This window comes from Chenopodium album, chromosome 7 (assembly GCF_948465745.1).
Source record: "Chenopodium album chromosome 7, dcCheAlbu1.1, whole genome shotgun sequence".
Classification (NCBI taxonomy): Eukaryota; Viridiplantae; Streptophyta; class Magnoliopsida; order Caryophyllales; family Amaranthaceae; genus Chenopodium; species Chenopodium album.
In genome coordinates this window covers 2126069-2198157 of record NC_137840.1, presented here as the reverse complement: position 1 = coordinate 2198157, position 72089 = coordinate 2126069, and the positions used below count along the sequence as shown (strand labels likewise).

The window sequence follows — 72089 nt, the reverse complement described above, 5'->3', positions numbered from 1 at the left end:
ATTGATGATCTCACCATAGGCTAACCACTTGGGCTCGATGAAGCCACCGGTTCCTTCTGGGTCTGAGAGACCTAGTGGGTCGAACCCGTAGTCTCCTGGAAGACTGCATGTTTTGAAAGCAATACCATGTTAAGATAGATATATATTACGTGAACAATAAAAATTATTAGGAGACTAAATAATCATGCAAAGCATCATTCATTATAAATAAAACATAATTTACCTGCCATCCAAGTAAGCAAGGCTCTGCTTGGATGCAAACCAAAGGGGTCTGTTTGCATTTTGCTGTCAACAAATTCCAAAGTGGAAAAGATCAGATCAAAATGGTCAGCTACCCATCATAATATTATTATCAATTCTTTTTTTTTTTTTAGGAAAAAAAGGGAAATATTATGAAGATAATTTGATGATTTGACTTTTCATTTTATGGTGTTAAAATTATTCCTACATAATTTGAAGTTTGGATGTGTTTTCCAAGATGAACATGTTTCCAAGTAGTATGTGCTGCCTGAGAGTATTTTGTTTAATCATAATTTAATCTAGTGTGTGTGTGTCTTTTTTTTTTTTCTTTTTTTTTTTAAAAAAAAAATTAAGAAAAATACTCATAAATCATTTACTCTTAAAATAAATTATTAGCTTCGATTTTTATTAGTTGCACCTTTGGAATTTTTTATATATCTCACCAATAATACCCCAAAGTTGCAACTAATAAAAATCGGAGGTAGTATAAAGTTACCATATGGGACAAACTCTTAGCATGTCCATTGTAAGTTAAATAGTATAATAAGTCCATTAAGATGATGAAATTATAACTTCCTATAAAGTTCTATCAAGAACAACCCTAGTTAAGCAAGTATAAGAATGATCAAATCATCATACACCAATTGCCCAAAAAGCTTTATACTTAAATTCTACTAGAAGATGGCAAAATTGATCAATGCTATATCTGATATAAGCTAAATTCAAATTCTACCAATCGTTTATCATTCAACATACTTCTACGTAGTACATCATGTACGTTTAAAATTTGAAACCGACAGTAATACCAAACAAGCCCTAATTTCTAAAGTAGTGTAACACACCTTAACGGGTGGAGTAGAGGCTGCTCTGACAACGAAAGAAGCCCTCCTTGAAGAAGAAGGAGCAACACCAGACCTAGCACCTAGAATCTGTCTTGCAGTTTCCACTGATGAAGTCAAGGAAGATGACACCAAAGCTTGTGTTGCCATATTTTAACCTCAAATATGATCAAACTATTGTTCTAGTGATAATATTATTAGATAAGTTTGTACTGAATAGAGTAAAACTCACTCTATTCAGTTTGAGATTATAGAGATGTGGTTCAAAATCAAGTCACAAAAGAGTGGAAAATAAGAGTGGCAAACAAATAATAAGTGGTGGAGATAGAAAGACAAGTAAAATTGGGTGAGATTTTATGAAATTTTCAGGTGGATATTGCTTCTGAGGTGGCTTTCATTTTTGCTTGTCTCAATATCTCATTATCCAACTAGGATTCAACATGTGGCATCTAACATCTTGTGTTGGATAATAGACGATATTGCCATTGTTTTGCTCTTGATTTCCTTCATGGCCCCCCATTGCCACGTAAGTTATTATAGGCCGAGGAAATTGGATTTTTTTTTTTTTTTTTTTTTTTTTTTTTTTTTTTTTTTTTTTTTTGAAACATAGTTATGAAGTTTTTTAAAGGAATGGATACCTTGCTTCCTTTGAATTTACTTGATTAATAGTCGTATTGGTTCAATTTGTATGATTAATCTTGCACCATGATTTACTAAGCGTCCTTAAAATATAATAAATTTAGATAAATAGGGACAATTATTTTACATATAATTCTACTGACAACTAATATCACAACATTTTAAGATAATATACATGACTATTACTCTCTTCGTTTTTAAATACTTGCTTCATTTTTCCATGCGCGGAGTTTTAGGAGAAATTGAAGAAAGTAATAAAATATGGAGGTAGTGGGGTTGGTGGAAGAATAAAAAATTGTAAAAAACAAAAGTAGTGGAGAAAATTGAAAGAGAGAGAATATGTAATTAATATTGTTGGTCCACTTGTTGGGAGAAATTAATTAAATATTGTAAAAGCTTTTCAAATAAGAAAATGGAGCAAGTATTTAAAAACGACCGGAAAAGGAAAGTGGAGCAAGTATTTAAAAACGGAGGAAGTAATTCTATTTGTGAAGAAGAAAAATAAAACAAATGGTGTGATTAGGGATGGCAACGGGTCGGACTCGGAGCGGATTATGCTAAATCCGACTCCGACCCGACAGGAAGTCGGAGGTTAAATCCGACATCCGACTCCGACATCCGACTCCGACTCCGACTCCGATCCGACTCGACTTCGAGTTTTTTTTTTCATTATTCAATATACTTTGAGATGTTGGGCTATTTGGGCCTTTACAACCCATACCCAATGCCACCATGACCCACACATAAATCTACTATCTATTGGAGTCGGAGTCGGATAATCCGTTAAATTCGGACATTTGTCGGAGTCGGATTTTTTTCTCGGATTTTTTGTAGGATCTGACTCCGACCCTCCTCCGACTCGGAGTCGGATTATTTTAACGGAGTCGAACTCAGATTACTTTTTTCTCGGATTCGGAGCGGATATTTTACCTCGTATCGGGGCGGAGTAGGGTCGGATCCGGACTAGATTGCCATCCCTAGGTGTGATAAGAAAATCCAAAAGGGTAGTGCATTGCATATTTGCAACCGCAGAAGCTGTGGTAGGTTGGGGAACTAGATCCCCCACCTAAACCGTAGTCTTACTCTTAGTCTTGTTGGGCTGATCCATTATGATGGGCTGATAAAGATCCTTAATCCTCCTCCAATAGGAAGTTGGTCTAGGATCTCATTTTAATTTGTGCCATCAACATGTTATGCATTAAGATAACTTTTTTGTGCATCATTGTTGATTTTAAATTTTTAATTATCAATTTTGTCCTTGCTATAGCAAAGACATTAGTCTGTTATATGGGACCTTTTCATTTAATAGACTAGTTATACAAAATCACGCTTTTTAGTGAAAATACACAAATAAAAATAAAATTATGAAGTTTTACTATAGTAGGAAGCTAAGGTCATGTTCTTTTGAGCTATATTAGACTAAAATGAAACAAAAAACTAACTTGAACTGAACTAAACTCATCTGAACTACAATCATGATCATGTAATACTACAGCAATAAAATGTGTTTTAAGTTTGATTTTAGTATCATCAATAATTATATAAGAATTCTAACCATTTAAGCAACCTTATTAATTGTGATTTCATGACTACTAATATATTTATGTTGGCGGGTGAGTGTTTATCTTTATTAATTTGAATTCTTTATTAAATGATAAGTTCCACACTATAGGTAATTAATGACTTCACTACATTGCTAAATTTTGATGAATTTACTTATACAAATGTCAACTTATTGATAGAAACAAATTTGTGGTTTCACAAAATAATGTTATCTTTGTTTTGATTATGTCATAAACTACCGTATACTCCGTATTATGTAGAATTTGTTATATACACCCGGGTGTACAGTACAGGCAACTAATCTAAGGTTAATTTTTGCTCTTCATTTGTTGAAAAAATGAAAAATAATTATCAAAATGAGAACAAATATACATGGGTGTACGGTACACTCGGGTTTATATAATAACCTCTCGTATTATGTTTATGGACAACAATTATTAACTTTTTTTTTAATACATATATAGATGATAAAGCTACAAAACATGGATATTGTTCTCCAAATATAAACTACTTAAAAGGTTAATTTTAAACACAAATCAAAATGGAATGAATTATGCAAGTTAAAACCTTTTGAATTACTCATTGACTAAAAAAAAGGGTCGAATTTTCCAATTTACTTTTATTGTGATTTTAAATTAGCAATTCGGGGCATTACTAAGATCACACACTAGTTAATTTATAACTTAACTACCAAATTTCTCAGTCATAAGATTTACTAGGTATCATTGAATCTATGCTAGGGCACATTGAATCTATTTTAAACTCAGTTACACCAATCAACCTCATTAGAGTCCTGAGTTAACCAATTATACTCGAACAACCTTTAGGATCTGCAGGCAAGAGCTCCTTCTGTAACCATCTTCAGCTTATCCTTTACCCACCAAATTTGCTTCCAATTCTAGCTGCAATTTGAAGGATACTTTAAGCCATCTTGCTTCTTGCTTTTGCAAACAAATTCCCAGGCTATAGGAGGGGGTCTAGAGTAGACAGTTTTGTCATCCCAAAGATAGTTTATACACGCTGCAACCACCACGACCATCCTAAACATATTTGATTACGGCCTTTATTAAGGCAAAAAAGTATATCATAATAAATTATTGTGAGACATTTAAAGTTATGCCTTAGCTTCAAATGTAAGGGGTCACTTGGAAAAAGTAACCTTAGCTTAGTCTTGTGATATAAATTCTACATATTACCATATATTGGTATAGTGTCCCTACTAATTAAGGTCTATTGGGTTCAACTTATTTGATTGATTGCCTGAAAGGCTGAAGCTATATTTACTTGAACCATAAAGAACTTATTTGTCATAAAAAATGATTATTTCGCATGATATTGTCATAATTTTGTTCCTTATAGAACACTCATTTTTTCATGAACTTGTTTAATTTAAAGTTTATGGAACCAATTTGCTTGAAAATAAATCAAAATAAGTTAGATTAAGATGAAACATATAAATTATCCAAATTGGAAGAACAATACAGAGATTAGACTTTGTAATGTCTTGTTAGCCATACTTTAGGTGCATAATTATCCTAATTAAAGTATTATATCTTGACAGTTCATGTCCCAACTCCCAACTTAATTGGCTACCTTAAATGTGATCTACATTGGAAAGATTTGTTATAATTCATGATAAATGTAAGGTGTCATTAGTTGGAGATATATTAAAAGTGTTACACTTGTTGAGGTGTAGAGCGAAGGCAATGAAAAAAAAGAAATTTATAAAATTGTTGGTCTTCTCAAAATACTGATGAGATAAAATAATCAAATCAGAATCTCATGAATTTTATTTTTTGGTGGCCTGAAGATTCCAAAATATCTTGATTCACAAGGTTCAAGGAATCATGATTATGCCTAATTAACACCAACAATTTTGAGTTAGTTACTTAGTCAATAGACAGTTGTACAAATTTTTTCTTGATTATAATTGGTAGATGAATTAATTATTACTAATGGATTCACATGTCTATAGAATCTTTATTGATTTTGCACGACATATCCCATACTTTTGGTACGATTTTGGAGATGCAACTTTTTTATAGAGATAAACAATTGTATTAAAATTAGGATTTTTTTTGTAAATTACCACTCAAAAATTTAACATGTGTTGAAATAACCACCCATTTTTGTTGAAATTAAAAATAACCACCCTTATTTTACAAAATTGTAGGTTTTACCACCCCTACCTATACTCCGGCCAGTTTTTCGATCATGTGCCCCACAGTTTCATTATGAAGAACCCTAATTTTCAATTCAAGTTAAATTGAATGAATCAAACCACGATTACATCATTAAATTCCTAATAAAATACATTCCAAACAAAAAATATCGTATAACTTGAATTCTAATTCATTAAACATTGCAAAATAACTAAAAAAAATAAAAATTAAGTGCGATCTTCAATTACCTTGCTGTACAAATTGGTGTAAAAAAATTTAAGTGCGTTCTTCAAAGGATTCACTTGTCAATTTGCAAAACTTGGAGTAAAAATTGGTAGAATTTGTGGAAAAAATGAAGAATTTTAAGTTTGGGACTAGTTTGTGAAACAAGGGAGGAAATAATCGAGAAACAACTTTTATAAAAATAAAAAACAGCTGTTATGTGGGGCCCATGCTCGAAAAACTGGTCGAAGTATAGGTCAGGTGGTAAAACCTATATTTTTTGTAAAATATGGGTGGTTATTTTTAATTTCAAAAAAAATGGGGGGTTATTTCAATACATGGTACATTTTGGGGTGGTAATTTACAAAAAATCCTTAAAATTAAGGAAAATTCGACATTCGCTACAAACGAAAGCACCTTGTGTCATATTTGCTACCCGTTTAATTTTTTATTTTACTTTATTACCACCCAAATTCCCTAACTATATATTTTACTACCAGATAACGGTTTCTATCAATTTTGATGTTAACTGGGGCCCACTTTATCCATCACCACACCAATTTATTAACCTACACCACACTAACCACTCACCAATACTCCCCTGCTCCCAACTCCTCACGCAAACACCTTACTAACCTCTGGCCAGCCGCACCTCTAGCATCACCACCATTCACACTAGACCTGGCAATCCTGATCCAAACTCGTTGACCCGACCCGAATGACCCGACCCATGACCCGAAATTGACCCAATAACATTGACTCGAAAATAACTCGAAACTCGAAATTGACCCGACCCGACCCATATCCGACCCGAAAATGAAGTTGACCCGATCTTGACCCAACACCCGAACTGACTCGACCCGAAGTTGACACTACTCGAAATTGACCCAAAGTGTTTAACCTGAATAGACCCGATACCCAAAATTGACCCGAACAGACCTGATATTGAGCCAAACAGACCCAAAACCAGAAATGCCCCAAACTAAAATTATCTTATAATTGAACAAAAAATGTCTTGTGCCAAAAATAACTCAAATTGTTCATTTTCAACCGTAGCTAAGCTCATAAACTGAAATATACTCTCTAAAAAATTGTTGATTTGAGCTTGATCCACAAATGAAACAACCCGAACATATTTGACTTGACCCGAATATACTTGACCCAAAATTGACCCGACCCGAAAGTTGACCCGACCCATACTCGACCCGATACCTGACCCGAAGTTGACCCGAAACTCGAATCGACCCGATCCGACCCATACCTGACCCGAATGTTAGCTGACCCGACCCAGACCCGACCCGGCCCGAATGCCCCATTTGCTAGGTCTAATTCACACCATCATCGACATCACATCAAACTGCTGCAATTGCCACCATCGCACCCACAACAATGAACCACCGCTACTCCCTTGCTCTCTCCAACATCACCAAGCTCATCCCTCACTTCAACCCCAACCGCAACACTATAGCGAACACCACTTGTTGTCGCCTGCAACACCACCGTAAGAAGCGCTGCAACACCCCAATAATTCTCTCTTAAAACCTGTAAATACCCTGAACAAAATCCAAGAGTATTACTGGCGTGCTACCGCCACGCGTTCAAATGTTAAGGCTATATTAGAAATTAGCAGCGGAAAAACTAACTCAGTTATAAATAAGTTTCAAAACCAATAACCAAAACCAAACTAAATTAAATATTACAAGTTGGAACCATTAAGGCCCTTATTCAAAACCCAAATTAGTTAAAATAGTATAAAATGAAATTGGTTTTAATGAATTCAAAAGTAAGTAGCAAAATAAGTAGTGAAAAGTAACCAACACTCCACTCAAAATCCCACAACCCTGATGCGAATGCTGCGTATGTAAGAACCTGTGGTTAATCTGCTCCCCAATATTACAAGTGTAAAAATTGGATCGTCACAGGGTCATTGAAAGGCGAAGGCCATGACCAAAGAAAGACACACACAAAAGCACGCAGTCAGCAAATCTGAGTACATACAAGCTGCGAAATAAATTAAGAAAATACCTAACATGCTACTAATAAATAAGCACAAGCATCATTAAATATAGACTCAATTCATGACTCGATTATCAAATTTATTAAGACCTCACTAATTGATATTGACTGACTCATTTATTTAATTCATTGGATTTAGCAATAGACAAGGTTGTCCAACCCATGTCCCATTTGGAACATCAATAAAGAAAAACCCCATGCCTCCTTTCGGAAACATCAATAAACACCAACGACCACGGGCGCGACTCCGTGACCATAGTTAGTATGAGATCTCACCTAACTCCTAGTTTTAAAAATATATTTGAAATAGGAGACTCGTAGAACAGACGGCCTCGATAAAAGTACACGGCTAATACCCCATGTACCCCAACCCCTGATTGTCATTACTCCAGATGTGCACCAATCCAGAGTTTTATTGCTCATCCATCTTGCACTTTACGTGATTTACAGGTTTAGATTTGGTGATGACTCATATACATTATAATACAAACATTCCAAACACAATTCAACAAAACATGGCAAATTCCCAATTTAAATTCTTGATTTATTAGTGACAAACAACATTTATTAATTATTCCTTTACTACCTCGGTGTATAAACACCTTGAGTGCATAAGGCACCCCAAAACCTTAACCTCGTCTTATAAGACTTGAATTCCTCCTTTACTCATCCTGTTTGCATAATCATGAATGAGTAATAATTTAATCTTTACACTAATCACATACCTTTGCCTTTAAGCGCACCTTGCATAATTAGAGCACAAATAATACTTGCATTATAAGCTAGTGCACATCATTTGAAATTCACAATGTATAACCAAACAATTTAACCCAGTCAATCCTATACATGATACTAAGTTCTCGATCCGTCCTTAAACATGCACCTACAAGCAAGGTTTCGTAACTTGTACGTACCTTGAGCAAACGAATTGGTATGCCACTTTACTAACTAGAAATCACATTCAATAAACTCCTCTCCTAAGCCAAATAATAACATCTCAATCAATACCCAATCAATTAAATTTACAGCAATACTAACTTACTTTAAAACCTTCAAAATTCAAATCAAACAACACTTTAAAACCTTCCTTTTAGTTAAAATTAAAGGCTTATATATAGTTCTTTAAATTTTCTTCATAAAAACCTTAAAATACACTCTTATACATGAAATTACAGCAAGTTCAAAGTCTAATAAAAATCTGAAAATTGTATAAAAACCCCTAATAATCTCCCTTTTTAATGGGTGATTAAACCCTCTTTATAAAACATCAAAAGTAGTACTTAGAAACTATTTCCAACACTTAAAACTTCAATAAAAACATATATTTATGCTTAATTAACTTTAAACATAATTAATCTTATTAATCAAACTCAAGAATAATATTTTAAGTATAAAAAAACTTCGTTAAAATAAAAAACTGCCCGAAAATCATATTTAGAGGCTGAATTTGGCCACGAGAGGGTGGTGCCCATTACCAAAGGTAGTGATTCTTTCTTAAAACGTTGTTTCCACATGGAAAACGCTACTTTTTTTTATCAAAATCGGATGAGTTCAGAATCTGATCGGGATTAATATTAACGAACGAAAATCTAAAAATTAAAACACGAATCTACGTGTTCAAAATAATCTGGAATTAAGTTAAAATAATTAGTAGTTATAATCACCAAAATTTCAAAACATCATTACTATAAAAGCCCTAAATCAATTGTTCATAAAAACCCTAAAATCATGATTTTCAATAAATTGAAACCCTAGGTTTATAATTCATAAAATATGAAAATTTATAACATAAATATAATCTGAAATTTATAATCTTTATACCATTAAAATATAATTTGATACTAAAAATATAGTCTTTACACTAAAATCAAAACCCAAAACAATTAAATTAACATTAAGCAAAATAATGAAACAAAGGAGGATGAAAATAAGACTAACCTTTTTGTGTGGGAAATTTTTGGAGATTCATGGGGTATTTATAGGAGAGAATTATTGTAGGGTAAAAAGGAAGATTGGGCCTCATAAAAATAATGGGTCAATTAAGTAAACAAATGGGTTAGACTTGTTTGATTGGACATAAATTGTAGAATAAAGGTGCATAAAATAATTTGTTCAAATAATTTTCGACCCAGATTAATAATTTGAAACTTTTGAAATTAAATTCCGGAAAATAACAAATAAATATTATAAATAAAATAAAATTTCATTTATAAAATATTTTAAAAATACGGGGGATTACAAGCGCGCTCCACCAGCAGCCCCGCACCACAATAAATGGAAGCTAACAGCCCAATCGAACAAATAGTAGCCCACGAGAAGATCTAATTCAGCCCACAATTTCAGCATTTGGAACCCCGCAAGTGGCAATTTACGCCCAAATTCAGCCAAAGAATTAGATACTCTAGAGCAAAATTAATGAAATTGGGCGGCTGAGATGCATTGAATCGAATCAATGGCTGCGATTTAATGATGATTGAAAGTGAAGCCTTTGATTATAGTTGATGCATGGTGGATGATGAAGAAGCGAACCAGAGCAAGAAAATGAACAGGGGAGGGGGGTTGATTATATAGCGGTGGTGGTGCTAGTATGGAGAGGCTTAGCGTCAACGACGGGAAGGGGATGGTCGGTCGCTGGCGAGGGAAAGGGGTGGTAGTGAGGTTTCGTGGAAGTGTTGATGGGGAAAAGGATCGGAGGTTGGACGGTGGCAGTGAGGTGTCTTGGGTGGCAGTGAGGCGGCTGAACAGTGGCCGGGCCCTACTAACGGAAACAATAATGGGGCAACAGGTAGTGATATCTATAATTTTGGGATTTGGGTGGTAGTAATTTAAAATAAAAAATTAAACGGGAGAAAATGTGACACAGCCACACAGGTGCTTTCGCTGGTAGTAAATGTCAAATTTTCCTTAAATTAACTATATTGTTATTTAAAAATAGTTAGGGAGAATAAGAAATATCTTAAAGATATTTTAAGTGTGAAAATCCACCTAATTTTGCATATGTAGCTTGGGATTATTTAAAAGTTGTACTTTTCAATACACAAAAAAAGTTACAAAAAGGATTAACAAGTTGTTATAAAATCTTTAAGAAGATTTGTAATACTTAGCTTGTTGGACAAACATTTTTTTTTTTTTGAACGGCCGCAAAGCAAGATATATTAATCAGAAGACAAAATGTCCATAAGTACATAAGGGGAAACCTCACAAGGGGCATGATTTTCCCACACTTGCTCAACGCCAAAAGGAACTAGCTTTGCGAGACGATGGGCTACAACGTTGCCCCCTCTCTTAACATGAGACCAAATAAAATGCTTAAAGAAACAACAAGACTCTAAGATATCACCAAGAACACTATCTAAATCAGAGATAAAAGTGGTGCCTTTTGACAGACGCGAGATAAGCGTTTGACAATCGCTTTCAAGAATCACATCCTCCATACCATATCTCTTCCCCAACTTCACAGCCATCGCCATTGCCTTAGCTTCAACAATTTCTGGTGGCCAACCTGCTCTTTGTCTACGAATAGAAGCAAAAATAACCTTACCTTGGAAGTTTCTAGCCACCACTCCCAAGCTCACCCATCCCTCCTCGCTTAAAGACGCATCAACATTAATTTTGAAGACCCCCTCAGGTGGAGGACTCCAAATCTTAGGACTGGCAGCACGCCTTTGAGCAGGTTGGGCATAAATACGAGCACCATAGTTGAGCTGTTCTTCCACCAGTTTAAAAACTCGAGCCTGGATCACCTCAGGTGGAGTTTCTCGCCCCTCGAAGACTTTCAAATTCCTCTCATGCCATAGTACCCATGCAAGAGTTGCAGCTCTACGTTTAAGGGCTTGGTCTTTTGTCTTCCAGCTAGCAACAAGATCACATAGACTCAAATCATCAAGCTCTGCAACAAGTTCTTCGCAGCAGCAGGCATCCCAGAGAGGCCTCGAGTGTGGGCAGCTAATGAGGTTGTGGGTAGCAGTTTCTTCCTCAGCATTGCACCAAGGGCAGGCAGCTTCGTCAATCAAATAGCAATGCTTTAACAGGCTACGTACAGGTAGTGTACCTGTACACACTCTCCAAAGAAAGTGTTTGATCTTTGGGGCTACATCAAGACTCCATATAACCACCCACGCAGCATTGAAAGTGTCCAAGTTGAGTCCTTTGCCAAGAATGTAAGCATTGCGAACAGAATAGTGCCCATCATTCGAAAACGCCCAGCAACGCTCGTCAGGCACATACCGATTGCTCAGAGGAATTGCTAAGATACATTTCACATCCCGTTCATCGAAAATTTCCTCAATTTTTCTCACATTCCACTCCATACATCATGGCTCAATTAATTCATGCACTTTAGATACACCATCAACAGCAGCAGTGGTAGCAAAGCGACCCTCCTCGTCCACTAGCCCAGGGTCTTTCCACACATCGATGCTCGTTCCCCTCCCCACTCTCCAGACAAGACCTTCTTTAACAAGAGCTTTGGCGCTCCAAATACTTCTCCAAGAGTAACTACAAGAGTACCCCAAGGATGCATCAAGAATTGAACACTTCGGAAAATATTTTGCTTTCATGACTCTCCCAAACAAAGTGTTCTCGCCCCTAATCAATCTCCAAATTTGCCTTCCCAACAAGGCATCATTAAAGACCGAAAGATCCCTAAAACCCATTCCCCCCAAAAATTTTGGGGTGCACAACCAATCCCAACTCTTCCAATGGATTTTCCTCCGCACTCCATCATGCCCCAGAAGAACCGAGCCATTGATGACTGAATAGAGGACAAAACCGAAGCCGGAAGCTTATAAACGCCCATAAGATATGTTGGAATGGCTTGAATAACCGATTTTAAAAGGATCTCTTTCCCTGCTCTTGAAAGAAGCTTCTCCTTCCACCCTTGAAGTTTTTTCCCGATTCTATCAAGAAGAGCATTGAAAATTGCCTTTTTCGACCTTCCGGTAATGGTAGGAATTCCTAAATACTTCTCATGTCTCTCTACTAACCGCATGTTCAGAAGACCCAAAATTTCCTCCTTTTGCTCAGTTCCAACTCCCTTGCTAAAAGAAACACTAGTAGAAAAATACAAAAAGGCAACCCCCAAATAGCACCGGTTCAGGCCAAACCGGTGCCAAAAATAGGCTAAAAAAAGCGCGGGTTAATGAACCAAGACATAAGGCACCGGTTAACTTCAAACCGGTGCCAAATACTTAAAGGCCACCGGTTTGAACCGGTGCCTTTTGAACCGGATCCATAAAAAAAAAAAAGAAAAAAACCGAACCACTATCTTTAAATCCCCTAACCCTAATACTCCTCTCCTCTCATCAGATCAATACCCTTCTCTCTCCTCTCATCCTCGCTCTTTCTCTCTCCTCTCCTCTCCTCCTCTTTCTCCCTTAGAACTCGATCTCCTTCTCCTCCTCCTCTTTCAATTTATCTTTCTCGATCTCCTTCTTCTCCTTCTAAAGCTATCTAGGTTTATGAAGACAACATGCAAGACCGATGACTTTGCGAATTTATGGGATTTGTTTTAATTTTCTGGGTTTTTGTTGTGATTGATTTTTTTTATCGATTTTTTTAAAATTGTAATCTGTTTAAATTCTTTTTTTTTCTGGGTTATTGTTTTGATCGATTTCAATCGAATTTCTGGGTTATTGTTTTGATTTAAATCGAATTTTTGGGGTTTTTTTTTTTAATTTTAATCGATTTTAATTAGAATCGAATTTTTAATCTTTTTTTTTTTATTTTAATCAATTTTGATTTTTTTTTTCAGATTTTAATCAAATTTTTTTTCGATTTAAATTTTTTTTGTTTTCTGGGTTTTTCGATTTTAATTTCATTTTTTTCTGGGTTTTTTCGATTCAAATTTTTTTCAATTTCTGGGTTTATTCGAATACTGGATTAAAATGGATTTCAAATATTTTTTCGTTTTCAGGGTTTAATTTTTTTTCATGGGTTTTTTTTTCGAGTTCAATTTTTTTTTTCTGGGTTTTTTTTCGAGTTCAAGTTTTTTTTGGCTTTTTTTTTCGATCTCAAATTCTTTTTCGTTTTCTGGGTTTAATTTTTTTTTCTGGATTTTTTTTTCGATTTGAAGTTTTTTTTTCTGGGTTTTCTTTCGAGTTCAAGTTTTTTTGTTTCTGGGTTTTTTTTCGATTTCAAATTTTTTTTCTTTTTCTGGGTTTAATTTTTTTTTTTCTGGGTTTTTTTTCGATTTAAAGTTTTTTTCCCTGGGTTTTTTTTCGAGTTCATGTTTTTTTTTCTGGGTTTTTTTTTCGATTTCAAGTTTTTTTTTTTCTGGGTTATTGTTTTGATCGATTTCGAAGTTTAATTATATTAATCGATTTTTTTTTTGGTTTTAATTGGTGCAGGTATGAATTGTAGATCTGAAATCGAAGAAGCAAGATACAAGAATGAATGGGTTTTTTTTTTTTATTATTTATATTGTAATTTGGAATGTTAATTTATATTGTAATTTTTTTTTTATTTATATTCTAGTCGAAGTTTTTATATGTTGTAATATTTTTTTGATCATATATTGCAAATTTTGATGATGATTGATATTGGTTTTATGTTTTGCTGTTGTTATTTATTTTAGGCTATTTAAATTTTAGATGGAAAAAACAAAAAAAAAAAAAAAAAAAAAAAAAATTATATATTTTTGGGCAATTTTGGCACCGGTTAACCGGTGCCAAAAACAACAAAAAAAATTTTGTTCACCATTTTTGGCACCGGTTAACCGGTGCCTTATTAAACCACTTTTGGCACCCCCCACATAGGCACCGGTTCAAACCGGTTCCTTAGGCCGGGTTTGAACCGGTGCCAATTACATTTTTTCACGTAGTGAAACCTCTGACTTATCATAGTTAATTTTCTGCCCGGATGCTGCTTCATATTGGTTGAGAACCTCAACTATTCTTGAGCATTCCTGTCTAGTGGCTCTAGCAAAGAGTAAACTGTCATCCGCAAAAAGGAGGTGAGAAACCTCGGGGCCATTCCGGCTAGCCTTTACACCATGAATTTCTCTATTATCAACTTTATTCTGCAACATACTAGAAAAAGCATCAGCAACCAGAATAAAAAGATACGGGGGCAACGGATCACCTTGTCTTATTCCTCGAGATGGAGAGACAACCCCACATACCTCTCCATTGATAACAAAAGAATAAGACACCGAAGAAACACAATCCATAATCAAATTCACCCAACTCCCATCAAACCCCATAGTGAGAAGCAGCTTCTTTAAAAAAACCTCATTCAACTCTGTCATAAGCTTTACTCATATCCAGCTTCATTGCAATGTGACCTCTGCGCCCCTTATTACGATGCTTCATAGTGTGAAAAATTTCAAGAGCTATGAGAGCATTATCCGTGATCAATCTACCTGGAACAAAGGCACTCTGATTCTCCGACACCACACTAGGGAGAATATTTTTTAATCTCATAACCAGAGATTTTGAGACTAGCTTATACAAAACATTACACAGACTTATAGGCCTAAATTCTGACATATTAGTGGGATTTTTAACTTTGGGGATCAAAACAATATTAGTTTTGTTTACATTGCACGAGAAAGGGGCCCCATGTAAAATATTGCTAACAAAACTAAAAACATCATCACCAATAATATGCCAAAAGCGTTGATAAAAGATAGCGTGCATACCATCCGGACCAGGGGCTTTACAAGGTTGCATGTGTTGTAAAGCTGAGAAAATTTCCTCCTTAGTATACGACTTTTTCAATTCATCGTTCATCTCTGGAGTAATAACTTCTCTGACATGTTTTAGCACACCGTGTAATTCCTCATCTGAAGGGTTAGAAGTCTCAAACATCTTCTTGTAAAAATTAGTGACAATGGGCTCGAGTTTGTCTTCATCTCCCTGCCAAACATTATTCCCATCAAAGAGGCCTTTAATATGGTTTCTACTTTGCCTTTGGGAGGCCTTGTGATGGAAATATTTCGTATTCTTATCACCATCTTTTACCTCCGCAACACGAGAGCGAATATACCAATATGCCTCTTGCTTTTGAGCAAGATCTTCTAGGAGTCGTTCAAGCTCAATGCACTCATTACAACTGTCTGCCGAAATTGGTCTTCTTTGAGCTTCGGAGAGAGCAGCTTCTGTTCTGGCAATCTCTTTACCTAACTCATCAAACTTCATTGAACTCCAAGACTTCAATCTGCCAGCAACAATCGCAAGATTACCCAAAACCCCTCCCATCATTTCTCCCCTCCAAGCTTCTCGAATAACTATATTTTTATATAAAAGGAAAATATCTTAAAAGTATCGTAGGTTTGGAAAATCAGCCTATTTTTTGCATAATGTATATGGTTTAAAATCAACTTCTATTTATATTTATATAAGGGGCAACGAATTGAAAGGGATAAGTAACAAGTTATAGAAATATACAAGTTTTTCATAAAGATGGACAAATTTGGAGTCGAATTAATTACCAAGTATATTATTACTTCAAAAATAAAGCATACATAGATTAATAACTAAAACAAAAGTAGAAGAAGAAAGAGATCTTGGAGGAATTTGGTTTGTCAAATACACTAATAGAGAAGGACTTGGACAGTTGGACCGATCTTAAATATTAACCACTTATGTTAGATATGTGCATTTTGCAAATGTAAGTCAGGTTTAATGGAGTTTTGCAAATGAAGTTATGGTTTAATGGAGTTTTGAAAATGTTTAGAGAAAGAGTAGGGTTTTGTCTAGAAACGAAGAATAGGGTTTTTGTAATGGATATGTTGGCCCTTTTCTTTTGTTACATATTAAGGTACATTTGACTTTTGATTTGTGACCCTCGTAAGGTCAATGTGAGTATTATTGAGTGCTAGTGTGCTACATACATAAGAACAAGGGTAAGAAACTAAATTTGTTTAGACTTTGCGTGCTTAATTCAATTGATTTTTACTTATCAAAACTTATCTTATTTGAATTTACATGAACTTAATCGAACTAATCTGAACTTATTAGACTTTATCAAAGTTTTTTTAGTTGTAACTTTGAACTTGGGTAACCCTTATTAACTTTTATCAAAACTTATTTTTTGTGAACTTATTTTTATGAAAACACTGAAATTAAGGTGAACTAAACAAATCCCTTAAATTGTGACTCAAAATATAGTATGGCTGAAGTTAAATGCAAATATCTATCAAACTACAAGTGATTTTGAGGTGATTCAAGTTGGAGGTGATAGCTTAGTTCAAGAGTTTTCTAACTATAGGTCATAGCTCGATTCTAATAAAAATCGAAAAAGTTATGGTTGTTTTACGAAGACTTGGTGATGCTAGAACGTTGTTGACGAAGTACTCGACTTGGCACGCTCGTGCCAAAAGAGGGCACTTTTGTCCCTAGTCGAGTGAGGGCAATTTTTGTGAAGTTTTTTTAGTGTATTTGTTTTAGGGAATATTTAATTTCCTAACACTATATCTTTTATATGACAACTTTGTTAGCATATTTTAGGGAACAATTTAGGGTTTTATTAGGGTTTTCTTATGCTATAAAAGAACCCTTTAGTTGATCAATTAGATAGATCATATCATACCTTATGAGCCATTATATTTAAGACTCCTTGTATATTCTCTCGTTCTTTATCCATTATAGTGAAGAATCTCTCGAATCCTCCACCCGTGGATGTAGGTCTAATTTGACCGAACCACATAAATTCTTGTGTTCTTTGTTTATCTTTTCTTTATTGTTTTTCTCTTTCTTAATTTTCATTGACTTGTTTCGCATTAATTAAACACAATTACACTCTTATTTCTAAACAATTGGTATCAGAGCCAGATTTAAGATCTCAAGTTTTAGGTGTTTATAGATTAGTTTGATTAAATTATATATGCCAATGTAATTTGACATTGAGAAATTCGATACACAATTGAATTTTGTCCAATCGCAGTTGAAGATGAAATCCATCTTAATTCAATGTGGTTGTCACAAGGATGTCGAAGATGTATCCAAAAAGGCTTCGGACATGATGTTGGATAAATGGGAGGAGATCGATTTGTTTCGACAATTCAATATACTTATGTCTCTCTAATGATGTTTTGAGATAGGTTGCCAAAGAGACTACTGCTACGGGTTTGTGGTAAAAGTTGGAGTCACTTTATATGAAAAAGATCATGACCAACTGTCTACAACTCAAATCTAGATTTCATGATCTTCGTCTAGAAAAAGGTAAATTGCTTAAGTCAAATTTAGATGGAATTCTTCTCTATTATTATGGATTTGCAAAACATCAATATTGATATTGGTGAGGATATGGATATTAGGTTATGTTCTTTACGACCTTCGTATATGCACTTTATTTTGAGATACTTTGTTGTATGGTAGTGATGATTTGAGTTTGGAGGACATTAAGTGTAGACACCTGATTGTGTCTCCCTAAAAACCAAACCCAGTTATGAGTACCTGTCACGTCATTGAATATTGGGCGAGGTGAAATGTTGAAGAGTCTCGTGAATTCTCATGTTTTCTAAAATATTTTAATAAAAATAATTCATTTCGTATTTTGAAAATCATTCATTTCGTATCCTATTTATGAAAACGTCCAGTCCAGTTTAATATGGTCCATAATCTGGGTCCAATAATTGTTTAGTTGGATGAGGGTTGAAAAGATTTTTCCAACGACATATTATAAGCTCAATTCCGAGTTATAAAGAGCAAGTTAATTTCTAATGCCTACAACCCCCTCTAGGCAATGCTGCCTACTCCACCCTCCTAAAATTACTAGAGTAGCCCTAAACCCCACTAACCGCATCAGTTATTTACCTTAGTAAATTTCAACTAACCATAGTTAATTCCCCATACCCCACATATATATACAAAAAAAATGAAACAAAAAATGAAAAAGTCATCACTTTTTAGTTTCTACGTTGTTCTTCACTGTCATTTTCTCTCTCATCAAACCTTTTCAAATTGCACAATTCTAAAAAAATATCTGCAAATTAATTACAATTTCAACAACGAGTGATACACGAGAAGAAATTGCAATAGCTAAAGAAAAAACTCCAAAAAAAAATCAAAATTGTAAGTTAATTTGTGCATTTTTTATGATTAAACCGTATTTTAAAAAAAATAATGTAGGGAATATTTCAAGCATCCCACACTTGAGCCTCACTGTGATCATACACTTAAGCATGGTGGCGTCCAAAGGAAGGAAGCTAGAGTAAAAGAGTCGCCAACAAGTTTTAGGAACTTGTAAACCGTTCACAGGGTGAAGGTTATACCCCTTCACGATCCATGAGATCGCTAACTCCATAGTGGTCTGGAACCATGACTAGAAGTTTGGGGATGAAGGTAAAAATCCAACCTAAAAGAGATTGAATCTGCCCTAATAATAGGCCTCTACTTTATTCTTCTCGTATTCATGTGCGCTTTCTGACTAACATGCAATCAATAGATTAACCCTAAACATGTTTAATCTATGTTGGTTGAATATTAATGCACAAACAAACCTATTATTGACGATCACTTGAATTATAATCATATCAACCTAAACAAGATTATTAATTATCTTATTAAGCGTGATTACAAGTAACAATTCCCTTAAACATGCATAAAAGGTGTGATCAAGCAATCAAGCAACAATAATAACAATCATCATAATAATATTCTCAATCTCAAAGCATAATAATAATAGTAAGATCCTAGGCATGATACTAACAAGATTAATAACAAATCCTAGCATGTAACTAAAGATTAAAGATCAAAGCTTTATCTCTAACTTGATATTAGGAAATAATATGAAGCATCATAAACATACATAATATTAGAAATATTAGTTAATACCCTAAACATGATACTAAGAAGAAATAAAAACATCCTAACATGATACTAGGAATCAACAAAATAATCTAAGCATGATTTCTATATCAAATGAACAATAAAGTAATTAAATTACTTACTTCGATGCCTCGTATCTCTTTCTAATAACAAAATACACACGTTAGTAACTTCAAGGAAAGTATTAAATAATAAATCTAATCAAAGAATTGAAATAGAATTTGGGACCAAACCCTCAGAAATTATCAACCTTTCACGTCTAGGGCGAAGACAACTTCGAAATTGGCTAGGTGTGTCTAGAACTAATGTATGAGGAACCTTGTAAGAGGGAAGGTTTAGAAAAAGAATAGAGAGAGCGAAAGCTTCTAGCTTTTAGAGAGAGAGAGAGAATAGAGAGAGATGATAGTTGTGAATAATGATTGTGAATTCATGAAAACGGGGAGATTCGACCCCTTTTTATAGAAAAAATAGTCCGAAATCAAATCAAGTCATATTCGGAATAAAATACCTCCTGTCGCCATGTAACACCCCCAAATCTCCCTCTACGGAAATACTAGTATAATACGTATAATTATACCGTAGAGATAGACTTGGGCGTATTACCGCCGCGTGATTACGCAAGGCTACTCAAAGTACTTAACTCAACAACAAAACTTGCAGCAGAAACTCATTTTTCTTTTTATTAATACTTATAAAAATAGTAACATTGTTATTAGTGCTCAAAAATGAAGACAAGAACAACATTCCTAAACTAGGTGAAGCAAATCCCTGGACTCCCATATGCTCATTCACGACTCCACCTGAAAATAGTCAACACTGCTTACCATTACGGTAAACAGGGCGAACCAAAACAAATAAGAAATACGGATTAGCAAAATATGCTAATTATGGTAAGTGCAAGATAGTGTAAACTCAATTTATTTGCAAACATGCTTTTAAAACCAATTCCAATAAATTCAAAACTCATTATTCCAAAACCGATTCCAATGATTCAATATTCAAAATAATAGTTAATAAAACCAATTCCTTTATTAAGAACCAATTCCTTTTGATCCAATTCCTCACCCAAGTGTGCACACCCCCAAGCTAGTCTCCTTATATTACAAGGCTATTCTTGAGGAAAGACCCGGTCATACAAAGTCCAAGACCTTATCAATAAACCAAATCTGCATAGTGGGATTACTAACATGCTTATAAAGTATTAATAATAATAATTCAATGGTTCAATAAATCCTTTTAATATCCAATAGTTCCCAATATTGTTTAAACACGATAAGTAATCCAAACCATTCAAAACATGATTTAAAAATAAATCATTCAAATACTTTTTATTAAAATGAATACCTTCAAACATAATTTATTTCAAAATCAATTTAATTCAATCACCAATCAAATCATGTAAAACATGTTATTCAAACCAATTACTTTCAAAGGTATCTAGCCACCTAAACGTATCTTGATCCTTGCTAGAAAAACCACCCAAAAAGAACCTCACGAACCTTGATTGAACACACCCTACAAATAAATATAACCTTTTTTTTTTTTTTGACAAGTACAAATAAATATAACCTTAATCAATATAAGGTTAACAAATAATCACAAATAATTGAATTAAAACCTCCCAACTATATGGACATGAACCTTTCAACATAAACATTATTAAAAATTTGATTTTATATAATTAAAACTACTCATAATAATTATTTATAAATCCCCCATAATAATAATAATAATAATAATTGAATAAGATAAGATAATAAGAAAAGATAAGAAACCAAGAAAAAGAGAAGAATTGGATTTGTGTTGGAAAGAATAGGCAGAACTTGCAGAGGCTATAACTCCTTTGATATAACTCCGAATTGGGTGATTCTTGAGCCCAACCTCAAGAATTTTTTGAGAGGAACAATCTTTATGAAACATCAATACCCCAAAAGCTGACCAAAAGTGCCCGAAAATTGGCTTCAAAGATAACGGGATGATTTGTGTAAAATGAGGCCAGGAGAAGAAAAGTAGAGAATTGGTGTGAATAAGTAGGAAGAATTAATTAAGGGTTTATTTATAGTGTTGAGGGTGTATAAAGGATAGAGGTTAAGGTGTGATATGACTACTAGAAAATGTGATAAGTTTTTGGGGTTGTTAAAGTACTTGAATCAAATTAAGTCTAGAGTAATAGTTGAGTTAAAAGATAAGAAAATTTAAATGGATATACATATGGTTGGGAGAAGAAAGATAGGAACAAAATGAGATAATGAAGAAGATAATTAGAGGTTAATTTAAAATATAATAATTAACAAACTAAAGTGATAACAATCACTCTTCAAAACATGATCAAATCATGTTTCACAATTATTTTTTTTTTTTTAAATATAAAAACGAAAATAATAAAAATAAAATAATTGAATAAATAAATATTTTAGACAATATAAAATTAGTTAAATACATAATGATATTAGATATTTCTCTTGAAATAGTTAGTATAATAAAATATGGACCGACCTTAAAAAAGATAATTAAACCTATATTATTAATTTAGAAATCCGAAAATTATTCAAATGATTAAATACTTATATTTTGCGCCAAAATTCAAATATTATTTTGTCTCCAAATAATAAATTTACTAAAATACCCTTTTTATAAAATAATTCTTAATTAATTAATTAGAAAATACGTATGAAAATATGGGGTATTACACGCCAACGAAAAGAGTTAGCGCTAGACGACAGGCTTAGCGCTAGACGACAGACTTAGCTCTAGGCAACAGGAGTTAGCGCCAGGCGACAACCTTGTCGTCTCGCATTAAGTCAGAATTAAAACGCGCTTTGTACGCTGAATCATCTTCTCAATACGATTAAGCAGCTAATTCCGCGTTGATCAGATTAAAATCATGTTTGTGACAAATCACATATTTTATTCAAAATAAAACTCTTTAAAATATAATTATAATCCTATCACATTAGAATTTAAAAGAACCTTCTAGATTATTCTAGAAGATTAAAGTCAATCCTAATAACTTTAGGAATAATAACTAATAGGCCCTCCTCTAGATCATCCGCCCACATATAAAATTCATTTTGGGCCAAATTTAATCTGATCCATAACTTCCTCATTATTTATCGGAATTGGGCTTAACAACACTAGACCCGACATAGCTTTCTCTGTGAACTTATTAGTCAGGCACAGCAATGCACCGACACGACATATGGGCATTGGAAAGGAGTTTGACACTTACTCCGGTACCTATGAGGGACACAAGACCTTGTTTTATATTATCAACTGAAACAAGATGCTTCCCTCACTAGGTATGCTGACGCTGGATACTTATCGGATCCTCAAAATGCCAAGTCACAAAATGGATATCTGTTCACTTAAGGCGGCATTGTAATATCATGGAAATCAATAACAAAGCAGACATTGACTGCGAAATCTTCAAATCATGCAAAGTTGATAGCTCTTTATGAAGCAAGACGAGAATGTGTATGGCCAAAGTCGATGATTAGTAATATTCAAGAAGAGTGTGGAATGAATTGAATGCAATAACAGAAAATTCAACCATCATCTTTAAAGACAATACAACATGCATCTCTTAAGTAACAAAAGGATATATTAAGGGCGATTAAACAAAACATATATCCCCTAAACTATTCTTCACACATGATCTGCAAAAGGATGAAGAAATAGATATCTATCAAATTCAGTCTTGTGACAACCTTGTCAACCTGTTCACCAAATCACTTCCTTCGAAGAAATTTGAGCAATTAGTTCACAAAATCGAAATGCGACATCTTCGTAAACTATGTTGAAATCAGGGGGTATTATATGTACTGCACTCTTTTTCCCTTCAATCAGGTTTATATCCCACTGGGTTTTTTCGGTTTTTCCTGACAAGGTTTTTAACGAGGCAGTATACCAAAGCATATACTACAATATAGTTGTACTCTTTTTCCCTAGCCACTACAAGAAATAGGTCATTTTGCGACGGAAACCTTGCAACGGACTACAATTCCGTCGCAAAAAGGGTTAATTTGCGAGGGAATAAATTCCGTCGCAACTTTGCGACGGAAACAAACTTTTGCGACGGAAATTCCGTCGCAAAGTTTGCGACGGAATTTATTCCCTCGCAAAAGTTTGTTTGCGACGGAAATAATCGTCGCAAAACAATATTAAAAAAATAATAAAAAAAAAACATTTTGCGACGGATTCTGCGACGGAAATTCCGTCGCAAAAAGTTTTTAAATTTTTTTAAAAAAAACTGAAGTTTCGCTGAAGGAGAGAGAAAAAGAAAACGAAGAACAGAAAGAGGAAAGCGTAGAGAGAGATAGAGGAAAGCGTAGAGAGAGAAAGAAAATCCGGCCACTTCACCGCCGCTGTCGCCACCGGAACGACCGGAATCCGGCCACTCACACCTACTAACGCCCACCCCCTCCGTTCACTCCCACTCACGCGCACTCACGCCCACCCACGCCACCCCCTCCGTTCAAGCCCACTCACGCCCCTCCGTTCGCCGGCGGTGTGCAGCCACCACACCACCCTCCTTCCGGCAGCCGGATTTCCGCCACAACACCCTCAAATCCCGGTGAGTATTCCACTATCCCCCTTTGTTTTTGTTTTCAATTTAATTTTAATGTAAACCCTAACTTTTTCTAATTATGTTTTTTAATTTAATTTGTAACTAAATTTTATTATTTAATTACTTGTGTTTAGTGTAGTGTAGTTTAATTTATATTGCAATGTTAGAATTAGTTTAATTTTTAAGATATATTGCAATGTTAGAATTAGTTTAATGTATGTTAGTTTAGTTTAAAATATATGTTAGATTAGTTTATAATGTATGTTATTTTAGTTTAAAATATATGTTAGTTAGTTTATAATGTATGTTAGTTTAGTTTAAAATATATGTTAGATTAGTTTAAAATATATGTTAGATTAGTTTAAAATATATGTTAATTTAAAAATACATGTTAGTGTATGTATGTTTATTTGAATGTGGGTAATTGTGTGTTAATTATATGTGTTTCATCACTTGCTTTAAACTTGTTTAAATTAAACAATTATGGTATGTATGTTAATTATATATGTTCACTAAGATTTGAAAGCATTTGCATCTTCTTATTCCTAGATACCCGTTCAAGACATACACATTAGGAGTATGTCTTGAATAGTCCCCGGTTGGGACTGTCCTTTGACGTTTAATCTCACTTTAGGTGGTGAATGTATGCAATGTTTTTGATTCTATGGAATATCTTGGCGTCTCATTTCTCTACAATGTTTTCTGGGTACATATGTTGGTGTGTTTAATTACCTACATCGTGTACTTGGAGAACTGTAGGGATATGCTGTCGGATTTTCTATAGAATTGAAAACTAGGCATACATTCACTAGTGAGATAAGATGTCCAAGGATGGGTTAGGTTGGAGTGGTAAGGACCCCTGGATATATGTCATCTAAAACCTCATGTAGGTTTGATTTTATGAAGAAAAGAACTTAGCTTGATACTTTGCTACTATTGTTTGTGACTGATATGATTATATGCGTGAGTTGTGTAGAAGTTGTGACAATGAAACGAACAGAGCGTAGCTGGATGTATGAGAGGTTGTGTGGGCGGAATTCTATTGATCCTAGATTCGTGAAAGGGGTTAAGGAATTCATTCAGTATTGCAAAGATCATCCTGAGAGTAGTGACCCCGAGGAGATTAGGTGTCCTTGTGTGAAATGCAAGAATAAGAAAATTCTAGTTTTAGGACCTAGTGAACCTATATTGCCACTTATAAACAATTTCAAGCCTCAAACTCAAGTAACTATGTTAGTTAGGTGTATTAAGGTCAAAAATAGGTTCATTAGATAACAAATGTGAGAAATAGGCAAGTTAGAACCAAAAACGCCCCATTTTCACCCAATTTTCCTAGTTTTAGGACCTAGTGAACCTATATTGCCACTTATGAACTATATCAAGCCTCAAACTATTGGTTCTCATTCTTTATTTTTATTTCTGCATTGTATATCCTTTGTTTGTTACAGGAGGCGTACCAACACAGACAGGAGGAATCAAGAACCCAGGGTTCCCAACTGTCTGAAAATGAAATTTTCTTTGAGGCGGCTGGTGGTCGTAATAAGAAGGGTCGTGTTAGAGGTCTTGGTGTTGGTGCTGACTTGTACTACGGCACATCTAGGGGACGAGGATCGGGTTCTTCCAGCCAATACGTACCGTCGGTCATAACTCAAATGCAGGAAAACTTCCACAAGGAGTTGAATGAGAGGGTGGAAGCAATTGAGAGCCAGATCGATAGCCGTGTGGCGGAACAGCTCGATGCTCGAGTGGAGGCTCGAGTGGCAGAACGGATGGCTGAAATCGAGAGGAAGAACAAGGAGTTCTTAGAGGAGTTAGCCAGTAGATTTACAGGATTGACCACTCCTTTCACTTGTTCTACGATTCAGCCTCAGATTCGAGACCCCAGGAACGACCCGGGTGGTGGTGGTGGTGGTGGTGCAGGCCAAGGACAGCCAGCTTGTGTTTAGTTAGGTGTCATTTTTCGATTTTTGTATATGGATGACATTGTAGTTTAAAAAATTATATCATGTACCGTACTTGGTAGTTACGGCTACGTGTTGTATATATTTGAATTATGTTAGGGCGTGGACTTTTTGACTGAAATTATTTTAAATGCACGTATTTTATTAAACAGGATTGCATGAATACAGGTTCCAGGAAAACAAAACAAAATACAAAAAAATTAAACAGGATTGCAGGAATACAGGTTCCAGGAAAAAAAAACAAAATACAAAAAAAAAAAAAATTAAAATTACAATAACTTTGCGACGGAATTTCCGTCGCAAAATGGAGTATTTTGCGACGGATTATTTTCCGTCGCACACATGCGACGGAAAATAATCCGTCGCAAAAAACTTCATTTTGCGACGGAATTACATTCCGTCGCAAAATTTGTGACGGACTATTCCGTCGCAAAAGAATCCATTTTGCGACGGAAATACATTCCGTCGCAAAATTTGTGACGGAATATTCCGTCGCAAAATGATTCCTCTTGCTACGGAATTTTCGTCGCAAATGTTGTTTTCAGCTACAACTACCTTTCCGTCGCAAAATCCGTCGCAATTCGTTTTGCGACGGATATTCCGTCACAAAAGGACTGTTTGCTACGAAAGTTCGAGCGACGCCATGCCTGTGACGGAAATCCGTCGCAAAGTCACTTTGCGACGGAATTTTGCCAGTTTGCGACGAATTATTTCCGTCGCAAAACGGCCCTTTTCTTGTAGTGAGCTATGGTTTTTATCCCACAGGGTTTTACCTAGCAAGATTTTTAATGAGGCAAACCCATTTCATGTGAACGTTCAAGGGGGAGTGTTGAAGAAAATTACAAAATGAAGTTCACATGTGTACTTTTTTAGTACATCAATTATATGCACAAGTATAATAAGGGCCTGTTCTGATTAACTAAGTTGAGCTAAACTGAACTGAACTGAACTTATTGGACCTGAACTGAATTGAACTGAACTTATTGGACCTGAACTAAACTGAACTGAAGTGAAAATAATCTGAAAAGAACAGGCCCTAAGAGGACAATCATTTGTGTATTTTATATAAATATTTGGCTATATAATGAGCATTGATGTAGTAGTATACTACATCAATTTTCACCTATCTTCCTTTACTCCTTTACTCCTCTTTTCACTAATCAAACTTTTTATCGGTAAAACTTTAACAAAAAGTAATTAAAAAAAGAAACAAAAAGAAAAGAAAGGGTGAGAGCATTAGAATGAAATGTTTGTGCCGTGTAGAAGAAAGATAAATAGCAAGGATTAAATACTTTTTGTTAAGATCCAAAGCTTAAATTAGTTTTGAATGTAATGAGTAATTTTGTCCAAACTCTAATAGTATCTCGTAAATTTTGTTCAAACTCTAAAAGTATCTGATAAATTTTGTCTAAACATAAAGAGTATTAGGCGGCTTTTAGAAATTGTAAATGTATCTTTAACAAAACATTTACACTAAAAGGGGAAAAAAAAATTAAAAAAATTGACGCATATTAGCAACTTTAATAAATTTGCTTGTTGCCATAAAAAGAAACTTTATCTAAAAACCAACCAATTTAATTCACACCAACTTCATATCATTAGTTTTCTTTTCTTTTTCTTTATTTTTTTATTTTATTTTTTTTAATTTTTTGACGAGCATATCATTAGTTTTCTTTTTTGCGTGTAGAAATGTAAAATATCATACTTGTATTAAAAAAAGTTGTTAAAAAAAGGTTGAAAAAGATGGACAAACAATTGTCTTGTAAAGTTGTAAGAGCATTAGCAAAAAAAAACCTCTAACGTCAGACGTTTCGGTACTGAAAGAATAATTGATTAGATACGTTTCGTGGTTAATCACTCTTTTTAGTTTTTGTTTTCATGTGCGTGCCAAGTAACCAACCCTCCTAAACGAATTCTACTTGGCCACGGATTGCCGGGATACAAGTCTTACCAGGCCCGGTTCTTTTGAGCTTCTGATTAGAGCAGAGTAGTTTTTAGCAGGACACAACAGAACTACTCCATTTATTTTTTAAATACTTGCTACATTTCTCCATACGCGGAATTTTAGGAGAAATTGGAGAAAGTAATAAAATAAGGAGATAGTGGGGTAGGTTGAATAATAAAAAAAAATTGCAAAAAGTAAAAATAGTTGAGAATATGAAATTAATAAAATATGATATAGGTTGGATCCACTAGTTGAAATAAACGAATTAAATGTTGTAAAAGCTTTCTAAATAAAAAATGGAGCAAGTATTTAAAAACGGCCAGAAAAAAAAGTGGAGCAGGTATTTAAAAACGGAGGGAATACTTATTTACTCAGCAGAGCGCCAGCGCATAGTAGGGCAAAGTAGAGTAGCACTTAGTAAAATAGAGCATAGCAAATCTCGACGAAGTAGAGCAGAGCATAGCAGCTCAAAAGTATAGGGTCGTACTGTGTTATACTCCCTCCGTTTTTTTAAAGCTAGTGTTGGGATTGCGCAGAGTTCGTTGTAGGAGATTTAATAAAAATAAGATGTTAGTGGAGTATGTAAAGTTATTATTTTATTGAAAAGTAAAGTGGTGTAAGAAAGAGTTAACACCACTAAAGGAGTGAGAAATGATAAAGTGGGACCGGGGACAATGGGATATTAGTGGGTAAAGATATATTATCAAATTGTAAGGATTTTCTAGAAGAGGAATTCTACGTTTACTCCTGGCGCTTCAAATTATTTGCAATGATTTGACATAAAGTTTGGGTAGAAAATGTCTAATCGTTGTCAATAAATTAGGCCTTGTTTAGTTCAGATCACCTGATTTTTGGTGATTTGATCTGGTCTGATCTGAACTTAGGGCCTGTTCTCATTGATTGAACTCAGCTGAACTGAACTGAACTAAACTGAACTAAACTGAATTAAGCTGAACTGAACTGAACTGAACTGAGCTGAACTGAACTGAAGTGAAATGAATATTTTATAAGAGAAGGAAATTAGGAGCTGAGCTGAACTGAACTGAAATGAATATTTTATAAGAGAAGGAAATTAGGAGCTGAGCTGAACTGAACTGAACTGAATTTCAACGTAAGAGAACAAGCCCTTATTATCTGATTTGACCAATCTTTGACCTTAAGCGTACGATAATCTGTAAGGTAAAAATATATTAAGTGTGATCTTGTTAGATTCGTAATCATGTGTAGTTTTTCATTACGAAATTAAAGATATTTAGCGATAACAAATTGCACATAAAACGATGATCTGATCTGAATTTGTTTTTTTTATCTGAACTTATTTTTTTGATTTGATGTGATCTAAACTTTTTTTTTTTTTTTTAAATAAGTAAAAATAAGGTAGGTGAACTAAACAATGCCTTAGTAATTACGGTTGATACAACATCCATTAATACACAAGTCATACTATATTATTATGTAAATTCAGTGAGATCAGATCGGATTGGGTTCCATCCATCGACTATAAATGTAACTAAGAATTTATATTGTAATAATACTATGTACATCAAGTATACTTTAAAGAAAATTTGAAGACTTTGGTAAGGAAAAAAGAAAATTTGAAGACTTTGGTAAGGAAAAAAAGAATGACCCATTTACAAATTATTATTTTTGATACGAAATATAAAAGTAATTGCTAAAAATATTGTTTCGGCAAAGACCTTTAATTTTATGAATATGTTATCTCCTAGTTGAGTCAAAATTAATCAATCTTTGACAACTTTTTGAAGCCAACACAATCACAAATTCACTATAAACCAATAAAAGTTGATTATCACTTTATTTAGATCGAATTATGTTTACCTATGGTGATCTAGTTATTCACTATGCTTCTATGTGGTCTATCTAATTAGTTGACATTGTTTTTCTAATCAACACTTCAAATTTTAAAATTCCAAATTGCATGCGATTATACAATATATGAACCTAATGAGGCAATATAATTGGTATATAAAAACAATGATACAAACTTAATATATGTTATACATATGGTGGATTGACTCCCATATATCATAATAAATAAGCAAATCTCCCAAGGTTGACTTATAGTTTGTTTTAAAACAATTTTTAATTAAGTTGTTTTTGAATTTTGTCTTGATTAAATCGTCATCCATAATATTTTGAAAAAGCACAATCAAATGCACATTTAGTCACTATCCAATTTCTGATATATTCAATTAATGGCTAAGTTATCTAGTTATACATTCTTGTACCAAACGCAAAGGCAAAATATTAATCAATTTATATAATAATTTGCATAACACATTAACGCTCACTAATTCACTATTTGTTAGTTGTTACTATTGTTAGTGCTATGACGACAACCATTAATTCTTTTTTCTTTTGGCAACTTGCATGAGTTGCCATTATTTGACGTATTCGAGGATTAATGTAAAATTTTAAGCATCCTCTCTAAATAAATAAATAATTAATTAATAAAACAACATAAAAAATAATACTAAAATTACTTTGCTAAGTGCGTGGATGGTGATGGTAGGTGCAAGTGATACTTGAATATTCTATCACACCACAATTGGCCTCCGTGTATTACACTTTCCGAGGTAGTGAAATCATGCCCCTTATCTCCTATTCTCTCTCGATTAGGGTGGTTAATCGACTTGAGTTCTTTACAATTAACTTGTACTCGTCTTGGTCAAAACTTATTTAAAATCGTAATGAACTTAGGTGATTTGATCAAACCAAAACTGATTCTATAACATGATTTTAGGTACCCTTAAAAACAAATTAAAAACGAGTTAAAGATATTACAATTTTAGTAAGGACTAATTCTCTTCAACTTATTTCAAAATTTATTACTTATTATTGTGAGATTTGGATCAAAGATCAAACCATCTCAAAAAAAAAAAAAAAAAACAACTTGATAGTGTTTTTTCTTATTTTATTACTCCATTTGCTTTAAAATAAATGGCCTCATAATTAGACTTTTTCACTTTTTAGTTTTTACACACTACTTTCTGTTATTTCTTAAACAAAAAATAAAGTAAGTATAATTACGTGGTTATTTGTTAGAATCATCTCAATAATTAACGTTTAATAATCTATAGTTATTGATACTTCAATATATTATTGGACAAAATTCTATGTTGACGTACAAATGCATTGTTGTATCTGAGGCATTTTGAAACAGAAGGAGTGCTTTTAATATGTAGTCGAGCTTTGTCAAATCAGTACATCGGACTAAACCAAAAAATCTATTTCAAACCTTGCTAAAGTTAAATTAGAATATATTTATTACAAGTGAAGAGAACAAGTCCTAAAAGCCGCATATATCATTATCCTATTTTACGAGTTAATTTAATTGGGGCTTCCTCAAAGACATTTGTAAAATTCATTGAAATAAAAGAAGAAAGAAAAGTGTGTTCATAGAATCATAGCAAGGTTGCAAATATCAACACTTGGATTGAATAAAACGCGCGTGGAAGGGATTTAGTGGTAGTAATTAGAGAGTACTTAGAAATTCTTAAACCACTAAATATTTATTTAATTATTATATTAATTAATTAATTAATAAAATTAATAGAATAAAAATGGAGACAGAGCATCTAAAAGAGGGGAAAAGGAAAGTGGTCACACCCCACTAATTCGTCTTTTAATGCAAATTGCCAAGCACATTGGCCCAGGCTTATGATTCCCTTTCACCCCCTCAATTTGCATAAATACTTTCTTTATTTTATTTGATTATTTCATTTTATTCACCAAAAAAAAATTTAAAATAGTTGTTGTCAGATACTCATCTAAAACGATACTTAAATATTCTATACCTGTAATTATATTCTTATTATTATATTTATATACTATATGCTTCAATTATATGCTGACGTCGTGAGAGTTCTATATTATAGTCTTTTGATCTTCATATCCTTTTAGGCTTTGTACCATGTACGTACATATAGAACTAAAACCATGTTATTTAAATAAGTTTAGATAATATTAGATGCGAAGAGCTCCGTTTATAAACAGTAAAATAAATTTTTAGAAAAAAAATAAAAATTAATTTATAATTTGACAACATTTTTCTTTATTTTTTTTTTTGGGTATTTCTTTATTTCTTTTTTATTTTTTTTTATGAATGATTAAATTAAATCAGAGTGAACTATAGATAGACATTTAATCCAAATATTAGCATGGTAACTATATGCTATGAGTTTGAACAAGCACTCATAAAGCTAAATGTAAACTCCCTCTTCGGCTCTTCATGTTTCGTATTCTTTTTAACCAACTTATAAGAACCCATCCTATATTTGTAATAATTGTAAATATTAGTTGATACCAAAAAAAATTGAGATCAAATTGGTATTTATCACTTATAAATATAAAAATAAAATAAAATAAAAAACAACAAAATATAATTGACAAGACTAGCAAATCAAGTGGGCATGGACAAAATATTTCAAAACTTTTTGCTCCTAAAGCAACGTCATCAATCACTCTTTTAAATCTCCAGATGCAAAATACAATACCAAAATTAATTTTATATTACCACTATAGTTTAATTTAATTTTATATTCACCTTTAATTAACAACTCTCATTATGTATATTATTAGGAGTATCATTTTTTTTTTTTTTTATTAGGCCTTATTCTCTTCATCTGATTTTCGCCGAACTTAAATTATTTTTTTTTTTCTGAACTTAGGCCCTTTTCTTCACTTTATTCAATTAATATGTAGTAAAGATAATAAGTTCAATAATTAAAAAAAATAAAATAAAGTTTAGTAAAAATAAATTTAATTCCGTAAAAATCTTCAACTTTACCGAATAAATAAACTATATTATGGAATCTATAAAAATAAACTTTAATGAGTAAAATATTTTATGTTCTAAAATAATTTAAAATTTGTAAAATTACTTTAATTATAGACTTATAGTAAAATTTTTAACAAAATAAGGTGAAGAGAAGTAGAGAACCATGACATAAATTATTTTTTACTTGAATTAAATTATATTTGTTGAGCTTAAGTTATTTTTACTAATTAAAATTTACTTTAACCCGATTTATGTGCCCTATTAAGATTTTTCTTTGACATTATAGATTTTAACTGTTTGAAACTTATTTTTTTATTAAAGTTGAGCTTATATATATTTTTAGTGAGTTTAACTTATTTTTTTTTAATTTACTATTTTTATATTATTAAATTTCTTCAATCACTTTTAATTTCTTCAAATTACAATGACATATCGGCCTAAATGCCTGGTGGTTAAGATTGAAGGCTTGTGTACGATAGACTGCCGTTTTAAATCCCCTACCCTATTTATTGTTTATGTTGCCTTTTGATTCATTCAAACTAAAAACTTATTTTTTTTCTACAAAAGACCGGATTGCATAAAAGACCAGAAATTAAAATTCAAGAACCAGTGGACTAGTTTTGCTTGGACCGCATTCAAACTTAACTAGATTTAGAACTTTTTAAAATTAATTTATATTTAGTGATGGGAAAAAAATTAAGGAAATAATAGAAATTTAGTTATAGCATATTAATTCTAATAAATAAACATTATGGAAATGTATTCAAAATGGTAAACAAGAAAACTAGTTCGATCTAAGATTAAATTTTTAGGATTTTTGGACCAAACCGAACCAAAGACCGGCTATAAAATTTCATCATCTTGGGTATCGGAACAGTTCTATTTGATTGGTCTATTTTTTAAACACCACTAAGGGCCTGTTCTGTTTAGTTTAGTTCTTAATTTCTTTCATTTCATTTCAGTTAATCAGTACAGACCTTAAATATTCGTGTAAAAGACAAATAAGACTTTTATATAGAGACAGATGGAAAGGCCATGATTCTCCCCTATCTCTTGCACAGTTGTACTTAAACTTGAATTTGATTCATACACACAGCACACCCCATATTGCATATGCACACATTCACACAAACACCAGTTGCACACCAGAGCAGTAGAGATACACCACAAAACTGAATTTTGTTTTCTGGTTGACTTTACAGCGTGAATCCCAAGAACCCCCCAAAAGGTGGGTCCCACCATCCTTCCCCATTGGAGCTTCTTCTACGGAGAATCTTCGCTCCTCCCAAACCAACCACACTTTCACAGGAATCATCTCTTCCTCCTTTTCTTTCCCTTCAAACAAACCACTTCACAAGAGATAGAAATTTTCTCTTTTTTTTTCACCTTTATTTACTCTTCATTTTGATTTGGCAAAAAAGATAAAAAAGGGTCTTTAATTTTCTCTTTTTTTGGGTTGAAATTATGATTATTATACTTATTGTTGGGATTTTTTTAGCTATATAGCCAACATAGGTGGTGTTTTTGCCTCAACATTTCTGACAATTTCTTGAGGCTACTTATAAGAAAAGAAAGATTGTACCACATTTTTTTGGGCCTAGTTTTTTTTCAGGTATCTTTTCATTCCCTACTAATTTTAGTAACTTTTGCTGTTTGTATATTGCTTTTCGTTGAGCTCCTTTTGTTATGTTTTTCAACAACCTTAATTTGGGTCAAATTTGGTTTCATTGCCTATCTATTATGTTGTTGGATTGATATTTTGGGATGGTAACTAGCTTAGTTGGTCAAGTCATGTCATCGGGATAATACCCAAGAGCTGAGATCAAATCCCGCTTGTCTTTGTTGATGGCTCTAAGTACTCAAAATAAAAAGAAAAAAAAAATGTGTTAATTTCTGATTCAATGATTTTAGCATGATTGTAATGGGCTGCTACTTTTGTTAATACTTTTGTTCTTGTGCAAAGGCTTAACAAAGAAGCTGTCAAATAAAAAGTGTTGTTCATGCCAACCCAACTTTGAAAGATTCTGTAAAGATTGTTTTTTTTTTTTAAAAAAAAAAAAAAACTTATGTATCAGATTCTTGTGATATTTTTCCACCCTTAATTGTAAGTTGTTTTGGTCCAACTTGTTGGAAAATATTTCTGGGATTCTCAGATTTGGTGGGGTTTTTATTCCTTTGTGAATTTGATGGGTATTTTCATTTCTATTCTAAGTTATGTCATCAGCTAGCTTCTTTGACTGATGATGATATTGGATACAGAATGAACTTTTAAAGAAAGTTGTGACCAATCTCAAAGGAATGAATTGATTCTTGTTTTTTCTCAGTGGTTGAGTAATAACTAAGGATTTATTAATAAGTATTCGATTCCTATGATTGATTTTTATTTGATTCCTTTATGTGAAGTTCTTTAATTGGTAATAATTTTATTGGACAAATCTGGATTCTCAGCAGGCTAAGATAACATTATAATTTTCAAGGGACGACGAAATCTTGGAAATGCTTATCTCTTATTGAAGAACATCAGCTTCTGTTTCGAGTTAGTGAGTGGGGGTATATTTTGTTTGATAAGGCTTCTTGGAACTTTGTAGAAGAAGTGGGGTTTTTTTGCTGATAAATGGATGATGCAGTTTTTCATTCTAGTGTAGCAGTTGGAGCTCCATCAAGTTCTGCAATGGAACTTGATTATATGGATGAGCTCTTGTTAGAAGGATGTTGGTTTGAAGCATTTGATGGCTCTAATTTCTTTCAGCAAAATGCTTCGACTTCTGGTGCTATATTTGATTCTTCGTACCTATGGCCGATGCTAGAGGTGACAGATGAAAAATCGAGCATGAACTCATCACAGAAAAGTGGCCATCAAGTGAGGGAAACTTCCGAAATGGTTGACAATTCACCTCTAGTTGATACCCAAATGGGAGCTCTAGTCAGCATGTCTAATGGTCAGGGTTTGGTTAATATTGCTACTGATTCGAATCAGTTTGAAAAGTTCTGTGATGAAGGTTCTGAGCTCAACAAACTGTTGTGGATCAAGCCAGGTTTAAATAAAGCAGCATCTTCTGTAATGGAAAGGTTGTTTAAGGCTCTCGGCTACATAAAAGATTCAGCAAAAGGCAAGGATCTTCTTGTCCAAATATGGGTGCCGGTTGTTAGAGGGAGTACTCGTATTCTGACCACTGTTAATCAACCTTTCTCAATCAACTCCGGGAGCTCACAACTTGCTAGTTACAGAAACATTTCTACCAATTATGAGTTTGCTGCAGAGGAAGACTCCTGTGTGTCAGTGGGTTTGCCTGGCCGGGTTTTCTTGGGTAAAGTCCCTGAATGGACTCCTGATGTTCGATTCTTCAGGGTCGATGAGTACCCACGAGTTTCTTATGCTCAGCAGTGCGATGTGCGTGGGACACTTGCTCTCCCAGTTTTTGAGCAAGGTAGCAGGAACTGCTTGGGTGTTATTGAGGTTGTCATGACCACTCAGAAGGTCAACTATCGACCAGATCTTGAAAGTGTCTGCAGAGCTCTCGAGGTTTGTTGTCTCCATTTATCATCATTAATCTGCTGTTTCATTATGACTTTAATTTATTTGTGGCTTTTTAGCCTGAGCAACTATGTTTTGGAAGGTGACTAGATTTCCTTATAAGAGTTGTCTTAACTAGTTGTTTTATTTTTCATCTTTTGTCAGAAATGTATCCTAAATTTGAGTAGTGTTCTGAATTGATTGTAAGCAACTTTTCAAAAGTTGATATAACTTGCAGTTTCTCTAAACCAGAAATTGTTGTGAAATCAATATATTTTGTGATCTGTGTAAATAGTAACATAACCTGGATAATAAAAAGGTCACAAGTAGCTTAGCCTATTTCTTTCAACCCCTTCCCGGCCTCCCCCTTCTTGCTATGACGAATATGACTTTGACATTTGCCCTGTCCTTCTCAGGCTGTTGATCTTCGAAGTTGTTCCGAAATTCCAGGTCCTCAGAAATCAAAGGTAACTATTGTAAACTCTTTGGATGAATTACAGTTGATTTTTGATAAATTATTTTAATGAGCAGAATTTTCTTCATATCAGGAGTTCTGCAGTTCATACCAAGCTGCCTTACCAGAGATCCTGGAGGTAATAAAATCTGCATGTAGTAGTCATGGGCTTCCCCTAGCCCAAACCTGGGTCCCATGCATCCAACAAGGCAAAGAGGGGTGCCGACACTCTGATGAGAACCTTTCCCGCTGTGTGTCTACCGTTGATTCAGCTTGCTTCGTTGCTAATCCTTATATGCAAGACTTCCATGAGGCTTGCTCGGAGCACCATTTATTTAAAGGCCAAGGTGTTGCTGGGAAGGCATTTATGACAAATCAACCATGCTTCTCAGAGGACATAACAACTTATTCTAAGACGGAGTATCCACTTTCACACCATGCTAGGATGTTTGGGCTTTGTGCTGCTGTTGCTATTCGTCTTAGGTGTATCTACACTGGCAATGCCGACTTTGTGGTGGAATTCTTCCTGCCAACTAATTGCAGGGATCCTGAAGAGCAAAAGAAAACGCTTACTTCACTTTCAATCATAATACAGCGAGTTTGTAGGAGCTTGAGGGTTGTCAGTGACAAGGAGATAGAGCAAGAAACATCAATGCTGAGTAAGCCCATGTTTTTAAATTGATTTTTACGTAACTGAGATATGTTTTCTGATTAAGAAGGTTTTAATGCTTCAAATAGTTTCAAACTGATTTATTTTTAGCCTTTAACAAAATTTGCTGATTGTTGATTAAGCTGATCCTTTGACAAGCAATTTTTTTGTTTTTTTTTTTTTGATTCTCTAGTGTTTTGCAGTTTTCTAAATTTACTTCATATTAAATTAAATTTGACAAAGAAAACATATTTTGTCGTTGAAAGTAATAGTTGACATGAATTTTATTGTCTGAAGGTGAAGAGAACACATCCTAACAAAGTAACTGTGATTTCAGATGATTCACTCCATAGGAATAAGGTGTTAAAGTTGGAAGATACTGTGTCAGCTTCGTCTCAGGAAGAGTCGTGTGGGACTGGTCTCCAGGAAAGAGAGAGAACTAGAAGTCTCTCAGTTCCTCAAGAAGATCAACAAAGGGAGGTTTTGGCTGGGAAAGTCTTGAACCAGCATCCGCCACAATCCTACATGAAGGGAAGTCCAGGCAGTCTAGATAATTCTGCAGTTGGTGATGGGAGTTTCTCAACTTCTGGAAAACCAGGGGACAAAAAGAGGGCCAAGGCAGAGAAAACAATTACATTGGAAGTTCTTCGTCAGCATTTTGCTGGCAGCCTAAAGGATGCTGCAAAGAGCATTGGAGGTATGCTGTTATTTCCTTCGAATTTGGATGGTTGAAACCCATTAATCGATTTTTCTAAAATTTTTGGCTGAAACAATCATGCATAAATAGATTTATAATACAGGTTGATGAATTTGAATAACTAGGAGTACTATGTTGGGGGAAAATTTGAGCATTTTGAACACCAATTAGGCTCTTAATGCTAGACTAGTTTTGAGGTCAGTAAGGTGTTGCATGCCTTGCTTGGGAAAAACGTTAGGATCTCTCCTGCATAGACAGATGATGTAGGCTCGTAAAGTTGTAAGCAAGAGGATGAAAATTTGGCAATATTTCTAATTCTTAATATTTGACAGGAAAAAGATACAAGAAGGAAATCAGATAAAAGATAAAACTATCAATTTGAAGAGTCAAATCACCATTGAAAGTACTTGAAGAATTAAACTATTAAGAAGCATACAGTTCTCCAACCTCTTCTTTCTCTTTGATTTACTCTCTTTGGATGAATTTCTAACAATCATAATAAAATCATGTTTGACGCTTGGATCCATATTGAGGTCTTCAATCTTAAAATCTAACTATTTTTCTTCTGTTGCAGTCTGTCCTACTACTTTGAAAAGGATATGTAGGCAGCATGGGATCAAGCGGTGGCCTTCCCGAAAGATAAAGAAGGTTGGTCACTCCTTACAGAAGCTTCAAGTTGTGATTGACTCAGTTCAGGGCACCTCTGGTGCTTTGCAAATTGGCTCATTCTATTCAAACTTCCCCGACTTGGCTTCCCCAAATTTCTCAAATACTAGCCCCTTTTCAAATTCTAAGCAAACTGATCCTCCGCAACAAACAAAGGAGCTCGAGGGTACTGCTACATCAAAATCTCCCACGTCCTCCTGCAGCCAGAGTTCTAGCTCAAGCCAGTGCTGCTCATCCGGGACTCAGCAGCAGCCTTCTACAGGTAATAAAGCCTCTGGTAAGCAGGATCCTCAAGGAGGAATTACCTTACGTGAAGGTGCCTTAAAACGAACAAGAAGTGAAGCAGAGATTCTTCACACTCCTAGTCAAAATGCTGCAAACAATATATCAAGGTCCCTGAGCCAAAAATCTCTGATTGAGCTGCGTAATAATATTGATGATCGTCCGCCTCTTCCAAAATGCGGGGTCCAGATGATCCAAGTAGATGATTCTCTGAGGGTCAAAGTCACTTACGGAGAGGAGAAGATCAGATTTCGCATGCTTAGGATTTGGGGGTTCAAATATTTAGTGCAGGAAGTAGTTAAGAGATTCCATATAGGTGACATGAGTGGTTATCAACTGAAATACTTAGATGATGACTCCGATTGGGTGTTGTTAACGTGTGATGCTGATTTGGAGGAATGTGTTGATATAAGTCAATCATCTCAGCGGCAAACTATCAGGCTTACTCTCCAAGTCTCTCATAGTCATTCAAGAAGTTCTGTTGCAAGCAACGGCCACTTATGACAGTTGCCACCCATGTAAGAAGTCGATGTATGTATTAGTGTTGAGGCTTTGGTAGCTTAAGGTAGTTATTGGATGTCCAAAGAAACAAGATAAAAAGCAAGACAAGCAGGGAAGGAAACCGTCTCATGAGAATTTTCGTTCTCAGGGTTGCTGCTGGAAGGAACGGCGAGTAGTTAAGCTGAATCACAATATTCTTGTAGCAATTTTTATCATTAGTCTGTAATATATGATACCTCATACATTCAAAGCATAAGCATATAAAGCTTTATAGGTATGAAGGTCATACTTACCAAATTTGTTGTATCTTTGCCTATATGTTTTTATTAAAGGCAATGAACCTTGATATGCTCTCAGCAAACTGTATCATAAGTTTTCTCAATTTTTCCCTATATTTTTTTTTATAAATTTTTTTTATGAAAGTAGACTGTAGTACTGTACCATATGTTTTATAGATTGTAAAGTAATGTTTGAAGTTTATGTAGAATGTATTCTATATACAAAATACATTACATTTTGTAGAATAATAATAATAGTGATTGATATTATCAGTAAGGATGAAAAATAATTTAGTGTATACTTATGGAGCATACACAAATACGGAGTGTTTCATAGTACAATCTTTTATCGTACTCTTGTTTGAAATCCTAGATCCGCCATTACCTTGAGTCCGTTAAGCTTATGGAGCATCACATGGCAACTATCATTATTAAGAATATAATTTCCTCTGTTCCAAATACCCACCTCCCAAGTTCCAACTCAAAAGAGAATATCACTGATTAGTGATTAGTAGTAAGTGCCCAAGTGGGGGTAATTTAAGTGTTAATTAAGTGGTAATTATGTTTAATTAGTGCTCTCATATGGCCACTTGATGTATAAAATTGTCCCTGAACAACTGTTCTCGACATCAGTGATCTAGGGAACCTCTTTAATTATCATACTATATGCTATCGTTACAAAATATCTAAGAAAATAAATTATTCTGAAAAGTTTATTATGCAGCCGAAAGAGCCTCATTACCCCTAAGTGCAAAGCGTCACAAAAGGGTGGTAAGTGCACTATGTTAAAGATACTCAAAATTATTAAACCTATAACAAAATTACTCTTTCCTTTCTTTCAGAGTGTTATAGAAACTAGTGCATGACTCCGGCGATACTAACTTTGAATATCAAATTGTATTATTTCTACTTTAAAAATAATTTTTTCTGAGCATTGTTCAATCATACTCCATTTGTTCCTTTTAATTTCTCGTTTGTCTGTTTTTCATGCACACATTCATTTGACTACGTTTCATACATTCATCTAATAAAATTGTGTGAATAATCAATAATCTACATTTCTCTTTTCAAATAAAAGATTCCAAATGAAAAAAAATACTTTGTACAAAAGAATGAATGTTCAAAAAAACTTGTCTCTTTAGATCTATCAAATTAGGAAAGACAAAGTATAATTGTAAATTTTGATCTAATAACATATTCATTTCTTTAAATCAAGTCTTAGATAATTCCTGTACATTAACCTCATGTCAAAGGCAAATTATAGCCCATAAATTCATTGACAAACTAAAGAATGTGAGACGATACAAATAATGTGTCACTCTAGCCTATATACATAGATGAATCATAATCTATGCTCTCACTCCTCTATTCATCAAATTATGGTTCACTTTACAAGAAGCTGCTGTAAGGGTTAATGAAATCGCTGTATGGGTAATTGTGGTCTCAAAACTGATTTTCTTTCGTTCTATCAATTATTTTAGAGGGTAAAAAGAATGGGTTCAGTACTCAGCTTAGAACTGTGAAGATGTAGATGGCCGAGCATCTTCGTTCTCTAAGATGAGCCTTGAAGGCGGTCCAAACATGCTTAATAATACCTGCAAGCATTTTGCCAGTAGAAAATTCAAAAAACTATACTGTGGATATGAAAAATGCAAACTTAAGCCACTCTTTTGTGCAACAACCACATAATTTTCAACTTTTTTGTTATATTATACCGAGCCACAAGATGATCCATTTAAATCTTCAAGATTATCAATGTAATTGACTCTTTTTCTAAAGGAATTACTCTTTATGATTTTTAAAATGTGAAAAAGAGGCAAGCAGGCAAATTATCATGCAGACAGACAAGACTCTGAAAATTCAGAAAGGTTTTATGCTTAATAAGTCGCCATTGAACAATGTGTGATTTTGTTGTAAATTCCAACTTAATAAGAATATTTTATTACGATTTTACTAAGCCCTTGGCAAAATCCTATATTCAACCCAGCCTCTAAGCAGTGATAATCTAAGGAAAAAATTGTTGTGTATCTGATATTATTAAGCCAAGAATATAGATTTAATATCTAGCCATGTAGGAACAAGGACCATAAAACAGAAGAATATTGGCTTTTTTTATAAAAATATATTCAGGAAAACAACTCACAGGTAAAAATATTAAACCATGTAGAAAACCAAGGATGACTAGAGCGAGGTACATCTGGAAGTAATAGACCTGCAGAAATAGAAAGGTTTGTAGCATTAAAGCAAAGAGACTAAGCAAACTTTCATGATAAAGTGAAGCGAGTTCTGAAACACATACCACAAAGACTTGTGATCTGGCGAATGCTAGAACAATCACACCAACTAACTTTGTTAATGTAATTCCACTGCAAAAATGAAAGGAAAACATTAGGAGATAGGACATTAGTTACTGTACTAAAGGAGATAAATCATAATACACATAATATCATAGCAAAACAAAGCAGAAAACAGATTTTAACATGCTAGATTTTTTTCCCATCATATGGCATGGTTTTGCCAGGCAATGCAGGACCAGGAGCTAACTGATCTAAAGTTATCACCAGGGCTACCTAATACTTCAATCCCCGCTAAGGCGCTAACTAACCCTCCCCCATTCCGCGGGAAATTTCATATTAGGAATGTGTGTATTATCGAACGCAAATACTCGTATGCCGGATCACGTTTGGGCTAACTTAACATAAGTAGTTAAGATATTGTGATCTCATACTCATTTTACTTACCTAAGTGTGCTACGGATTACATATTAGACAGCCCAAGCTATTACTTATACACTATAGAAAGTAACAACATGTAAAAAATACTACCTCCGTTACAGGTTATGTGCAACGATTTGACATAAAACAGAGTGGGAAAATGTCTAATCGTTGCACATAACCTGTAACGGAGGTAGTAGTTACATTTCCCCCATGTAATTTTCTTATTTTATTATAGGAATGACCGAATGAAAATTATATTATTTGCCAAAACTGTACGAAATAACCAATTGACACAATTTAATCTTCACACTTTCCTTTTACATATGTCCCACTTTAATTGTCACAGTTCGTTTATGGCATGGATCCGCTGATATTTTACTATCTCCCTTTTCAAACTATCAAAAATTAAGGTCCCAAACTCTCATTCAATTGAAAAAATTCCTCCATTTTCTCCCATCAATCTACTTTTCTATTAACATATAGAGTGATAGACAAGACACCAACTTATTGCATAATATTAAGAGCAAAGCTTGGTATGACTATTGAATTGGGACAAAGAAAGTGTCATATATATATATATATATATATATATATATATATATATATATATATATATATATATATATATATATATATATATAATCAGCCATAACAGCCTCTCATTCACACAAACATGACCACCACGCCTGATACATTCTAACATCATATACTTAGCAACAGCCAGTACTAACATATATGATATATGTCCCATCAAACCGCCATTGTATTCAAAGAACAGAAACAGTGAAAAATATGGGATCAAGGCAGCTTATATATTAGATGTAAAAACCTGAATACAGAAGCCCCCATTGTACCCAAGGCCTCCTTCATACGTTGATCCCTATCGCCACCGCTTACCTGTATGAAGAAGCAGCCAGAAGGGCCATCAGAAACTTTACATCAAGGAGACATTATAGATAATAAGAAAATGAGAATCAAAGAGATATTAACCATGAAAGCGTGAGTTATGTGCACACAGAACTCAACAGCAATTCCAACTGACATTACGAGATTAACTACAGAAACTGCATTAAGTTGGATTTTCAAAATGGCCATAACTCCCTGCAAAGTATTAATCATGAATCTAATGTGAGTATAGTATACATGCTTATAAAAACAGTTCACAAGCATATATGAACAGAAAATTGAAGTTTAGGAATTTACCATTAAATCTACAACTATCATTGTTATAACAAGTAGAATAATCAGCGAGCTCCATATGCTACAATCATTAATACAAGAAAACAAGTAGAGTCAGCATCAATCTATTAACAGAAGTTGAGAACAGAGAAAGGGGGGGGGGGGGGGGGGCATGTGTCACAACATATACAAACCTCCAAGTAATAATCAGGCACACAATGAAGACAGCCCCTGTTCAGTCACAAAAACAGCATTATTTGTCGTGAGAAGGAAATCGATAAATTTTAGGCAGAACAATTTTTGACAAGCTGAGAAGAAAGCCAGTAAATATTAGAAGACTATCAATATTTCTAGTTGAAACAATGCATTAGCAATATCCAAAATTATATCTACTGTTAGGGAAGGAAATCAGTAAAATTTAGAAGACTAACAATATTTCTAGTTGAAATATTAGGCAAAACAACTTATGATTTTGAATACTTTTGCTGATCTTTATAGCTTAAAAAAGTTTGACTTTCACGCTTGTCAACTTACTTTGACTTTTCATGTCTACAATTATTAATTAATAAAAAGTAAAAGAAGTTAGAAATTTTGGTTTAATAATCCCAACTTTAGGCCATTTACTTTTAATTATTCCAACTTTGAGTTATTTTTCAATTATCCAAACTTTTTTTTTTGGTTGGGGGTTGGGGGGGGGGGGGGGGGGGGGGCGCATTTTCTTACTCAACAAGTTGCCAGGTACTTAAGTTGTTTAAATCTATTCCAACAAGTAACCACTAAAATACTTGGGTGGAAGTATTAGCATCTAAAATAGTACTTCCTCCGTCCCAAAATACACGAGACTTTGGACTTTTTTCACTATTCATGTATTAGCTTTGACAATAATTTTTTACTAACATAATAAAATCATATTATATCATAAAATATGTTGTTCGATAGGTATTAATATAAAGTTTCATAATATAATTTTTAAAATAATTTTCATTAGTAATTATTTATATATAAAAATAAAGTCAAACTAATGCATTGGCATGTGTGCAATGTTGACTATATCATGTATGTTTGGGACAGAGGAAGTATATAGTCTATTTACGAGAGAGAACTGAGTAAAAAAGTACCTTCAGCTCAGATAGGCTGGAAGGATGGGGGTTGGAGGCAAAGTTTAAGCTCTTGTTATTTATCCAACTTCTAGAAGTTTTTGGATAAAAAAAAAAACCCTCAAATTGTAAATACTCCGTAGCAGTTGATGTCTCTTATATATTTATATGTTTATGTTATTTATTTAATAAATTCTATTTTTTTGAAAGAAGCGGTTAATTTCTAATAATAGCGATTTGGAACATCTGCAAAAGGAATTTTCCTGTCTATCTGTCTTTGTTAATCTGTTACATCTTTGATAGAGAATTCTGCTACTTTTAGAGTATTAGGCTTGATCCTGACAAGTTTTGGAAGGCCAGAAGATCATCAGTAGGGGAAACCAATATGTGGTTCATGGGAGATAGAATAACTAGGCACTCTGATTCAGTTTAATGTTCTATACTGAGATAACATTAGAACAATAACACACCCACATTATAAAAATTAATCAGATCCAAAGAGCATAATTTTTAGTATATAACGGTCAAAGCATATTTATGCAATAAGGAGAGAGTACAGGTGAGTTGATTTTTGTCTACATGCTGCAAGATCTAGATTGATAATATGAAGACCAGTTGATGAAAAATTTATTTTGTATGCATAATATATTGAAAATTATAGGAGAAAAAGCAACTAAAGACTAACCGATAGCAATTGCAAGGTTTACCAATGCTGTACTCCAAATATCCAGGTATTGCTCAAAGAACATGTAAAACACTGAATATGGAAATACTTCCATCTGCAATAAGGAAAAATAAGGAATAAATGATGAAAAGAACAAAAGACCCACAGTTCTAGTGCTCATGCAATCCATTGATGTTTTGTTAGTACAAATTTTGCTTAATAGCAAAGTGAAGAGGGAGAATTAAATGAATTCAAGATTTGATTTCTGTAATACATAGATCCTTATGCTTGATAATCTTTGAATACTGAATCCAACAAAAAACGACATAAGACTCAGTAGCACCAAAAGATATTACCTTTAACGATTTAGAAATCTTAGAGGTGAACTCGCGTGCTGCCCTCAGTGCATTGACAAAGTCAGTCTGCAAAGTATGAATGGCAAATATAAGAAAAACAGATATGCAGTGGCCAAGTGATTTGAGTCAAAATTACATCAATTGAAAATTTGAAACTATTATCTTCATACTTGTTTGTTGAGAGGGGTGTGGTAAGTTCGAAATTCTGAAGCCTGAATTACACCACTTTCATATCCTGGAATAAAAAATAAAAAAAGAAAAAGAAAAAGAAAGAAAGAAAGAAAGAAACAAAAAATGTTAGAGCAACCAATTTTAGCAGCTCCACATCTTATAAAAAGCATAAATGCTTCCATACTTCAAAACTTATTTTTAGTACAATAATTTTAATGACCAACCTTGCAAGTCTACACTGTTTGTATAGGCACCATGTCCTCCTTTGGCACAACTAGCAGAAGGTAAAGCTTTAAGGAACCATGGAAGCTTGTTTTGAAATTGTGAGGTAGTAGGACGATCATCATCCAGATCTGAGTGAAGAAAGCACTGCATATAGCCAACATAGATAGTCGTCATAATCTTATCTTAGAAAATTAAGAAAGCTAGATGTGGTTAATTGGGCAAGGCATAATTTCATTTTCTCAAATTCAGATAAAGTACCGTAGTGCAATCTTTGCACAGTTCACTAACTCCACATGTCGCTTGGTCTGCAGAGCAGCATGGAGGCTGCAAAAAAAATTTTAAAAAAAAATAAATAAATAAAAAATCCAATTTAGCCTTTACTTTTAGAAACATTAGACAAAAAGAGCATAGTACTCTGTAATACTTAGAGTCCAAGAAAGTATCTGAATAAAAATAGAATTTTGTATATGTTGATCTAATGCTCCACTTCTAGGATAACTTGCGTAACATCTAATTATATGAACAATAATAATAACGCACCTGGTCGTCAGGTGGACAGTAACTTCCATTTACAAATTTTCTGCAGCAACCAAAAGCTTCAGGAGACATCCATACTAGAAAATCATCAAGCCATGATGCTGCTGGCTTGGCTATGTAGCTTGACTCTGGACTTAAGGATAATCTGGTAATCTACACAAACAGAGGACAGGTCAAGTCACATAAGTGTAACCACTGACCTCGTACAGAGACCAACCCCAAACAGAGATACATAATGTAAACAATTAAGCACAGATATAATAAAAATTAAGTCAGTGCAGGATTACACTTTGCAACTCCAAGGCATACCTCGTTTACAAGAGAATTTGCGTCACAGTGGCTGATAGAGCACAATTGATTTGTTTGCCGTGACTCGGAGCTGTGGAGTTGGTAAAAATTAATTACATAAATTGAATCAAAACACGAAGCTAGAGGAGCCCTCTCAAATTAGCAGATAATGCTTTAAAAGCTGCAATTGAACAATCATACACATAAGCAGCAAAATTACCTAGATATTTTTTTCTAACTCAACCTAGATAATTGTAATAGAATCTTACAAGTCATTTATTTGTATCTTGTATTTCAAAAGATATTTAATTAACACCATTAACAGATACACTGTTTCCCCTGGAAACTAGGAAGGAGGGGGGGGGGGGGGGGGGGGTTAGAACTGATTTCACAGTTCAAGTGACTTCCCTTAATGGACTTAATCACACTTGCCTTCACTCCCCTCACACGACTCTAACTGACCTAAACATCAGAGTTTCCCTAGCCTCTATAGTCCACACTTTACACAATCTCCCTGTTTGCTCAGAGTAACACTTTCTATGCTCATAAAAACTACGGGCAGATCCTATCATTAATCTCTTCTGCATTCTACTGGACATATATGGATGGCATTTATAAGATATCTCATTGGCATAAAACTAAATAAATTGTACTATACTTTTATGTAAGAGTAACCATTTGCATCTTATTCCTGATCACCCTTTCCCTCAGTATTATTTTATGGATAAGTAACCTGATTTATATAGTTACTACAAATATAGATGTCTCAATTGTTATTGCTCAAAGTGAATACAGAGAATAATCTCCATTTGATGGTATTCTCCCAGACTCGAGTATAACACTGTAGTTTTATCAACCAAGATATAACTTTTTCACACAAGCACCTCAAAACTTTTGTGGACAATTTGCTAGGCCTTATTGTCCTACTACCCATATGATGCAAACTTTCTTCAAAATAATTTCTTATAATTATGTTTAAATAAAACATCAAATTAAACAATTCATGGATTTGCATATATTACCATTATTTCTTGATATCAACCCAACCCCCAAAACTCTTCTCCCACCCTTTTAATCCATCTCACTTTAAAAATATCATTTGATTTCCACACCCTGTCTCCTGTAGACTAATATTATCCTGTTTTCCTTCACTTGAATTATGTTATACAAAGGCAAACACACTCAATATGGAGCTATGGCGACTTTTTCTGCTGCCTCTGTTTATCTTACCATATTTTTTTTAGCATTTCTTGTATTTCTTCATTCCACCGCCATACCATGTTGCATGTCCTCTTGCTTAATCTAAATCACAAAATTTCCTGACCCATACTTTTTATCTATTTTGCAACCACTCCCATTTTATACTGCATCGCCATCCTATTTTCAAATGTCTGCAGTATCATTTCAGTCAGTCGAAATATTCCTTCAAGATTGTAGAACTTTATCTTGATACAACTTGGTAACTTCTCATCTTACTCTTTAAAATTTGGTCTAGCCCTCAGTAGTGAAAAACTTTTAATTCTAAATATCCATTCTAGATTCCAGAACATTATCTTGATGCAATTTAGGAAACTTCTCTGCCTCCTCTTAATTTCATTGTCAAGCACTCACCAGGGATATCTTAGTAGTCCTTACATCCTGTGCCATACTGACTAATAATGACATAATAAGATGTCAAGGAATCCAATACTGCATTCTGATTTAATATTATCATAACCAAATCTTCTAGGCACATTAACATACCCATGTGCTCTCACCCCAATATAGCCATCAAACTCTCCTAGGCTACTATCATAACTTTTCATCAATATGAGTACCTTGAACCAGCTTGTTTAGAACACTTCCCAAAACTCTTCTTGATTTTGATCCTCCAACCCTAGCTGCAGTAGCGTAACTAAATTGAATTTCTCAGCTATTATCACGAGCTCTGCAGACACCCAATTGTATGTATTTTTAAACTGCACCACATGATTACAACTGGCCCTTAATTTATTCAAATGCCAATACTATTGGACGCTACCTTTTCTTCTACCTACTCGATCAATTGAGTACATGCTATATTAATCCAATGTTTTTGTGAATACCTCTCATAAGAATTCCAATATTTCAAGATCCAACATGCAGCTTAATGGCATCTGTTCTTCCATGATTTCTAGAAGTCTAGAGAACAGGCTTTAGCATTTCTATTAGTGGACAAAGTCACCCCATGCCTCAAACTTATACGTGTAAAACTATGACAGAGCGGATAGTTTGAAAGGGAAGAAAAATGCAAGTAATCAAGCAAATAGAAAAATAACCATTAGAATACCTACTCAATGAAATAAACAGATAACTAGACAATAGGAGCACAAATAATCAGACAACATGGCACAAATTACAAACTTATGACAATTATCTTTCTTATATTGTTAGGGAGCAAAAACCAGTTAAATAAGATAATGCTAGAAGTCAAATATATAACATGCCCTAATAAAGTTATAAAGGGCCACAAGATGTGAGACCAGAGAAAAGGTACCTATAATTGTAGTCCTTCACCACAAAATATACGGGTGGTCCAATCCTGAGAAAGTCTGAAATATTTTTAAAATATCCCTGATAAAAAGAACCACCAGAAAAGAGTTAAAAAAAAAAAAAAAATGAGCCTATGGCACAGCCTCCATATTCCAAGTATTATTTTTAAAAAAAAATATGCAAATCCTGGGATATATAATTCAAAATTAGACCTGAAGATAGGAGTCTCTCGGAAGAACGATTTGTTGCTCCAGACCAGGTTCAATCCTGGTGCATAATGTCTGTAGTGCTCCAATGGTCAGAATCTTTAATAACCAAAGAACAAAGAAAACAACAAACCAAGTGTGCCAGTGGGGTTTGGATAGGTCAAGATATCTAGAGAATTTCTTAACCAATTCAAATTAAAGAAGAGGCTTAATAATGAATACAAATGGGACATGGGAAAACATAGAATCAAAGCATATAGCCTAAACAAGAGCAACTTACAATGCTGGACAATGCCATAGCAACAAATACTGAAACAGCCAGTATTTTCACTCCCCAAAGGCTCAGAATTGGTGCATGGACATCCTAGTAATGATGCAAAAAATTCACATTATTAGTGCATAGACAAACAGGCAAAATTATGTAATGTATATGAAGAGATACACTGAAAATGGCAAGGCGCATAGAGCTGCTAGAAATTGGAGTTTTATGCTTCATGGATTGCTTCATGGATTAGATTCATCATTTATGCTTGCCAATATCAAAGATTTCAGGATTTCCAATATATGAAAATAATGAATTATTCCTAAAAGTTACATGATTTTTTTCATTTCAATGGAATAAAGTATAGTCAACACTCAACTCATATTTTAAAAATTGACAGAGCCAAAAGAGACGGAAGGATAAATCTCAGTTATTTTAAGGACAAAGATCGCACGAAACAGACATGTTCAAACTACAATAATCCAAGTTTTAACTAGAACAGACGCAAATTTAGAGTAAGTCAGTCCAGTATAGAATTCTCAATGTCCATTCAATACTAAATGTTTCTTCATCAATTGTTGAGCAATTATAAGTGTTATACAGCTTATACTAGCCTCAAGCTTCCATCGACATATATATGCGTACCTTCATATAACGAGCAAGTAATCCTGGATTTCTTTGACTAATCCCTGCATTTTCACAAATCCACACAATACAGTTTAATCAAAGAGGGTGTGAAAACAAAGTATGGAAATACAATACCTAGATACATATCAGCGGCATATACCATTGTCTGAGTCCTCGATGGAAGATGCCTTCTTGCAAGGAAAACAATCAACTCTATGCTTTTCAGTCCTCTTAAAGTCAAATACTATCAGTGCAACAAATGCAGTAACTTGTAGAAGGAAGTCCAGCAGAACAGCAAGAGCTTCAAAGAAACAAGAGAGGAAAATAACATTCAGCGACATAATCCACTAATGTATTACTAATAGAAGTCTTCAACAAAGATTGGAAGATAGAGGAGAGAGAAACCTGCAAACATGGAAAACACACGCACAGCTGGCATTGGAATGAAAGTTCCAACTGCAAATGCTAATACCTCGGAGAGGCTAGCCAGTGAAATAGATGGTCCGACTTCTACCAGGGCATTACTTATTCGTCCCTCTAAGGGCAAATCCTGTGGTTGTCTCTTAACAGCATTAACCAAAATGCACATGTTGTCCACCCCAACCTAGTAATTAGAAGGCAATTGTTGTCACAATGATAAACATACCCTAAGAGTGCACAAAGTTCATCGAGCAGATGAAGGACACATTAAGACATGAAGTTTACACCAAAACTAATACAAGTTCAGGAGGTACGTAAGGCATTAGCCTGGTACAACAGTACGATTTACTATGTGGGAAACTACCAATATGTTAAAAACTTTGGAATCAACTACCTAATACAACACCTACAGATTTTGACGCTTGAATAAGCAATGATAAATAAATTATATAATTAATTAATTAAAATTAAACTAATAAATAAATAAATAAATAAAAATAATTAAGGGTAGGAGACAAGCCAAAATGTGGTTGAATATTAATAAATGGATAAAGAAGAAAGTTAGAAAGACTAAAGTATAAGAACAGTGAGAGAATAAGAGTTGATGTGATCGATAGAAATAGAAAGACCCAAAGCACATTTAAAACCTCATAGACGAGCAAACAGTCCCCAATCCCAATGTGAGTCTCACCCAACCACATGAATTAAATCTTAACTCAATAAGAAAAATCATAGGCTGATGGGATCCTCATGGATAGGGTATCTTGTATGTTCATGAGAAATTTGTCATTAGAGGGGAAAGTGACAGCATGTGATGAAACCATTTGTCAATGACTCAAGATACTTTCCTCCAGAAAAATCCAACAAGAATAATGTAAGACATCCTGTTTGAAACATCTTATTTTGGTGAGCAGAATAGCTTCAGTAAATATAAAAGTCAATGACAATATTATCCCCAAACATTGCCTGATTATAATATTGCTATAAGCAATTATATATCGACAAAAATGTAGAACTTACAGCCAAGACAAGGAAAGGAATGACTTCCATTATAATAAGAGTAGATTTTACTCCAATAGCACTGAAAAATCCAACTGATCCAAGAACAGAGAGCATGACCAGCATGACTCCAGAAAGCCCAAGCGATACCTGGAATCTCCCACATAATGCATTTTCAATAATTCAAGAAAGAAAATGAACGATAAAAGGCAATATAAGTTCAATCTGCAGCTCAAGCAATACATGCCATTTAAACATAGCTAAACAATGGTTTAAAATTTCCCAAAAGAGAAACTAAAGAAGGAAGCTGCACATATTGCAATTAAAGCAAGTAAAACACGCATGGAGCGCGCACACAAACAAACAGAAATGAAAGATATGAGAGTAGATATCCCTGATACTGAGTTAGAAGAGGAGACTTTTCCTCATCATCCAGATCAAATTGTCACGTAGCCACAATTAGCAGCCAAAATATACTTCGCAGATAAACTGAAGCACATTTGATCAAAAGTAATAAGGGATATGGGACCTAGAGGTAGGTGAAAGACAGCTTTACAAACCCTTAAAACCTTTGGCACATGGAGAGTATCGAAGCATAAAGAATTATCTAATATTATCTGTTAAAACAACAACTTGGAAATGACCACGCAACTGAACAATTCAGAAATTCAATTTTCAAGAATAATCTTGTTGAAATTTTCATTGGGTTTCTAGGATTAAGGCTCTAAAACTGTCAGTGTTGTAAGAATTTTCTGATATACCTGCTCAAGGAATTAATTGTATCTGTTTTTACCATCTTCTTTTGGGAAAAATTAATCAAGACAATAGCAGCACAGCCTCACATGGTACTATGCAAATTAAATAAGCAATAGCCCAATTAAGTAAGAGAAAAGGTGCAATGGATGAATCGTACCTTAGACGAAATAAAAAAGGAAGATAATCGAGGTTTGTCCCCCAGTGTAAGTGATATATAAGCAAACATCACAAGATAGCTTATCTGAAAAGGATTTTAAAAGAAAAAAAAAGTTCCAAGTCATTATAGACGTTACAGTATATTGGCTACTTTCTTGATGATACAATTGATAGTGTTTGTGACACCGCTTTGAAAGGAATCTTATATAATGGAGAGGAAAAGAAACACTTGCCACAATAGTTATGACGTCCGCAGTGCTCTCTCTCTTCAGTTCTTCTTCAATGGAACTTTCCGATGAAAAAGAGAGTGTTAGGTTTTTAGCTTGAACCATTTTCATTATCTCATCCTGTCAAAGCAAAAGAAAAAGCTTTATATAAAAGCAGGAGGGTCAAATTTGAGACATGAATAAGCTACACCAATTATTTTTAATTTCTGTGATGCATGAGTAACATGACAGATTGACAGTGGTTACAATGTAAAGCTCGTTCTTAACATTTTTCATCATTTTCTAACAATTTAGCGGTTAGCCACATCAACATTTCAGAAAAAATTGTGAAAAATAGTTTTTGGAAGGGATAGCCTTCTAGCCTCTTCTTAACGTAGCAAGAATTGTGATCTAAATCCAGGATATGCAATAAACTCTCCCTTAAAATCAAACACCCTTTCATGGTGATCAAGGGACTCACATATAGAGCAGAGAAATACCCTAAATATTGAAAATTTGAAGGGATGAGGAAATATTAGTACAACGCGGAACCACCTCTAGATATACCCCCAAAAGGCTAACACCCAGCTACATGACATATTAGAGGACAGCAAAGTGATGATATCAGTGATATTAAATCCAGGGGCAGGCACAAGAAACAACTAACTCAGTTGAACAACTTGACCACTCATTGTAGGTCATACTTTCTATATAAATCCCCATAGGTAGACCAAATGACATCACTAAACGACCCTTTCTCAAGGAAGCTATCGCTCAAAGAATAATAAATTTGCCAACAGGACAATAGCTATAGCACAACCCTCCCCCCCCCCCCCCCCCCCCCGCCCACAACACACACACACACAAACCCAAACCCAAACCAATTACTTCCTACCTGATGCTCTTATAAACTATCGGGATAGTGTTCTTCTGACTAATCCAAAGTAAATTAAATGAATACGGAGAAACATCAAGAGCTATTTTATGACTTTGGTGCCCATTACCAATGTCATCTTGCTTCCAAAAACTTAAAAAGGTGATTTCTGAAGTCTCAAGTCCAGCCATGTAAACTTACGTTTGAAGCAAAATTTCAATCTAGGTTCAAGTCAACTATAGAGCTCGGAAAAATAGCAAAATATACCCAGGATTAGATTTCCCTGACACCCAAAGTTAACACAGAATTCTGAAGACCGCGTCAAATCATAAGTATTGCATAACAGAAACAAAATCTTAATTATACTTCTACTTATTACTATATCAAAATGAAATTGCCATTTATTATCTCTACTCACCCATTTGGGTATTTAGGGTTTGTTTTGTTCACCTTATTTTCACTTATTTAAGGTTTAATAAGTTTAAGTTTGGTTCAAAAAAAATAAGTTCAGTCAGGAAAAATAAGTGTTGATAAGGGTTGTCTAAATTCAAATTACAACTAAAATAAGATTTAATAAGTTTAGTTTAGATAAGTGAAAATCAGGTGAATAGAACATACAGAAACTTGCAATACGTTAACACACCCGCATGCTTGAAGTTATTCCACAAACATGTGATAGGTGTAAATATTTGACACGCATAACCACTTTAGCAGATATGGTTGCATTTAACAACCCTTTTTTCGAGAACTGTCCCAAAAGAGGCCTTGTTGCATTGATAAGAGGGCTGAACCAAATTTGAACTTGTCACATCTCTCATAAAAGACACAGACCCTCAACGTGGGATAAAACACACATGAATGATACATCTCCCGTTGAAATGAGCTATTGAGCTTCAATATTATTATTCAACAGTGATGAAATTAAAAAAGTTATAGTTAAATTCTACGATAATTTAGAGGAGTATTGCTATGCTAACCTTTGCTAGTTGAATGAAGGCCCTTTCCCAAGCCACTGCCCTTTTTGAATCATTGCTTTCTCTATCAATTGCATTGTTCACTGGATAGGTGACTGTAAACGCAGAAGCCTAAAACAAAAACAAACAAACCAAAAAAAAAATTATAATCCATTGCATGCAACAGGAGAAATGACCAGCACCGCAGAAGTACCTCAGAGTAATTGTTTCCAGAATAACCACCCAGTGCGGTACTAGGATCTAGTGGAGCTTTGAATGCACTCCTACAATTGTCTGCGGTAGAATAATGCTGCATAAGGCAAATAAATGGTGTCAACCTATATGTTTTCCCAGTCAATCTTGAATTTCACTTCATAGGTGACAGCTAGAAAAGAGAAAATAAGTGAATGATGGAATTTCTCAAGCTTATTACAAGTTGTAATACATTTATGTACAAATTTCTGTCATACTCCGTAAATATGGTTACCATAGAAAAAACATAATTTTCTCAAACAGAGGTTACTATAACATTGTACTAGAACGTTCAATCATTAATTACTGTAGCTCAAATTTATACCTAAGAGAATACTTCAAGATGAAAGAAATCCTGCAAAAGCAAAATAGTAGTATATAATTCTGAATAAACCAACTTTCAATGGGAAATTACACACCTCAAAACAGTACTGAATGTGATCAACTCCACCAAAGCTATCGAAATTGTCAGCATTCATTTTGAAGTACTGGCATCAAAAAGAAAAAGAAACAAAATATATGAGAATTAAAGTCAAAATAGCCATGAGATTCTAGATGAAATACTTATAGGAATCCAGCCAATGGTCATAACCTTCACTTAGCATCAAATGCAGTTAGCATGAGTGTATGACTTCTTGCAGACAGCTAGGATTTATAGATCAGACATCAATTTCATATGGAATACTATACACTAACCAGGTGAGTTGATGAAAAATATACTATTCGAAGTATACAATAAATTGAAAAATCCATGCACAAAATTAAAACAGCTTCATATTGCATTTCGAATATATAGAACTTTGACAAGAAGACATGGCATTCAATAACGTTATGTTTGTCAAAGAACATCACTATGCACAAGATACAGCCTATCCCATTATAATTCCCTAGATAGAGTATCGAGAAAATAGGAGAGCACATTCTAAGTGCAATTAGAAGACAAAGAAAGAGAAGGGAAGAATATGAGAATTCATGGAGACTTGACCACAAAAATTGCAATCCAGTTGGCCCACATAACATTCTTTTTCTTTAGTTCCTAAATGACAAATGAAGACATCTCATTCTATGGTAAATTTTAATTAGTGTCAAAATCATTCCTTAGCCTAAGCTTCTCAAGACACAGTAGTAGAATAAATGGAAGTCCAGAAGTTTGTCATCTGAGAGTGTGGGTTGAGAAAAAGATAAACTGCTTTACCTGTAAAATGCTCTGAGTAGCACAATCTTGGCCAAGTGGTTTATAACAAATGTCAGTTAAAGATATTACTGAATCTGAAAAGTTGGCTTGAATTCCATCAACCTGTCACAAAGGGAACTATTAAAAAAAATAGAAAAAAATTTACCAAGTCTTAACCTTGTCCATGTTAGTAAACTAGTCGACAGATTACTTCCTAGAAATAGCTAAAGCACCAAGCTTACCTTCTTCTGTATTTCAAAAAGTAATTTGATGTTATCCTCTGTCAAGATACTAGGTGCTTTCCCATGTCCTCCATCTGGAATTGTAGCAATTATAAGCTGCAGGACATACTAACAGATGTTATTCACACTTTTCAGCATAATGTTTTATATAATGATATATATCAGAAACTCTAATGTGAAATCAAATTTATGAGGGGCCGTTTGGTTCGCATGATTCTGGTTTCAGGTATGAGTTTAGAATGGTAAAAACCTAGACCTGTTGTTTGGTTAGAGATTTCTTCTATTTTGAAACCCATACCTCAAACACATAAGGTATGGGTTTTTAACATCCTTGGGGGAAGCTGGGTATGACTCATACCAATCATGTAGGTGTCAAAATAAAAGATTGTGTTCATTACTAAACTTAAATTAAACACATGGAATTAGGAATCAAGTTCCAATCCCATAACATCCTAATTTCATTCCTCATTCCTCATTCCTCATTCCAAATTAATACCATAATGTAATTTCCAATTAAAGTAAGGCCTTTTAATAGCTCCATCAAAAATGATATTGGCAAGAACTATCGGATAACATCAAAAAGATTTCTCCGATTCAACTTATACAGAAAGGCAGAAACGATATTGGAGTACGCACGAGCTCTGTAAAATGTCCAAATTTCTCCACCATACAATGAAGAGAACATAAACTCACAACAATAATTTCTAATCATGGTCTTCATACATGCATTGGTGTATTCACAAATTAGTATTGCATATAGTTTCCGGTCTTTCCTTCTATTTAAGTGTTCTGATATTTGGTAAGAATATTGGTTTGGATTTCTCAATACAAACAAAGGAATCAAAATAATAAAGCAAACTTTGATACATTCTTGATGATGAAGAAAGCATGTCAAGAGTGCAGCAGTAGCAGGGAAAACACAAATCAACAACAACAACAAAAACAAAGCCTTAGTCCCAAAGTGATTTGGAGAGTGAAAACAAAGATCACGTAGCAGAAATTCAGGCTGATTTCACTACATGTCACGACACTTGATTCTATATACAAGGTACTTAGTAAAAATGTTTGACACATGCTGTATAAAGAAAGGAAAACAATATTTAAAATAAATAATAAAAAAAATAAAAATAAAACCACTTCGTCTACAAGTTATTAAATATTAGATGAAGCACCTGTTCAATTCTGTAAAAAGGTGCCAGATGGGTGTCAAAGAACTGTTTTTCTTTTGCAGCCCTGCTCCCAGGCCCGACCCAAAGCTGAAATTGAACACATATGTAAGATTCTACAAAATCAAAAAGCTGTAGTATATAATTAAATCAGTGAGAACATTCTACATAAATTCTATGCAAACTTGGCCTGAAACGTGACCTTTGTCCTGAATGATTTTTCCCATTTTCATGTACAATCAGAAATCAGAATATGAACAAATCAAGTTTAACAAAGCCTCAAATCCAAAAGAAGAAAACCATTTTAAAAACTTTACATTTCCATTAGACAAAATAAATTGATCATAACAACAAGATAGGCAATTAATTTTCCTAGAAAAATCAAGAATATTTTCTCACCACATTCACTGAACCCTGTATAAATTTTCAGCTGGATCGGGAAAGAAAAAAAAAACCCACATTTTCAACCACCCACATGCTGCCAACTGTTGATTGTCAAATCTCAACAAATTTGACCTAGCCTATGATGGTCAATGTTTCAGCTTTTGATAATAGTAATGTATCAACCAAGTCCTTTTCCAATAAGGATGAAAATCAGTCCCTTTCATACTGTACAGGCAAGGTCACCAGGAGCCTTTTGCAACATATGGATGAGGCTGCAGTCATCAATATCCCAAGCCCATAGTAGAGGCCGTTCACACATTGGACTTCCAACAATCAGGAACCATCCCCATCTTTCATGATTAAGAAATGTCAAAGCAATTCACCAGGACAATGCAGCAAAACCCTTCTAGTTTTGTGCTTCAAATATCTTTCTATATGCATAAAAATTCACAATAGGAATAAGCACAAGATATCTCGCATAGTATAAATGCAAAGATCCCCATTTAAGCACTGCTGAACAGTAAAACCAGGCTTCAATGGCAACGAACCACAGTGTCGGGGTTTTGAAGCTAGCTCTGAGTTCCAGCGGCATTTCACCCCTTCCTGCTCTTCTTCTGTAATATCATGTCTCATGTGCAAAATTCCTAAGAGTGAGATAGATATTTCCTATCTTGCTTCTATGTTCATGAGGTAGGTGTGCCATCCAACCAGGCGTTTGCTTCTGTCTAATAATATTGTGTCTCTCTCCATTTGAGTAATCCTCTACGCTTCTAACTTATTTGTTCTTGGATTTTTGCTTAATTTATAGCTCCACAAGTCAACATAAAAGCACATTTGCACTTTATATCTCCCTTTATTTCCCAAGAAATATTTAATCACTTGATAGTGAAAAAAAAAAAGAAATATATACATGTTGGTTTTTTTTTTTTTTTTTTTGGCTAGCAAATTACATTGAATGAGTTTAGACACCTATATATTTTGCCTCTTTCACCAGAGCATGTTAAGCAACTACTAACAATTAACACAGACATAACAGAACTGGAAGGAGCAGGATAGTAGATGAATAAAAACAGCACAGAAGGGTACCTTTTCTGGACGTGTCTCAACTCTTAAACGGACTAAACCTAAACAAAGAACAAGTACAATGGCCAGTGATGAAAAAAGAACAAGAGCAGGTTTCCTGGCTACCCATGCTCCATATATCCTGAAAGCCATATGCCATAGAAGAAAAGAATTTTGGTAACCAACATAGACAACAATATATGTAACCATTTTCCTTGTCAGAATTTGGCCTCAAATGTATACAAGTAATTTTATACAAACCTATAGAAGTGTGACATGTATCCTTGAACCAATGAAAGTCTCGCCTCACCAGAGAGTCGAGCTCTGTCACGAAGAATCTGAAGAGAGAAAATAATTATACCTCTTAAACAAAAAGATATTGACAAGTGGAGTTTTCATGCTCGCGTGTATAAGTAGAAAAAGGTTAAGCACATCAGAGAATTCGGAAACTTTCTCAACTGAGATAGAAACATAAACATAACAAAAACATTTGTCCTACAGAATAGATCATGGGGAAGGGGGTATATTAACAAATCAACAAAAGCTAGAACAATGGCACATACTGGCAGAGGAAGGTCCCCATCTTTCTGGTCTGTTGATTGCCTACCATCGCTACTAGTGGCACTAGCCAGTGGTTTTGTTCTCGAAACAGGGCTCATTTTTCTCTTCTGATGAACAAACCCCCATCCAAGAAAAACAGAAAGCGACACAAGAAATACCACAGCTACCACAATATCACTGCAATTTGCCTACAGTCATCACAAGCAGTTCAAGATGAATAAGTGTTTACTGCAGTGATCATAAGAACTTAATTTAACTGGCATATTTTTGTGCAGTTTGTGATATGGAATTCAATTGTGGTAGAAATTAATACACATTTATAAATAATTTCACCTTCACAGAACCCATTTTAATTGAACAAGTACCGCTCTTGCTGATGGACGGAGCTGCTGAATTAGAGCATGTAGGAGACGAAGGACAGTCACCACAAGAACAACCCAGCGAAGTGTCACTGCATGCATAAGTAGATACATTCATGGGACTCATCCCTGAAGATTCAGGTACACTTGAAGTGAAATTTATAGCATATGGTGAGCCAGGAACATTAGGACCCACTTGTCTACCAACAAAAGCAAACCACCCTGCAGAGAACAGTCAAGAAATAAGAATTTTTTAAAATAAAATTAGTACTTAAATCATAAATTTAAAGGGATACTAGAACCAAATAATGCAGCCAAACACTACCTACCTTTCTCTGAGCAACAGGCTTATTTATATAACATGCTAATATGTTAGGGTTCTTCAACATAAACCATATTTACTTAGCCCCTTTTTATTTTGAAAAGAATAAAAACACCATATATTATCATACTGGCCATGTAATTGACCATCCATCTGTATACTTTTACATGTACTTACCTTGGGGTCCGCATGATGACATTTTTGTTAATAATCATTCAAAATAATTTATGGATCCAAAGACTGGATGGATAAAGGACAGTGGCAGAGTGGCTAGTGCAGGAAGCCAGGAAATAGAATTTTTTTTTCCCAATTGGAAATGCAAGGTTAAGCCCATAATATCATACTATCATAAAACTCACATGCCTTTCCTCTGAAGATTTCCAGCAAAATTCTGGAATTATTACCATCTAGATTTGTAGATACAAGGTGTTTTGAGATGCTCCCGTCTATCTATGCAACAGAGCAATGAAGCAATCTATGACAAAATTTCCAATGTTCATTCAATGATTTCCATTTAAAAGTAGTTCTTGTCTGCTTTACATTAAACGCTTTTCCAAGTGATTTTTCAAAAGGTTAACATGATATCCTAGCTAAGCTGAGAAAATCCACTCCAATGATCCCAAACTTCCATAAAGCCATTAGCGAATCTCAATGTTGAAAATTTTTCTGTAAATGCATGACAATTCAATATTTAGGGCTGTAAGAAAGAAAAGGAAAGCGAAGACATATAATCCCATTTTCTTGAAACTATTTTACTAGAATTTTCTTTAGCACTACATTCTAGAAAAGTTAACATGTACTCAAATCATCCCATTTGTTTGTCCCATTGGGGTATAATTACTATTAATAATTTTGGTTGGGTAGAGTTGAAGAGAGATAAAATTTATGGAACCAGATGTAGAGAATGTGAGACTGTGAGAGTAAAGAGATGGACTTTTGTGGTCGTTTATATTGGGGTATAAGATTCATACTGACATAACTCATGAATATAACTTAAATTTCCCCTTTGAACTCTTTACTGATTCCCGGCCATTCACACATCCAACTAATTAACCAACACTCCAGTATAATCATCACAATTGCATGAAATAAGAACTACTATTAAGGAGAATAGACTATACAGAACATTTTATTTGTAAAAACTGTTTTAACAGGTAGAATCAACCTTTAAAATCTTTAGCACCACCAGCAACAAATTCTATGGCTCGTGTATTCATAGTACCAAATTTCACATCCTTGCACGAATTGTACAGCCCTTCACCAAAAGTGTCAGTTACATAAAATTCAATTGCGTCCACAGTCAAACTGTTATTAACCTGAAATAGAAAAGATATAAGGCCCAGCTCTTTAAAAACAGACATTCTTGGATATGATTTGCAAAATAGCAAAAAAAATAAAATAAAATAAATATATGTAGGAACATTACAATAGCTACATGAAATTTGTTATAAAAGCTATTTCCCTCCACTCACACTCACTATTTGCTCAAGTCCTAAACTCCACGATTGATAATTATATATAAAAGTGCTGATCCATCAAACATTAAAGATAATTGTACTATGTCTGTAGACTCTTGGTACAAGGAGTTATGACGACATCAATTTTTCCCTCCTTATTAAAAAGGTGTATACTGGCAAAGCAAGCAAATGAAGTTGCTTACTTAGTAATTTTCTTTGATAATTAAGAATCTTTTGAGCGGATTAGCAGACTTTCTGCCAGCAGCATTTAGAATTTCTCTAAATTACTAGAAATGGATACAGAAGTTTTAAGATGAGAACTCTTTGAATTCATAATTGTAGCATTCTTATAAAGGATATAATTTTAAAAAGGTTGCAGAACTCTCACCTTTTTAGTAGAAGTAACATTGATGAATAAACTCTGATTAGGAGAACAGGACATTTCGCAAAAGAAATTCAAAAAATTCCTTAAGCACGCTGGACATCCCACAAGCAGGGGGATTGCCTGACAAAGACGTTCACAAGTTATGAAAACCAGGTAAAAATGATATATTTAATTATTTAAAATAAAAAGGGCAAGAGATGATCCAAAAGTGAACTGGTTTGATTTGGCAGAATCATAGTTAAGCCAATATAGCAAGATTAAAGGAGTGCAAGATTAAAGGAGTGGGTTAAGGTGAACATTGGCATAGTGACTTGCACATTGCGCTCAGCCCACCTTCAACACCCTGAGTCCCTGGCTACAAACAAAAAATTTGAGGACATCGTCGCATGTTGACAATTGACATGATCATAATTGCAGGATAACAAGAAGACTAAAACGAGGCAAGTATTGGATGCATCACTTTAATTCAAAGTTCACGAAATCATGCAGCGGCAACATCTATCTGCCCAAGGGTTTGTGGAAAAGACCCAGGTTTGAATTTTCATGAAGATTTCTTGACTAATGTATTAGCAACCCCGGAGCTGTCTTTGAATCAAAAATAGAATTTGAGAAGCACACCCAACATACAAGAACTTGAAATTTTGCAAATATATATTATTCTATAAAGTGTAAATATGAAGATTTGAGATTGATTTCATTAATAAAAGTTAAAGATATCTTACTTGCTGGACTTGACTCCGTAATGTATCAAATTGTTTCTCCGTACAGCAAACATTGCCAGTAATTGTGGGGCACAAACTTTGAATCTTTGAGGATAATAAGCCATCCGGCTGTGTATCATTCAGGAAAAGGTAAATAGGATTATTAAGGAATCTCATAAATAATGACAATCAGCTGATAATATAAGTTAATTCTTCACACAGCGCCTATGATATGAAATGTCCCATACATGATCCTAATAGGTCATGGAGATACAAAAAGGAATTGCTCAATATGCATGCTTCAGTTTCAATAAAGCTGAACAAAGCTTAAAGAACAACCCAGATGGCTTAGTGGCACTGTCAGGCCTCAGTACCTTCACAGCAGGAGCATTTAATGGACAATTTAAAACTCTTCCATCACTTCGTGCACCACATATGTCATACATCGCACATATACCTGGTGCATGTCTCACCCTGACAATCAGAAAGCATCAGAGTAAGTATCATTTCTCATTGTATATCAGTGTACAGCATTATGTAAGGGTGCAAACTGCAAAGCCAAAGCACATTTTCAACATATCATATATCAGTGTGTATCAGTTGTTTGGAAAGGGCATACAAAAATTGTTACTAACATGCAATGTAGTATATGTTTTAGATAAACCAATCACAGTGATTGAGACTATTATTACTACTACAAGACTTCCCTCATAAATTCATTCATACTAGCTGCATTACTAAAAGACATAACACAAGCCACACTTTCGTCGGGTGATAATAATAGCAATGTATAAGATGAACCCGCTTTCAGAGCAAAGTTGTTTATTAGAATCACAATTTACAAAAATTTCAGTCTCCTCATCATCAACTCGTACATTTCATGCTCATAAAAGCAACAAACTTATACCTATTTGTGTCATTAGACGTCAAAAGAAAACGCGTATTAGATGACTCTGCCTCCAATGCAGACGTTGCTACTCTTGCTAGTAAGACCTGCACAACAGAATTTATTGTGCTAATATTAATTATAGAACAAAAAAGCTATATAAAAATAAAATTTTAAAAAATAATGATTAAAGACTAGACTTTTTCTGAAAAATAATTAGAACATGCAAAAAGAACAGTAAAAGTTATTCAGGTCCACTTTAAACACACCAAAAGAGGAAACATTGTTGATAGCCTCCATAAAAAAAAAAATAAAAAATAAAAAATAAAAAAAAACAAAAACAAAAACATTTCAAATTTTATTTTTCATACTTCCTCCGTTTTTATTCGGTTTACACATTTCTTTATCACGTTTGTCAACGCACAATTTTATATATGTCTGATCATCAACATTCTAAAATTATAAAAACTGGATATTAATAAAATTAAAATTGAAATTATTCAAATAAGCTCCCACAACTATGTTATATCATAGTTATAATTCACAAAAGATAGTCAAATAATAGTTCGTGTCAAAAGCTAAAATGTGTCAATTAAAAACGAAAATGAACTCCTTAGTATTTTGTACTTGAGTAGTAAAAATGAAAATCTAAGTTCAAATTTTATAACTCGAGCAATGATAAATCTATCTCTGAGATTAGAAAATTTGTCGAAATCTCTGAGATTGGACAACTGTTCTATTTCTGTAGTGTGAAATTCAACTGCCTTAGTCGTTTTTTTCACACTATGACAACGAAATACTAGTACGTACGATTACAAATTTCTGTCACGCCCCACACTAGTTAACAAAACCACTCAACATTACTATAAATACTCCTTTTCATTCTACCATTATTTTCTGTGGAAAAAAACAAATTGGACCAACTTTCCAAAAGTTAAAATAGAATTTTAACAGCAGAATTTCATAGTAATTTACACAAAATGACAATTTGTAACAAAAATATATAAATTCAGCTCAACTACCTACTTAATTCAGTTAACAGCAATAGATTTTATATTAAAAACATAGTAAAAAAAAAATTATTTACATAATTTCTAATTTTAGAACAAATTTAAAACAAAATAAGAATATCAATATTTACAACAGTGAAAGGCATTGATAAACACTATTATTATTTATTTTTAAAAATAAAAGAAAAATCAGCAGATAAACATGAAAATTGATAAAAACTAAAAATAGACAAATTCAACAGCGCAAACGCAATCACAGCTAATTACCATAAATTGACAGAAAATCAAATTAAAAAAATAAAAAACATATGAACATTATACTAAAAAATACAGGAAAATAAAAAAATAAAATTAAAAAATAAAATCAAACATTATGCTGAAAATTTTCTGCAATCTTATAAAAAAATCTGCATATAATTTAATTTCAAACGCATAATTCAACATAAACAATTAAAAAAAATGATGATAATAATAATAAAAATTACCTGGAGAGAGAAAAGAAAGAAAAAGAATGTAGAACGAAACTCCATTAATTTCAAAATCTCTGAAAAACAGAGAAAGAAATTAAAGAGAGGAAGTAATGGTGGAATAAAATCAGAGACGACGTCGTTGAGTTATATGAATACTCTGAAGTTAAAGAAAGAGGAGAGAGAAAAAGAAGAAGAAGAGAATGGAGGAGAGAGAAAGTCAAAACGCCATTAATACAAGTGCTGTAATAGTTATATATAAACTATAGTAGTAGTATTATTCCAGTATGAATGAAGGAATGAAGAGAGTGGTGCTGTATTTGTAAAATTGATGATGACTGTTAATTCTTTATTTTTCTCTCTCCTCTCAGATTGTTCGGAATTTGGTGCTGTTTTTTTTATAAAAAGAGCGTGCAAAAGGAGAACGATATTGTTTTGAAGGGGTGATGATGATTTGACGATTATACCCTTGCTTTCGGTTCATTTGTCGGGTGTCATTTCTTGTGATTATTTTGGGTTAATTTTGGAGGGTTGGTATGTATACTAGATAGGTATGGTATAAATGTATAATTGTATGGTATAATGAACCGAAATAGTCTCAAGATTGAAGAATACAAGTACTCCTCCGTTTCACAATGAGAATCTTGTTTGAAATCTTTGACTTTTTAAAATTAAGAGAGAATCTTCTAAATTTCTCTCAATCTATAAGAACAAATATAGTCATGTGTGATCTAGTTTAAGGGCGAAGCTACATGGAGGGCGGTTGGAGGCCCGGCCCAATGGCCCAATTTCATGGCCTATTATTTTAACTCCTAGCCCTTATAAATTATTAGAATAATACTATTCTTGTTATACATTAAGTTGTACTCAACGATTGCCGCAGTGGTTTGACTTCCATTATTTGGGGTTTTTAGATCACTACTCAATCAGTAATTTTATTATTTTTTTCTCAATTTTTTATAATAATTTGTAAAATTCTTCTTTATAATGTTAATTGCTAAGGTTTAAGATTAAATACTAGCATTAGTCTACTCATTACTGAACTTTTTTAGATGATCCATTGAATTTTTTTCACCTTATTCACCTAAGCTACTCTGTTTGTCCTTTGCTATTTATAAATAAGAAAATGTATAATTAAAAATGATCTAATTAGATTCATCTTAATTTAAATAATTCGTATATAATTTTTTTGTAATGTTTACAAAGACTTAATTAGATATACTAATGGTTAATGAAATATATTATGAAGCTTAATTGTCTTAATCAAACTAGTAAATATATGCAAGAAGAATTGAGGAAGGGCATGTTCTCTTCCGTTGAAATTCAGTTTAGTTCAGTTCAGCTCTTAATTTACGTCTAATGATATTGCTAATGATATAAAGCCAAATTTCATTCTTTTAAGCTCTTATTACAACGACGACAACAACAACAACAACAACAACAACAACAACAACAACAACAACAACAACAACAACAACAACAACAACAACAACAACAACAACAACAACAACAATAATAATAATAATAATATTAACAATAATAATAATAATAATAATAATAATAATAATAATAATAATAATCAATAAGTAATAAATAATAATAATAATCATCAATAAATAATAATAATAATAATAATAACAATAATAATTGAAATAATAATAATAATAATAATCAATAAATAATAATAATAATAATCATCAATAAATAATAATAATAATAATAATCATCAATAAATAATAATAATAATAATAATAATAATAATAATAACAATAATAATAATAATAATAATAATAATAATCAATAAATAATAATAATAATAATAATAATAATAATAATAATCATCATCAATAATTAATAATAATAATAATAATAATATTAATATGTACATTTGTATATACACATATGTATAGTAATAAATAATCAATAAATAATCAAATATCACTAATCCGTAGTTAAAAATCACTAATTAATAAGTTCAGTTCAGTTCAGTTCAGCTAAGTTCAGCTCAGTTCAGTTCAGTTCAGTTCAGTTCAGCTGAGTTCAGTCAATCGGAACAGGCCCGAAGTGTTTGTATATCATCAAAATTGATATGTATGTTATTATTTTGATAATTGTGATAGTAGGATATCTCATAAAAAAAAATTTCTAACAAATATATATTATTGTAGTACAATGCATGGATTAAAAAAGATTCAATGATTTTTCTTTTCTTACAATCAAAGTGTCAAACTATTTTCACATTAATTTTTTTAATTCAAGTGTTAGTCGGCCCCTATAGTTATAAAATCATCCCCTGGTCTAGTTTGATTCGTCTTGGTCTGTACATTATTAATATCTAACTTTTATATTTTTTTTGCTAATGTGATACCAAAAATATTTGCGGTCAAAGATAGGTAAGAATTTGCATTGATTTACGTAAACAAGAACATCATTATGAAACGTAAGGAGTATTATTTGGCATGAATATTGATGGAGAATGGAGTGGAAAGGATATAAATTAAATAAGACGGAGGAAATGAATTGTTTAACTCCTACTTTTTCATTTGTTTGGTTTATGAAATGAATCACCTAAACCTAACTTCTTTCTTTTAATTTGAGAAAGGTAAGGGTAATTAGTATCTTAGATTTTAGAAAAATAACAAATAGATGAAAAGGAGTAATAGTAACTGTTACCCTATCATAAAATCATTCTAAACAAACAATTGGTAACAATAATGGTTTAATTAAATTTGTTATATATCAATCCAATAAACACTGTTACCAAACATGATCTTAGATCAGAATGACTTTTGTGTGTGTGGGGGGGGGGGGGAGGTTAGAAATTATGCATAAAGCCCTAAAAACTCATTTTCTCCTTTACATGATATCAATTTTGGATCATCTTTATATTTACATGAATAATAAAATGTATTAAATCCAAGATTAGGTATTGCAATATTCGCAAATGTGACAAATAGTACATAAGGTATAACTAAGAATTTGATTAAAACGAATTGTACCCAGTTAATTCTTCAGATAAACAAATTTGAGGACATAATTGTCTTTTCAAGTACCACTGGAGGGGTACATGCGTCTTTTCATGTAATAGTTGAGGGGTACATGTGTAATTTCCTCATCAAACAGTAAATGCAAGTTACAAACAGTAATTGGACAGCTCACCAAAAGTACTGAATAAATGACCATGCTTTTTCAATATATTTATAGATTTGCCACCAGATAAACTTGTATTTGCCTGATTAAAACATTTCCTTCATTTCAAAATAATTCAATTGATTCACACAATTTGATCATGCATTTTTGCCAATGAATAATTAAGTTTGACCATCATCAATAACATATGAAAATATATATTAGTATAAATTGCATACAACTCTTGTCAAAAAAAAAAAAATTATGAAAAGCTAAACATATTAATACTCTTTCCTTTTCTGAAAATTCGAATCACTTTGCATTTACGTAGTCTCCCATGAACATTTTTTACCATGAATATCTTCGGCCATGTATAAGTGAAAATTATTTAAAAAAAAAAAAAAGTCTATATTTGATAATTATATAAGAAGGGGAATCTAATAAGATCCCTCATACTAATTTATTTCTATTGTATAAATTATAATATGTGGTCAAAGTTATTTTATTTTGACCAGAAGAATAGTAAGTTGGTCGAACTTTCAGGATCAAAGGTAATATTATTTTACCAACATTTTACATAACAACATTTGAATTTTTATGTTAGCAAAAATAATACATGGTAAGATTTTAATTGAAATTTTGAACAAAAAGTTGTATTATGTCAAATTTTCAAAACCATTTAAAACGGTTAGACCAGACCCTAGACTCGTTACACTCTTTCGGTTTAGGCTTTTGAGTCTCTATGCCTTCATTGATTAGCCATATGTGTAGAATTTGGGTGCACTAATTAAGAATTTTAAAATCTTACTAATCCTAAACCAAAACGAGACCAACGCGTTAAATTTAATTATATTCAAACCAAATCCATATGGACCAAGGCATTCTCATCGTACTGGCTTGTTCTATTCAGCTTAATTTTAGTTCAGTTAAGTTCAGTTCATTTCCAATTAATTATAGTACGTAACTTCCTTCTCTCTAAGCATTCCACTTCAGTTCAGTCCACTTCAATTCAGTTGTTTTTAGTAAATTGGAACAGTCCATTAGCTTGACAAGTTGGTTTTGCTATTTTTGATTGTGACTTTGTGAATTTTGTTATACTTGATTTTTTTTTTTTTGGAACAAAATTTTTAAATTTTTAACAATAACACGTTAGATTATACCCCGTATTTTAATAAGTTTTTGGCACTTTCATATGAATAAAATGCACAAGTGTCCCTAAAAAAAATGCATAAGGGCCTGTTCTCATACATTTATTTTCAGTTCAGTTCAGCTCAGCTCAGTTCAGTTCAGCTCAGTTCAGTTCAGCTCCTAATTTCCTTCTATTATAAAATATTCATTTCAGTTCAGTTCAGCTCTTAATTTCCTTCTCTTATAAAATATTCATTTCAGTTCAGTTTAGTCTATGAGAACTGGCCTAAGGGCCTGTTTACATTTACTGAACTGAGCTGAACTGAACTGAACTGAACTGATTGGGGATGAACTGAACTGAACTGAACTGATTGGAGCTGAACTGAACTGAACTGAACTGAGCTGAAATGAATATTTTATGAGAGAGGAAAATTAACAGCTGAGCTGAACTGAAATGAACTGATTAGAGCTTAAATGAACTGAACTGAACTGATTAAAGCTGAACTGAACTAAAATTAAGTAAATATGAACAGGCCCTAAGTGTCCCTTAAAAAAAATGCATAAGTGTATCAGAGTGCGTGGTGGATTGCATGTTATTTACTGTATATTGAAGTTTCCATACAATTTGCAGTGTTATCAAGTGGAGTATCGATCTACTACGTAGTTTTCAACACTTTTTATGAAAGGAAAAATACACTTTAATAAACCCAACTATTAGCGATTTACTTTCAATAATCCCAACTAAGTTTTATTATCTAATAATCCCAACTATGCTATGAGTTTTCCTCTAGCAGTCCCAACCGGTCAACGAAGAGTCAACGACCTATTATAAGAGGTAACCATGACACGTGTCGATACATGATTGGTTCAAAATTTTTTAAAAAAAAAAAGAAAAGAAAAAACGCAAATCCCCAGCCACTCCCATCTCCCCTTCCCCCACCGTATAACCCCTCAGCCCAACCCCTTACGGCCTTACCCCACTTAGAACCAACCGCCGCCACCTTAACACCCTTAAAGAGCCGCCAAACCCATCCCAACCCCCAAATCCAACACAACGGCCAGCGGGATTACTTCAATTAGCAGACCAAATCAGCACAGTCGTTGATTCAAGAGCCGAGGCTGGTGAGTGGTGACGACCATGGAAGTGACATCGTCGAAGGAGTTTCGGCGGCGAGGAATGAAGAATTTGAGGACAGAAGTTGAAATGGTGAGAGATTGGCCTGGGATTCGAAACAGTGGTAGGTCGGGGGTGGGGTTTTACGAGGCTTGAGATTGGGATTCGAGTTGTGTCCGCCATTGATGCAAGTTTCTGGGGGTTGAGATTGCGGTGAGTGGCGGTGTTGATTTGCAGGTGGTTTATATGGCGGTGAAATTCCGGTGCTATAATTCCGTCAGAGTTCTCGGCTCTCACTAAGCTTGAGGTGTTGGTTTGCAGGTGGTTGATTGCGGTTGTGTTGGTTTTGGGGGGTTGGGACTTGGGAGGGGTCGGCCGGCCGTTTTAGGGGGCGGCTGGCCGGTTTCCGAGGGGGGTCAGGGGTTGGACTAATGGTTTTACGGTGGGGGAAGGTGGAGAAGGGAGTGGCCGGGGTGTCTGGGTTTTTTTTCTCTTTTTTTTTAATTTTTTTTTCTAGACCAACCACGTGATGACAAGTGGAATTAAAAAAACAAAAAAAAAACATTTACCACTTCAGCAGGTACCCGGTTACTCGGACTGCTGGAGGAAAACTCATAGCATAGTTGGGATTATTAGATAATAAACCTTAGTTGGGATTATTGGAAGTAAATCGCTAATAGTTGGGATTATTAAAATGTATTTTTCCTTTTATGAAATGGTCAATTGTTCTCTATCTACAGCATCATTATTATGAAGGAAAATCATCAATGATAAGATCAATTATTGGTTGTCCAATAAATATAAATACATTACTCCGTATGTCAATAATAAATACGTACCAAGTATAAAGAATTATAAACTCGACTACATCATCAATTAGACCAGCTTTGGATATTAAAAAAAAAAACATCAATTAGACCAGCTAACAAAAATGCAGTGTATTCTCGGCAATAATAAGTTAATTACTCCCTTTTTTTTTTTTTTTACCTCATCGTCAATATTTGAGTAAAATTTAGAGCATAAATTTTCCTTAATTTACGAGAGATAATATACATGTGAGATTTTGATGGAAATGAAGATACAGCTAGGCCGTGTTAGGCGAAAAGCTGAAAGCTGAAGGTGATCGTGTTAGCTAATTTTAACTAGCTTTATCACGATATTTTTATTTTAGGGAAGTACTGTAACTATAAAAAAAAAAACGGTAGATTTATTTATTATCAAAATTTTCAATAAAGTTAATTGTACGATTTCCATTATAAAAACCTTCCTTTTTATAGTAGTGTATTGTAATTTTTGTGACATTTTTATTTTAGGGAAGT

The 72089-nt window shown here is 33.7% G+C and overlaps 3 protein-coding genes across 4 annotated transcripts in view; 1 reads left to right on the top strand and 2 right to left on the bottom strand.

The window, feature by feature from the left end:
- LOC145638792 (photosystem I chlorophyll a/b-binding protein 3-1, chloroplastic) overlaps positions 1 to 1411 on the bottom strand; it is a 2066-nt gene extending 655 nt beyond the window's left edge. The window contains exons 1-3 of the mRNA XM_081689828.1: positions 1083 to 1411; positions 224 to 285; positions 1 to 103 (exon numbers count right to left, since the gene is read on the bottom strand). The exon at positions 1 to 103 is cut by the window's left edge and continues 655 nt beyond it. Coding sequence (XP_081545954.1) covers positions 1 to 103; positions 224 to 285; positions 1083 to 1229 — 312 coding nt within the window. The 5' untranslated portion in view covers positions 1230 to 1411. The remainder of the gene's footprint in view (positions 104 to 223; positions 286 to 1082) is intronic.
- Positions 1412 to 33810: 32399 nt separating this feature from the next.
- LOC145638790 (protein NLP4-like) lies at positions 33811 to 39881 on the top strand. 2 transcript variants are annotated; one of them, XM_081689822.1, is made up of 6 exons: positions 33811 to 34338; positions 35178 to 36249; positions 36657 to 36707; positions 36789 to 37353; positions 37681 to 38040; positions 38615 to 39881. In XM_081689822.1, exons 2-6 carry the CDS (start codon positions 35341 to 35343, stop codon positions 39490 to 39492), a joined length of 2763 nt encoding a protein of 920 aa, XP_081545948.1. In that variant the 5' UTR covers positions 33811 to 34338; positions 35178 to 35340; the 3' UTR covers positions 39493 to 39881. The 2 variants fall into 2 exon arrangements, with proteins under 2 accessions (XP_081545948.1, XP_081545947.1); XM_081689821.1 differs by having other exon boundaries at positions 35175 to 36249.
- A 1055-nt stretch (positions 39882 to 40936) lies between these two features.
- Positions 40937 to 65835, bottom strand: LOC145638789 (uncharacterized). Its single transcript, XM_081689820.1, has 39 exons — positions 65418 to 65835; positions 63944 to 64029; positions 63411 to 63510; positions 63058 to 63165; positions 62339 to 62455; positions 61659 to 61809; positions 60146 to 60393; positions 59815 to 60000; positions 59513 to 59589; positions 59276 to 59393; positions 57812 to 57895; positions 56640 to 56735; positions 56419 to 56520; positions 55643 to 55711; positions 55186 to 55281; positions 54996 to 55103; positions 53172 to 53285; positions 52940 to 53023; positions 52048 to 52176; positions 51013 to 51211; positions 50768 to 50908; positions 50626 to 50669; positions 49999 to 50082; positions 49725 to 49793; positions 49517 to 49593; positions 47023 to 47092; positions 46717 to 46866; positions 46435 to 46500; positions 46176 to 46320; positions 45951 to 46015; positions 45781 to 45846; positions 45446 to 45539; positions 43858 to 43894; positions 43688 to 43745; positions 43475 to 43585; positions 43314 to 43381; positions 42067 to 42133; positions 41911 to 41979; positions 40937 to 41362 (listed from the first exon to the last, which is right to left on the bottom strand). The coding sequence occupies exons 1-39, from the start codon at positions 65460 to 65462 to the stop codon at positions 41279 to 41281; spliced, it is 3882 nt and encodes a 1293-aa protein (XP_081545946.1). The 5' UTR covers positions 65463 to 65835; the 3' UTR covers positions 40937 to 41278.
- Positions 65836 to 72089: the final 6254 nt, after the last annotated feature.

Coding starts and splice junctions, on each gene's coding strand:
- LOC145638789 (XM_081689820.1), bottom strand. CDS start 65,462: ATGGAGTTTCGTTCTACATTCTTTTTCTTTCTTTTCTCTCTCCAG. Junction 61,810..62,338: donor ATGTTACTTCTACTAAAAAG/GTGAGAGTTCTG, acceptor TTTCTATTTCAG/GTTAATAACAGTTTGACTGT. Junction 46,016..46,175: donor AAACAGTGTAGACTTGCAAG/GTTGGTCATTAA, acceptor TTTTTATTCCAG/GATATGAAAGTGGTGTAATT.
- LOC145638790 (XM_081689822.1), top strand. CDS start 35,341: ATGGATGATGCAGTTTTTCATTCTAGTGTAGCAGTTGGAGCTCCATCA. Junction 36,250..36,656: donor GTGTCTGCAGAGCTCTCGAG/GTTTGTTGTCTC, acceptor TGTCCTTCTCAG/GCTGTTGATCTTCGAAGTTG. Junction 37,354..37,680: donor GCAAGAAACATCAATGCTGA/GTAAGCCCATGT, acceptor CTGTGATTTCAG/ATGATTCACTCCATAGGAAT.